The following is a 72089-nucleotide window of genomic DNA, read 5'->3' on the forward strand; positions in this document are numbered from 1 at the left end:
TTCAGTCACTTGCCATAGAGCATCAATTACAGTAAAGGAAACAAGTTCTTTGATCGGGAGCATCTGGATGTTTATCTAAGGTGAGTTACTGATCTGACAATAGGAGAGCTATCTATCACAGGCCTGATGGTCAATTAATAGATCTGTATCCACTGGAGAGTTTCTCCGTCTGGACATCCAATCAATGTTTGTTGACTATCAGCGACTGGTAGAGAGGCAGAAAGAGAGCACGGGGCAGCAGTCAGTGATAGAATTAGTGTAAGCCCGCCTGGCTCCTGTTTACATAGACAGCCAAAAGTTATTTTGATGATAACTGCTTGTATTAATCTGTTATTAGAATCTGACAAAATATTTATATATCCTCTCTCTCTTGGTTTCTTTCTTGTCACATATTACTTTGGGGTTTGTTTGTACATTTTTTAGATAAGATTAAATATGTGTTGAAATGATAAATGGTCAGTTTCTGTATTTAGTTGCTTCGTAGAGTAGATAGTTCAGAAGAGTCTGTGGAACCTGTTTTTGTCATAGTTATATATTTAGGTAATTAACATCATGTTAAAGAATAAAGATGTTGAAAAATTCTCATGTATGGATCCAGTTCATGAAGATATATAATTTGTAAATAATGTACAGTAAGTTAAAAAAAGTTTGCAGTTAATGTACAGTAATTGGTACTGAAAGTCTTAACAATGAACACAGACAACATTTTCTTCCTTCATTAACTGATACAAGACATGTTTGTTACCTGATAAATGACTGAGATTCACACTAAAAATAAAAAAGATGTAAACAAATTCAAACTAGGAAATAATATCTGACACTTCATAACTCAGAACAGGGAAGAAACTAAGTGTACTGTACATGTGTTTTTAGATATAGAGGTATGTTTAAAATTTGCTGCATCTAGGGTATAATGGGGCATGGTTAACTTTGGCTAAATTTCTCTGTCCCTTCATTTATATGAAATCATGAATGATTTTAAAAAAAATTGAAATGGATTAGGATTTAAATCAGGGATGCTTGAAGATTTTCTAAAACTGGCTAAAATAGTGAATGAAAGTGAGTGACCACCTTAACTACATATGTATATATGCTAATAATAACTGCCCAGTAGCTTAAATACAGCGGAATTTTGTAAGAATATGGATGGAGCAGAATTTCTTATATTATTTGCTATTAATTTTGTGGTCAGATATTGAATATATGTATTCCATTTTCAGGGACAAATTAGATTTTAGAGCAACTTAATTGCCTTCATGCAAGTACATGTAGCTTAACATGATTCACTTCCCCACTGAAATTTTGCTTGTCCAACAGAAATTTCAATAAATGAATTTCCAAAATAATTTTTATTTTGCCCCATCATGAAAACTGCAAACTGCAGGTTGATGGTATTTGTCAACTGCAGATTGTACTAATATTCTAAGATAACTTTTGTTCATAGATTGTGCATATTTGTTCTATGACAATGGTGGGGTAGGGTGGGGGTATTGAATTTTAAATTGTATTCATACACATTCTTGTGTATGTTCTATATGTTTTTAAAAGTGTTAAGGCACATTGAAATTTCCAGTAATTAGAAAGCAGTGTAATAGCTGTTGACAAGTTGATCACTTGAGAGAGACAATGTAGGGAAATAGGTACATTTTATGCAAAAGCGTCAAAATATGAACAGCTGCTGAAGGCAGGCATCCTGAGTATGACTCATGCTTCTTTATGACAAAGAAAGAGTTCTGTGATGTTTGTGAGCTGCACATTCTTTTGGGTAATAACAACATAGTTTCCCAGTGATTGGTGAGGGTTTACTGCACATGCAACCAGATGTGCTGCAATTGAATTCATGTCCATTAAAACTTCAACATTTATAATGGCCACAAAAATGTAAATATACTGAAAAGCAAACATATCTTTACCGATTAATGATAGAAGTGTGTAAATCTTTTGTTTTTGATGTGTCATTCTTTAATTGTCTCTTTATTGAAGTAGAATTCAATTTATATGATTTTATTTTTATAATACACTGCATGAATATATAAATAATTTTTTTAATAGCCTAGCGTACTTTATCCTGTATTAAGATCAATAATTGTGAGCTTGTTTTTCAAAAAATGTTACTCTTAATAATGATTATAGCAATGATGAGGGCCTTAACAAAAAATTATAGACAATCGGAGTTAGAAAGCACTTCCAGCCTAGATTAAATTATCTGTTATTACATGTATGTACAATACTTTGATAGGAAATTTACACGACTTTAAAAAAAAAAAATTCTGTTGACAATACAAAATACTAATATAAACTATTAAATAGGAGAGAGATGAATTGATCAGTGGCAATAAAATCATAGAATCGTTGTTCACAGTGACAAAAATTACAATTTTGAATTATTATATTAAGTATGTATTTATACATGTATGTGGATATATGATTTTACTTTCCTGTATATACAATTACATGTATATAGATGCCTTGTTTGTAGGATTAGCTTTCACACTTAGTACACAGAACCCGGTGACTCATTGCAGTATTTTTTTTCTGTATTTTCAGATTTGCCAGACGTGATGGGGATACAAGTAAACACTCTTCATATGATTTCGTTTTTCAATCGTTTTGTTTCTTCTGCTAATCATTTGTGATGTTTTAAAGTTTTTATGTTGATTTAACATTTGGATTAAATATTTGTGATAGAAATATCCTTTTGAAAGTTAAATTACAGTCTCTTAAAATGTTTTACAAAAAAATGTGGACAAAGAAGTAAGTTGTAGACGCAACAGGAAAACCATACGTGATTCAACATTTGGAGAGAAAGACGCACTGACTTAAAACCTGGTTTGCATCTTGATGCAGGAAGTTAGATATATATTTGAGAAACAGTGATTCTTTTGACATGTATAGCCAGGCTATCTTCTGGGATTTAGTCTAAGCATGTTAACCTCTGTTCGGGTTTACAAATACGATCACTTTGTCGAAGGAGGAGCAGTACTCTATCTGTAATAAGACGATGATCTACTCGGGAGTTTTCCTGACATATTGGGATTTATATTTAAAGTGAAAAGTGTGAAGTGACTCTTAAGTTAAAAAAAATTAGCTTCTGGATACTGGGGAGGATAAATGGCTAGAGAATGATTAATGCCTTAAATTGTGCAACTGAAGTGGAATGTTTAAGTGTGTGAGAAAGTTTATAGAGACTGATATGATGGAATAGTTTTGTTATTGGTTCTGTTGAGATTAATGTGGTTATAACTAACATTTAGTTTTCAGTGTTTTGTTGTAATTCATTGTGTTTTCATTTCTAACAACGGCGGAGAGGAAAGGATATAACATGAAAATTTATTTTCCAACAAGGAAAGTGTAACATTGTTTGATACATTAAATTTTTCATTGCCAAATTCCGTTGTAACTTTAATCAAAACATGGAAATTGATATGTAAAGATTATATAATCTATAATCTACAAGTGAAATCATGGCAAATTCTACAACAGAAATTCAGACAAACAGTTCAAGTACTGTAATGTCTACAGTTATAGATGCATCCTATCCTCTGTCAACCAGTGACCTACATTCATCCTCTGACATCCCTAGGAGTTTATCAGTGACTTTGGATGTCACTTCACAACTGCAGTCAGACACAAGTATGTCAACTGTTTCCCCCTCCTCAAATCCCTCCTCTAACAGTCAGACAGTTAGTCCCTCCATGACTCTGTCTCCATCATTCATGCCAAGTTCTTTTTCAGATTCCTCAGTTTTAGAGTTCAGCCAGACACCAACACCATTCTCTGAATCTCAAGTGACATCAACTGATTTAGTGGAGAGATTAGAAGAATTATCTTCTAATATTGTACAATCTAGTCTATCATCCAGTGTATCTTCCAGCTCTGACATTTCACCTGATGTAACTTCTTCCATATTATCATCCATCCTTGAGAAATCCATTGAATACATAGATTCAGTGCCTTCATTAGTTTCCCCTTCTACAACATCTTCCCAATCCACAGTGATAACTTCCTCTGCATTGTCATCATCCATATCAGAGACCGCCATCCCATCTTCCACTGGTCTTAGACCATCATCAAATGTTGCATTTTCATCCACATCATCACAAGAATCTTCACCTACATTTTACCCTGCCAGTTCCACTTTGATGTCTTCCACACAACCCCAGTCTTCCTTTTCAAGTCCTTTTGTATCTTCCACTCCAACACAAATTCCACTTTCCACCCAAGGCATTAGTACTAATCCTATAATAGTCCTGCCATCTTCATCCATGGAGACACATTCTCCTACCAGCATCCTTCCAGTGTTGCCAGCTTCAAGCAAAGTTTTACCACCAGGTGTTGGATCAACAACAGAAAAGACAAATGATACAGTCACTGCCACACAAGCACCAGGTAAGTTTCCAAATTTGAAATGCAGTTTTTTTCTAATTGTAATGTACTTATATATAGCTTCATTTCCTCGATACTTTATGGTGGTGATGTTTGACAGTGTATGCTACATGTTATGTAATGGAATGAAAAAAAAAATATTTCCCTTGTGTCCCCACAATATCTAATATTTATTTATTTTTGCAATCACTTTTAAGATTGTTAATCAGATCATATGCACCCCCCCCCCTTTCTCTCATGAAATGCACAAATGGGAAGTACTTCTTTCACAGAAAAGTTTAATTGGCAGTTCATGCCAATTAAACTGCTAGATTAAAACATCTATACCTTAATTCATCATGCTTCAGGCTATCATTAACAATTAGAAAATGAATTGCTGATAAAATAATGAATGAGAAATGAAATAAAACCTGGCCAAGCTTAAATTTTTTGACCTATAAACCTCTTAATTTACTTTAGTTCTTTTAGATGTGAACATGAATCACTTCAGAGAGAAGTGTTTGTATGAGGTCAAGTGTAAATGTGTTCATTGACATACATGTACATGCAACATAGGTTGTTCTTAATTTGATTAAGGAATATCTTGTAATTTTATTCAGGCAATGTGTGATCTGGGAATTATCCAGGATTTTGGAACTATAGTATTAAAAGGGGGGTGCTGTTGTTGTTGCAGGAGGATAAAGATATTTATTATACTTCTGTTAAAATGTTTCCTTTATAAAGTTAAAAGTGTAAAATAACTATCTTTTATAGTCTGAAAATTTCCATGGATAGCAAAGCTATACCCTGGGGTATAGTTTGTGCTACCCACCCTCAGAAAATTTTCATGCAATTTTTGCCGCCAATTTTGATTTCCTATAATCATTCTACAGACTGATGTCAATAGCATTGTGACGTCATCAGGATTTCAGCTCACTCTAGCAGTGTTATCTTATTCCAAATACTTGTTCAAAACTTTAATAATTATTCTTTTCATGTTTTGCCTATGAAACTGTAGTATCAAGTAATACAAACCCTTAGAAATTATGATATACATCAGTATAGTAAAACGCTTATCCACTGGCTGTGAGTGGGATAGCTTTTTCATCAAACCCTTGACAGGAACTATTCCCCGAGGGCAAGCCCTCGGGGAATAGTTCCTGTCAAGGGTTTGATAAAAGAGCTATCCCACTCACAGCCAGTGGATAAGTGTATAATGACACCTTTTGTAGCGAGCTGTTAAATGTCTGTATTACAATTTCAGATTTTATCATATTGCAATGCATTTAACTCTTTTTATATTGAAATTATGAACTTTTTAACTACAGAATTTTTTTTTCCAAATTAAATTGGGAGGGGGGGGGGGGTTTAGTCTTCTTATGTTTATGTGAATACACATACAGTTAAACTTATGTATCTTGAACACAGATATCTCGAATACCATGGATATGTTAAAGTCATTTTGAAGTCCAAACTGCTTATTCCTAAAGTATTTTATCCTGAATATCTCGAATCCTGTGTTAACTGGAAGTATTTTCTAGGTCTCTTAGAGTTTGAGATAATGAAGTTTGACTGTATAAAGTCTTATAGTCTATAAGGTCAAAAGTAAATAAGTAAACAATTTAAACCATTTGAAAACCTTTTGGAGATACTGTGTCAGGGATGTCATACTATTATTTAAATGTTATTCAGCATCCAAGACAAATAAAGATTTGTATTATATGAAGTTGGGTGTACTTTTAAGTGACTAACTTAGAACAAGGCTATTAGTCATCTGTAAGATCAATGACCAGGGTAAATTCTGTGAGTTATGAGGTGTTTAACCTACAATTTTTATTCATTCATAAAATGGACTGGAGGCATCCTTTATAGTTATTGGCCCAGGGTGTGAAACTGTGTTATGGTTGTTTAATTGTCTGTCTGTACCATAAATATTTCTTCATTAATTCTCTCCTGAAGTTTATGAACTTAACCTTTTTTTTTCAAGTTCTACAGGTTGACCAAGTTGTATCTATGGCATATCTTCTTTTTTTTTACCTGGCATATTCATATTTTGCATATGATGTTTCACTGTAGGATAATAAATTATATATGTACCATCATAGCCCTCATTACGGCTTGGACTGGGTGTAATGTTTTTGGCAAGTAAGCCTTTCTTGGCCTATTTTTTTTAGCCAAGCTAATGACAATATGGCTGAATGGTGTGTCATCATATGAGGTATCATGATCCATATTTGAGTTGATCTATGCTGGAGTAAAATGATTTTTTTAAGAAAAAAATCCTTTTCCTGGGCCAAGAATTAATTTATCACCATCAAATCAACTATGTTTAGAAGGAAAGCTTAACTTTGGAGAAAGTTAGCAAAAACATTTTTTTGTTCAAGTTCGTGACACGATGACATTGATAATCCACTCCTGCTCACCTTCTTGGAAAAATATATTTAGACTCAAGGTCATTCTGTTCAGTGAATTTCCTGTTTTAGGAAGTCTAAGATACTTCCTCACATTCTGTGTATAAATGATATATTGGTTTGATCCATTGACGTTATACTTCAATACTCAATGAAAAAAAAATAGGAGTTGTCTCAGTTTTCCACTCTGTAAGAAGTACTTAGTCCTTGTTACATCCTTCTCTTCACAGTCAGTGTGTGATGAACTGGCCAGTTAAGTTCTCATCAAAAAACAAAAATATTACAGCTGATTGATCCTTTCTATAACTATGTTTGTAATTGCCTGCACTTAAAGCTATTACTTCTAATAGCAAGGATTTAGACAGAAAGTTGTTGTGTCGGTTCAAAAGCAAGTTTTACAATATATACAGGATAGAAGCCTGCTTGCATTTTGTGTGCATATGAAATAACAGTCATGAGAGAGGAACGTTAATTAGTGTGATGATGAGGAGATGCGCTGGATCATGTAGTGATGCCTCTCGGGGATTTTTGTGTACAATTGTTAATGGTTTCTACCTTCTATGCATTTTCAGTACTGGGGACTGGACTTGAGCTTATCATCGCCTTGTCAATTATTGGAGCTGGACTTCTCATCTTCCTCGTCATTATAATCTGTGTCTGTTGGAGGAGGAAGAAATCGGGAAAGGTAAGATCATCAGGTGACAAACATCCTGATCTCGAGGAAACCTAGACATAAATTACGATTTCGTATCTTGAAAACTTCACAGGTAGCTTACACATCTAGATGTCTGTATTTACATATTAGATCAGTTAAATTTTTGATCAAGTTTTGATGCTAAGATTGACTTGATAAAACTTCATTTCAAACTTTTTAAAAAGTTTGAAATATGAATGATAAATTTTTAACTGTCATGACACTTTGTGTAATGGATAAAAGTTATAAGTTCACATAATATGTTGCATGACCTGTATATACTGGTATCTATACTCATGACTAAAGGTATACATTGTGTAAGATATAGCTTCATAAAGAGAATAGATTCTGTTTCTACTGTATTTTCAGCAAGAGAAATATGATCCTAATGCTGTAACAGAGGATCTATGGGTCTCAAGGGAAGTACCCCTCAATCATGTGGACCCAATCCCCCAAATCAAGACTTTTAGTGAGGTGGATGGGGGCAGCATTAAATTAAGAAATGGAATAACCCATTTCAATACAGCTACAGGTAGGGGAGACAACTTTAAGATGGCTTAAGCATCAATTCTTGCCAAAATAGAATTGCACATTGTATATAGCATGTGTCATTTTTTATGTATTCCTTTGTATGCTTTTTTTATTCATATGATTTATGATAGAATGCTATGTATTGTAGAAGTATATTATGTTTTCAGCTATATCCTATTTTTCCGTATAGTCCATCACTGTGCATGCATATTGAAGTCAACAGTGTATTGCATGACATTTGATCTGACAATTTGTGTAAAAGTCACATTATTGGATAATGTTTGCTTGTGTATTATTTATGAATGACTTTAGTTTGGGAATTCTGTTACAGTCAGGAGAAGTTACAGTCCAGCCTTCAGACACAATGTCAGATTTTTTGATGAGGGTATTTTTTTCTTTTCTTTGTCAGTTCTTGTGCTTCTTTGTTCCTTTTATAACATTTGAATTTACTTTTTTCTACCGTATTTAATGAATTATAATGAAGAACAAGTAATGCATGTTTCATATTAAATTTTAGTGTTTAAAGTTAACATGTATATTTTTAATGCAATCTTAAGAGAAAGATAATACATTTACCTTTCACATGTACCCTGCCCAGTTTTAAGGTATACCATATAGCAGTACATGTACAATAGTCTCCTGAATACTGATAGGTTAAATACATGTATCTATGAGATATATGGATGTGAGTAAATGGTCTCAAAGGTATTACAGTGAAACCTGTCTAATCCAACATGCACTGGGAGTCTGGGACACAAATTTTGTGTCAGAATCGACAGGATGTCTGATTGCGTGGTGTAAAGAACATAGAAAAAATGGGATTGAAAATAAAGGTCAGAATTCACAGTGAAACAGACTACACAGGTGTTGGCTTAGACAGTTTTTACTGTATTAATTTGAGTACATGTATTAACTTTGATATCTTGACCCCTCAGATATCTTGAAGTTAGTTGAGAGTCCCCTTCAGAGATATCTAAATGTGACTCTCTTTTGGTCAACAAAAGTTTATTGTCATATTTCTATAACATTTACATAGTATTTAAAAGAAGTCATGACTGTTCTTTTATACTTATATTGCATGAAATGTGGCATAACAATGTTGAAACTCTTTTGCGACCTTTCATACTAATATCTGCATGTAAACACAGGCGCATTACTTCACCATAATGACAGGAAGGTTATTTTTTGCACTAATTATAGTTTATTTTCCTGCTCGCTGCCAAACAGATTAAGCTTAAGAGGCAGGCCTGCAGCCTTAAGGCAGACATTTTATCTGTCCAGATCTTGTAATAAATGAATAGTTGTACAACTCTACATCATTAGCGCCTATATAATGCAGTGTTTATTCTGATTATTGTAGCATCAGCATTGTACATAAATATAATAATACTTCCCACCAAAAAAAAGATGCACAATTGTGACTAATTCTCTTTGCTAATTTCTACAGCTGGGAAGATAAAAAATGATGTATAGCCCCTAGTGCTATTTAATACTGAAAGAGTCAGAAGTGTTTGATGTTGAACTTTGTGAAACCCACTCAGAGTAATTATTCCTCATTTGTGATTAAGTTTGCTTTGTTTCAACATTTTATCATGCTGAGAGTTAAAGTAAAGTTTCGGACTTTTTTTAGTTTGCTAATGGTTCTGCTGGTTACCTCTTGTACAAAAACTCAGTTAAAAAATCAATATGTCTACAGCATGTAGAGTATTTTAAGTGTGTTAGGTCTGATCCTGTGCATATACCTCTAATTGAAATCTGAGGGCAGACTCTTATGCAGAACTTACTATTGCTTCATGAACTTTCAAGGTTATAAAGGTTATTGGTGAAACATGACCACCTAAAATTGCATGCACAAGGAATGTACACTGGTTCAAACGAAGTTGTCATAGTGATCTTTCTACAGGCAATTTAGGTCTGAATAAATGCAAAAATGACCTAGTTTTTCCAATTTGAACTTGTAAATTAAAGGTCATTATCAGATATTGATTTTAATAAAATTTTGAGGGAAAAAAATGAAATTCCATTTAGCAAATGATGGTTAAAGACTAGCTTTCAAGCTGGTATTTGAAATGACTATAGTTGATGTAAACTTGTCCTTGACTAGCACTATATTTAAAGGACAACTGAAAATCTTTTTGATGTCCTTATCAGGTTAATCTATAGAGAGCATTTAAAACAAAATCTAACTGAATGAAAATAATTTGTAAAGGTCTATAATTGATTACCTGGTATGAACTTACATTTCTTTTTTACCTTCCTCCTTTAGTTGACGAAAAATATGTTGCGATCTTTAACTTTGAGGGAAAGAATGAAGAGTATCTGACCTTGAAGGAGGGAGATGTTGTTGTGGTTACCAATAGAGATGATAATGGCTGGTGGACAGGAAGTCTGAGGGGGAAAACAGGATTTTTTCCAGGAACGTATGTTAAAGAAGCCCCACCAGAGGTGGAATTTGATAAGAGTAAGTCATTGTTTGTTAATCCTATCTTTTGTGCAGTAGAGTGATTCATATACCTTTTTGTAAAACTTTTTGTCTTCTGTCTAAAATTAGCCAGTGTTGCCACAAAGCAAGCAACATGAAAGCTTTTCCTAGGTTACCCGAGAGAGTTACAATTTTTATATTTGCACAAAATAGTCAAGCATATTAGCCTATATCTGGGCTAAATATTGGATAAGCTATTTCAAATTAATAAGTAATTTTGCAGTATATTTTGGATGCATATTATGATGTTGTTAGCTGATCTAAAACAATCCTCACTCTTGAAGTGACAAAATTCTCAATCTATCCAATAATGAAAATAAAACATCATAGTTAAAAAAAAAATGCAAACCTGCACACTTGCACCATTTAGTATTTTAATTAAATTCTCCAAAAAGATACTACTTTTGACTTTCGTAGCTGACATTTGACATATATGAAAGGGTCTTACTGCTCATAATTAACATAGGTAACAGACTAAGCAATGGAACACAGCCTTTTGAAATACTCCTTGATACTGACACAAATGCCCCCCGCCCAGTGTCCTCTTTTATGTCCCCAGAGACAGGATTTACCAAGAGGGCATCTACACTCCAGAGGGAATCTAGCAAAGGCTCCACACTAACCAGGGTAAGTAATCAATTATTTTGGGTTCCCTCCTCTATAAAATGACATTTTTATAGATAATTGGTAGCTCACAAGCACAAGAAGTCATATTTTACAAATGCTTGGTAAAGAGCTAGGTTCACTTTATGCATAAAATGGCCCTGTCCTTATATCAATTAATTGACTATCACTCTCTGTCCCATTTCATATATCAAAATAAAGTAGAGACTTAGTACTTTTATTTCCTATAACAAAATTTCTTTTTGAGAATCTAGGTACTGGAAAACAGGCTTTGAGAAAATGCAATGTTCTTGAATTTTACAAAAAACATGCGTATTTGACTTCCTTCAGCAAAGAATTAAAATATGAGCACAGCCCACGATCCAAAAATTAAAACATGTTTTGTGATCTTCAGAAACAGATCTTTCATTATGTAATTGCATATTTTGGATCAGAGGTTGTGCTCTATATGAAATATTAAAAAAATACCTCAACTTTTGGCTATTTGCAAGGGATTTTACTAGATATGGGAAAAATGACGCATTTTATGACGTCATAATGCATTGACCAGAGAGAAAAATTTAATTACGTCATGTTAAATAGATACATGGTCACCAAGGGTCCAAGTTATAAATACTGCATTTTCAACCAAAACTGAGCAGTTTCTATTTTTCAGAAATTCTCAGTGCCAAAAAAGGCCCTAAATGGCTCTTGCTCTTTGTTGGTTTTTGTCTTCTTACTTCTTAGAAATATACATGTATATCCAAATGATAAAGAGTCAGATTGTTCTCTGATAAGTCACAATTCTAATTTTGCAGCACACACTTGGTAAGGAGGTGGCCATTCCTCATGTACCTGATGAAAAGGAGGAGGAGGAGGAGGCAGGTATCAAAAAGAGGAGGTCAACCATCTCCCCTGTCAAGGAGGACTTCAATGTTGGTAAGTTTATCAAAGGTAAAGATATACAGGGTTTTGGAAAGGTAAGACTTTTGAATTTATAAAAATGAAAATTGTTATTATTTTCAAGGGACATTTCTGTTTAGCAAAGTATTGAGAGGAGTGATTTTGTATGTGTGTAAGGTGGGGGGGGGGGGGGGGGGGGAGAGAGAGATTAGAAATAAATTAATTTGAATGTTTATACATGTAATAATCATACATAGTTAGATTAATAGCAAATACCTCAGAATGTCTTTCCATTTTTGTGACATTAGTGTTCATAGACATAAGCTTGATCATGGCCAGAATAAACTTTTTCTTTGCTTAGATATCTATAAAATTCCAGGTGTCTTAAGTCATGTTCTTTGAACTGCCCATCAAAATTTCATGCATAAGATACCACAGAATTTGTAACAATTACAATGCCATTAATGTTTCTTTATAGAAGGGATCCAGTTTAAGGTGCTGTACAACTATACTGCTAACTTTAAGGAAGAGATGAGTCTCCATGAGGGGGAGATAGTCACTGGAATTAGGAAGGATCGCAATGGCTGGATGTATGGACGCAAAAACCGCACCAATGAAGTCGGGCATTTCCCAGCTGTTTATGTGGAAAAAGCTACCCAGGTAATTTAACGTTTGATTTTAATAGTACCAGTTAGTACCAATAAGATCAAATATAGTTTAATTGTACTTTGTTTATTCAAAGGATCACCAGAAAATGTAAAGTTTGAATAATATCCATTTAGATCACCTGTTTAACTTGAATGGTTCAGCCTGAAGTTACATAATACACAGGCATTTTTTAAAGCCAAAGGGCCTATTACTTGTGTACCAGAGCAATGTAAAATTTGAATGATATCTATTTTTGGTCACCTGTTAGCTTATAAAGTTGCATGATACACAGACAACCTTTAAACCAAGGGGCTTTATCTGGTATAGATATTTTATAAATGTACTCTGAGGAAATAGTACATGAACTTGTAACATCAATTTTATAATACCTATGTATTTTATGTACCTATAAGCACTATGTGTAGAAACTAAAGTCTGACCAGAATATATGAATGCTAATACAGTTAGACTATGTGTAACACATTGTTACCTATATAGGAGGATATTGAGGCAGCCAGCTTCTCTCAGTATGGATACCCTGATGAAGAGACCGTGTACAAACAGCTACATGTCAACAGGACGAGTCACCATGATGAAGATCTCATTGGCATTGGTAAATAAAATCTATCAGGTTCAACTGCTTAATCATATGATTACCATGCAGCGAATTATATGAATACTAAAGGCTAAAGTTGCTGTTAGTGTACTGTAAACATGGAAATTTATGCTAAATATGTGATTAGAAAGCATTTATGTAAATATTTCACTACGTTCCAAACATACATGTATTTTATTTGGTTTTAGTAATTAATACATAATTGGATAATCATGGAAATAATCCTCATGTGCAATGTTCTTGTTTCAAATTTGAATAATTAACAAGAAGCATAAATATCCACATGTACAGTATAAATAGCATATATATTGTAGAGTTGTATTTGGAGAATGTGAAACATTTATCACATTTACAGAACATCGAGCTCTTCACTGCTATGCTGCAGAGGATGAACATGATTTGTCATTTGATAAAGGGGACACAATTCTTGTGTATGAAGTCAATGACAATGGTTGGTGGAGGGGTAGTCGAGGGGACGAGGTGGGCTGGTTCCCAGGAAGTTATGTACAGGTTTGTACAAAAAGTTTGCAACTTTCTGGATTTTTTGTGAAAACCAGTTATACTTAACAACTCATCGCTCATGTAACAAACATTGAAAACTTTCAAAAAATACAAAGCTGAAATATAAAGGCTTCCTTATTGTAGGTTGTTTTCACATTGTCACATTATTTGTCTGTTTTCTTTTGTGAAGTATACATGTGTTAAATTTTCACATTCACAGGCAGTTAGGCCTCCAGAGGTGAAGTCATTGTCATGCATGTGATATTTAGTGATTTTGTTTGCGTTGTAATGTTTGATATTGAAATGAAGACAGATTTATTATCTCCAACACTTAAACTTAATTATATTTGAATTTTGTAAAGTAAATTTGCTGTAATTCAGCTTTTTTTCTCAAACATTTATTTGTGCAGTTTTTTTTTTATCTACTATTTTCAAGACAGAATAAAACTGAAACTTTAGCAATGACAATATATAAACTATCAATAGAAAAGATGGAAGACTGCAATTTCAAAACTGAATGAAAATGGATTGTGTTTTGTAAAAATGAAAAGGTATAACTAGGATTCAGAATTGCATGCATACTGTAAGGTATGATTTCTTAGGATGGTGATTTCACTGGTGATTTATCTATAAGATTTTAATTTTTTACCTGACATTTTTCTGTCTTCATTTCAGTACTGATCATTGAGAAATAATGGTCAGGTATTTGTTCAAGTATATTTTGTTATACTGTTATAGAAAAGCCATATTATGTTTTTGAATAATTTGGCTTTTGATGTTTGAAAAAAATATATATATATATCACATTGTGAAAGAATGGAAGGATGTTTATGTAGAATACATGTTGGTCAAGTTTATTATGTTTTAATATAGTAATTCATACAGTTGTACAGTCATGTAGCAGTAGCACTGAATCACTCAAAATTACATTTTGCGCTTAACTTTGTATTATCATACATACAACATACATGCTGTTCTAAATCAGATCATTTCATATAAATCATTTATCACAATTTTGGTGTAGAACAGACCTTCCTACTCTCTTTATTTATCAGTAATTTTTTTTTTTTTTTTAACAATTTTTTAACCCCTTGATGATGATTTAGAAACATGGGGGTTTTTTTTATTCAAAAGGATACTTGGATACAATTAGCAATTTTGTTTATGCTTAAACTGGATTATATGAAAGATTTTATACTAAAAATATAAAATATGCAAAAGTATATAAAATACACAAAGATTTCCCATCAATCATGAAATCTTGACCTTATGTATGAATTTTTGAGTTTTTTCTGCCCATTTTGGGATTGTGTGTTCAGCTTCAATATGACTATATTATCATATATATACATATATTACACCCACTGTGTTTTTCCTACTCATTAAGCCTATCTGATTAGTCACTAATTGAAATTACATTTTATTTGATTTTAATGAATAAATATGACTCTATTTAAAGCATCTCTAACTACTGTAATAGTTACATATTTCATAGGGCCATGTATTCTATTTAGTGCCTTTCACAGAAAGTTGCTAAATCAAGTATATCGCAAAATATATGTCTTGTTTGTATATCTATAACTAGCAGATTCAGAATTGCGCTAAATAAAATCTGTGCTAACTTGAAAAATTTATTCCGCAAAGTATCGAAAACACAAAATATAATACATTTACAGTATATTAAATGGATTGCTTCCTTTTTCAATATTTATTTTATACTTTTAGGATTCTGATTTAGCATTTAGTTCACTATCAAATCTACATAGCAGGTGCTTTGTTTTCACATCATTAATTCCCCCCAAAATACAAAGTATCATAGAAATTATCATATACATATACATGCACTTTCATTTTGATCAGTCATATTGAGTATTTAATGACAGCTTTTTGAGTTATTTCTTGCTGATTCAGGCTTATAATGGATTGCCATTCATTTTACTACAGTATTGTAAACATATATTCACAAATGTTCATTTTTAGTAATTCTTCAATGATACCTAAATTAATGAATATACTGATGTCTGCCATATTTTGCAGCTTGTGGATGAAGATCCAACAGAGCTGAAATACAAAGGACCAGGTGAGCTCACTGTTCTATCGGAGGACAGAGTCCGCTCTAGTTCCTTCTTATCGGTGGGGTCAGGAACAAACATATCCAAGACCTCAGATGAGGAAACATTATCTATCTGCTCCACTGGCACCACAGACAGCAGGAGGCGCCCAGTCAGGAAAGCACCACCTCCTCCAAAAGATTCTAAGAGCCCACGTACCCCCAAACAACAGCCACCAAGACCACCATCACATGTACCGTGGGCTAATCAAACTTCATCTACTCCAAATGATAAATCAACCAACCAGAGTCAAGACTCCAGTCTGAATGGGAACAACAAGAGTATTAATGACTCTGATTCAGTGGATGGAGGTGCTAATAAATCTTTTAAACCAGATATACCAAAACGGTTTATAAAACCGAAACTGGTGAAAGTGTCCAAGAAGAAAATAAACCTGAAACCTTCTTCCAGTTCTGTTAGGGCTGCTAAGTCTCCTCCACCTCCTCGCCCAGAATTTCCGAAACACATACCCAAGAGTCCACTCAACAGAAGTAAAGATGAGAGCAATCGGTACAGTAAACTCAATGGCACTCAGAGCTCCCTATCAGAGAGCCAAGAAGTGAGATCTAACAGCCAGAATAACTCTGCTATGATAGACTCAGATATCAGTGGGGTGGAAGCTCTACAGTTATCTAACTCATCAAAGGACCAAAGTTCTGTGCAAAATAAGAGTGAAAATGGAGGTTTTCCTAATTCTACAGGTGGAAATTCTGAACCAAAAAGTAGGGAACAAAGTGACAAAACTTCTACACTATCAACCTTTAAGAACAAACCTAATGAACTTTCTCCCAGTGAAGCAAGACATTCAACACCAAAATACCATGAAACTCCTAAATTTTCTGACCCTCCAATATTTGATGGTAAGAAAGTGAATGGAAATGTTGATGCTAACAGTGCTGTACCAGAATCAGAGACAAGCATCACTGAAGTTTCAGGATTAGATGAAACTGACAGTGACATGAAGAGCCCCAAAGTTCCACCTAGTCCTAAACGTAGCCGCCTTCCTATGCTTTCAGGAGATGCCGGGGCCAATGCTCATCGAGCTCGTTCTAAAGAACGTCCACCTCCAGTTGCTCCAAAACCACACAACAGGATTTCTCAGATTCAACGACTGAGGTCATTAGAGCGCAGTCATTCAGAAGTTGATTCTTCACAAGATCAGTCATCATTACAGGATGATAGCAGCAGTATCTTGATACATGATGGCTTGGATTCTTCAAATAATAATTCCTCATACATGAATGATAGTCACAATCAAAATACCTCTAGCTCTAATATTAGGAAACCAAGCATACCTGTTCCACAGAATCCCCAGAAGTCTCCTTTGAAACAGTCTTCTAACAGCAGTCGTATTCCCAAAACAGCTAGTGGTGCTACAAAAAGACCTAGTTCAGCAATGTCTGGAAAACCTGCAGAAAATATTGGTAAAGATTTCACTCGGCAGACATCAACCACATCTGGTGGCTTTGAAACTGCTTCTCCGGGAAAACCCCCAACTCCCAAACCCAAAAGACCTGACAATCCACCAAACAGAGTTGACAGTAATGTGTCATCTCGAAGGAAAACCAGTGCTAGTCCAAGTCGCATTCCTTTAGGGAAATCTCCAACTCGCAAACCCTCTGACTCTGGTGCTAAAACAAAAATACCTCAAAATCATTCTCCAGAAAAGAAATCCAGTGATGTGGACAATAAAACAGTGCCATCTAAGATTCCCACTGCCCCTTCAACAGAGGGACAAAGGGGTAACCTCACTAAGGCTTCCTCTCTAGAAAATCAGAATGGTCACTCCAAAGCACCCCCTACTGATGCCCAAAAGGGTAGCCCCTCAAAGAGGGGGCGGAGTGCCATCCCAAAGTTACCAAGACCCAATAAACCATTTGTACCACCTGATAAAGTAGGAGCAGGGGGAGACAACCCATCAGTTCACACAAATCAAAGGTAATCAACACAAACCTCTTAGTTCACCTGAGCTGAAAGCTCAAGATTTTTTAATCAAAATGTGTCGATTGTCCATCTGTCATTAGTTGAATTTTTATCATTTTGAGAACTACTAGGAATTTTAGCTGCAGGTATAGGGAATTTTACTTCATTAACTTTGTCCAACTGAAGTCTGGGAGAGATAGAAAATGATGAATGATAGGATGGGGCTGTTTGATACATTCAGAAACAACAAATTGAAGACATTCATATTCAAGTTTGTTCAATAACCCCCTCCCCCTTTCCCAAGACAAGATAGTATTATAATAGGGATCAACATTTTGTGTAGGAAATTGTAGGAACATTTTTCAAACAAAATTTTTAAGAACATTAGAACTACAATTCTTCAAAATTCAAATTTTTGGGCAATGTTAGGGACACATAAGGGGCTCAAAGTTTTACACAGAATAATATAGCAAAAAATCTTTTTATAACTTCTTTGTTGTAAAAGTGGTTTTTAGAAAAGCGTAAATTGTTACACTTATAATTTAATTTTCTATCAAGTGTAGAAAATAAGACAATTTCTCCTTCAAAAATGCCTTCAAACTGAAAATATTTCAAATGTAATGTCAAGCAGATTGATATGTTTTTGATGCAAGTCATTGTGATGTAGGCAACACAGGTTATACAATATAAACTATTTTTTTTATCCGATCAAATGACGCGTTACAAGCAAAATTAAATTATTTACTTTTAATGGTAAACTTTTGTATTCAACACTTCTTCCAGGCACCAAATGAAGAAAGCTGTGTCTGGGTATGAAGCTCTCAATGAAGGGGAGCTGTCTTTCAATGAAGGAAGTCTCATAACTGAAATTAGTCAGGTAATTAAGGAATGAATTTAATAGCTACACATGTAATACTGTATAATATGGGTTGGAGCAGTTTATGCTTTATAAACCATGAAGCGATTTATAAAAAAGTGTAAACTGTTCCAACCCAGGCTATACCAGTATAACTGGGGTAGCTATTTAATTTGTTCCTTATAATTTAATTTTCCATCATTAAGTGTAAAGAATAAGACAATTTATCCTTCAAAAATGCCTTTAAATTGTACATATTTTAAATGTAACATCAAGCGGATTGATACTTTTTTGGCGTAAGTCGTTGTGAAGTAGGCAACATAGGTTATACGATATAAACTATTTTATATAAATTTTTATATAAACCAAAATTAAATTATATCAGAATAATACTTATTAAACAGTGGCAAAATTGGAGAAACCCCCAAACCAACATCCACATCACTATTTCTTTTGAAGCTTAATAAGCATTCATTATTGAGAATGTAAATTATGTAAAGAGACAAACATTGAAAATACATTTTTTAAAGTCTTAATAGTGTTTCGTATTTCTTTGCTTGCTGATTACATAATTAATATGCAAAGAAATGAATTTACGCTAAGACCAACCTCTGTGTTCTTTAAAATCAGGATTTGGACCACCCTGGCTGGTGTGTTGGGCGCCTGCCTGATGGTACCACTGGCAGATACCACTCTAGTTTTGTAGAGGATCTCTCCCCACAAGAACTTGCCATGGTATAGCTCACTCCAACAATATATGTTGCATTGTCTTGCCAGAAAAGAAGAAATGAATATATACATTCAATCATTCAGTGTTCTTCACTTAAGTTATTTGACTAAATATGTTGAATGTGTTTCTGAAATATATACATCAATTAAATATATACATCAATTAATAGTATAGAATGGGGGAAAATGTGAGACTGTGTAGTTTCTTTTATCAGAACAACCAAAAATACTTGTTTGACTGCAATATTAAGTGTTCTACTTGTTTTAAGATAATGTTACCCTGTGTTTATTGGCAACGTATTTCATTCAAATAATACTTGCAATTTTGAATGTTCTTAAAATGTGCATTAATTTTACAGGTTTAGTGCTTTGATCATTTTACTTTTTATGGTTGTTTTTATTATGTATAGTTTATTTCTTTGTGAAATTCATTGTATCAATAAAAAATTAGTAAATGTCCATCACGTTTGTTGAACTGAACTGAATTGAACAAGATTTTCAGTTGTATATTTAGTACAAAAAGAAGTCTTTAGTGCCAACATTTTAATTTCAATGAGTGAACAGCTTTAAAAATAAACACGAGTTTTATAAAACTAAATCAACCTTTCTTGTTTTCTTTTTCTACATGCTAAAGTCATCATTTCAATAAGATAATGGCTGGTTAAAAGTTCATTCAAACATGCTCAATTATTTTTTTTATACCCCCGCTCCGAAGGAGAGGGGGGTATACTGTTTTACCCTTGTGTGTGTGTCTGTCTGTCCGTAACAAATTTTGGTCGCAGTTTTCTCAGCAATTACTCATCGCTGATGCTTGAAATTTTAGCACAATCTTTGTTTAGGCATGCCATTTGGTGGGATTCATTTTTGTGAGAATCCGATGTCAACTTCCTGTTATCAGTGCGTCTGTCCGTACCATACATAACAAATTTTCGTCACAGTTTTCTCGGCAATTACTCATCGCTGCTGCTTGAAAGTTTAGCACACTCTTTGTTTAGGCATGCTATATGGTGGGATTCATTTTTGTGAGAATCTGATTTCAAGTTCCTGTTTATCTGTGCATCTGTCTGTACCATACATTACAAATTTTGGTTGCAGATTTCTCAGCAACTACTTATTGCAGATGCTTGAAAGTTTAGCACACTCATTGTTTAGGCATGTCATATGATGGGATTCATTTTTGTATGAATCTGATGTCAACTTCTTGTTTTTCCGTGTGCTTGCCCAAAAATGAACTTGTGTATTCACATCAGAGCGGGGGTATTATTAGTGAGCATTGGCTCACAGACTTCTTGTTTATTTCTTTTGTGGATAATTGATTAAAATACAATTATTTTTTCCCAAATGGAATATACTGGGCTAATGTGTTAATTAAAAACTTAATTAGTACACCCTTTCCATACATGATAAATATGGCAAACATTTGAACATGCATGGGTCACAGTGTGAAATGAATCGTAACAATCAGTGGATCAATTATTGTTATATGATTAATTAATATAAGTGGTACACAAAGAGTCTAGTAAGAGCATATATATAATTACATTACATGCGTTGAAAAAAAAGTTAAAATATACAATTGAAATGCATTTTAACATCAGATGTTGTCAAAATATTTAAAGTGTTAAGGAACGGGATATGTTTTTTTGTAATTGTCCAGAAGTTATTGAACTGCATAATTGAGTTTTTGCTTTCACTTAATTACCCTTCAACTTAAGTTGGTATATGAAATGTGCTTGCATGGACATATTTAAACTTGCAATTTCTAAAACATTTCTGTATGGGATAATCGTTATCATCAATTCGCCAATAGTTAAAAATGCATGCTAAGGGTTACAGCTATATAAAGTATTTTAATATCTTTGAGTTTTTGGGTATAACAATGATTGACTATTGGACACACCATAAAAACCAAGGAAGATTAAGAAAAAATCATCTTCCATTTTCATAATTTATTTTTTAAAAAAGTAATCGGAAAATAATTATGATTAATTACAGTCAAATTCTTAGCTGTAATTGTTTAGATTAAATTACAACTGTTAGTTTATCAGATTTTTCTTGATTACTGATACAGAATATAAAATTACATGAAAAAAAAAGAATCAATTATAGCTGATTACCACATCTCGGATGTCCTTATTGTTCATTCAGTACCTCACCTTAGCTACAGGTACAGGTGAGCTATGGTAATGAAAACATGCCCTTTTGTCTTTTTTCCTGTGTTGTGGGTAAAAAATCATTCTCATTGTGCCTTAATTGTAAAATTTGCTAATTTATTCCCATTTTTGATGCCCCAGTATCGAAGATTCAGGGGTATATAGTTTTTGCCCTGTCCGTCTGTCTGTCTGTTTGCCCGCAAAAACTTTAACATTGCTCATAACTTTTGATTGGTTGGAGTTATGGCTTTCATATTTCACATGTGTATTCCTTGTGACAAGACCTTTCTTTGGGTACCATCATTTTTTACCTTTTGACCTTGGCCTTGGAGTTTAACCCAGTTTTACAAAATTTTTCCTAACTTTAACCTTGGCCATAACTTTTGAATGGTTGGTGCTAGGGCTTTCATTCTTCACTTGTGTAATCCATGTGACAAGACCTTCCTTTGGATACCAACAACTTTGACCATTTGACATTGACCTAGGAGTTTGATCTACTTTTGAAAAACTTTAACATTAGCAATATCTTTTGAACGGTTGATGCTAGGGCTTTCATTCTTCACATGTAATCCTTGTGACAAGACCTTCCTTTGGATACCAACAACTTTGACCTTTTGACCTTGACCTAGGAGTTTGATCTACTTTTGAAAAACTTTAACCTTGGCCATAACTTTTGAACAATTGGTGCTAGGGCTTTCATATTTCACAAGTGCAATTCTAAGGACAAGACCTTCCTTTGGATACCAACAACTTTGACCCTTAGACCTTGACCTTGGAGTTTGACTTACTTTTGTAAAACTTTAACCTTGGTCATAACTTTTGAACAGTTGGTGCTAGGACTTTCATACTTTACATATGTAATCCTTGTGATAAGACTTTTCTTTGAATACCAACAACTTTGCCCCTTTGACCTTGACCTTGGAGTTTTACCTTTTTTTTTAAAAAAACTTTGACCTTGGCCATAACTTTTGAACGGTTGGTGCTAAAGCTTCCATATTTCACAAGTGTAATCCTTGTGACAAGACCTTCCTTTGAATACCAACAACTTTTACCTTGACCTGAAGTTTGACCTACTTTCGAAAAACTTTAACCTTGGCCATAACTTTTGAACAGTTGGTGCTAGGGCTTTCATACTTTACATATGTAATCCTTGTGACAAGAAATTTCTTTGAATACCAACAACTTTGACCTTGACCTTGGAGTTTTACCTTTTTTTAAAAAACTTTTACCTTGGCCATAACTTTTGAACAGTTGGTGATAGGCCTAGGCTTTCATACTTCACATATGTAATCCTTGTGACAAGACCTTCCTTTGGATACCAACAACTTTGACCTTTTGACCCTGGCCTTTGAGTTTGACCTACTTTGGAAAACTTTAACCTTGGTCATAAATTTTGAACAATTGGTGCTTCGGCTTTCATATTTCACCTGTATATTTCTTGGGAGAAGCCCTTTCCTTTGGCACCATTGATTTTGACCTTGACCTTGATGTTTGACATACTTTTGAAAAAACTTTAACCTTTTCCATATCTATTCAATGGTTGCTGCTAGGGCTTTCATATTTCACAGGTTTATTCCTCAAGACAAGACCTTTCTTTGGGTACCAACACATATGATTTGCATTTGAGAAAGTTTAACCTTTGCTATAAGTTGCCATACGGGGGCATCAGTGTTGTCAATTTTCCCGTTTGTCCGTCACAGTGTCACTTTAAGATTATTGCTAAAGACGGTAAGCTAACTCTCTGCTTTTTGAAAAAGCTCTAATTGTATCAATAAAATAATTCACATTTTGATGAATAAATTTTTCGTAATTTTTTTTCAAATGTACAATGACTTTATAGAGGCCAATAAAAAATATTTGCATATCACTTAATTTTTCATTTTAAATCCCAAATAATGCTTTGTTTGTTTCTTTGTTTGTTTTTAAATACACGACCATAATGGACGAATATTTTTATGTGCGAGATACCTTTAAAATCAACCGGAAGTTTGTTTAAAAACTTGATCGCGCGCATGGTTGTTTGGAGAGAAAGTACAGTGCACAAATGAACAAATCAGCATGAGTTCTACAGACATTTCTAGTGTTACAGACCAGTTGGCCAAGACAAAAGTTGACGTACAACATGAGCTTAGTTTTAAAGGAAAAGGGTTAAAATTAAATGGCGCAGATGATGGTAATAATGCAATTTCTCGTTTTACTTTGGGGTTAATGTTTAAGGGGGGACCTATGTCCGAAAAGTCTTTGTGTGAAGTTTTTGAAACTTTGATATTCTTTTTATTGTCACTTAGTTATAATTTTTTGGTAATAAAAAGTATACCTTTATATGCTAATTTTCATGCTGCAGCACGTGCTATTCTCTTTAGAGAAGTGGACAGGCTTCCGACTACATCCACTTCTCTTCGCAAGCCTTCATGTTTTGATTCTGGAAAACGTATAAATTTAGAACCGGCGACGGCCTACAATTCAACTGACATTTCGACTCAAATATGTCTGAATGTATGTATAAGATGTGTTACATAATCAATTTTAACATAAATAAACACAACTGTCACAAGAAAACCAACCTTTACAAGCTGTTTATAATCCATTTTTCACAAGTTCTCCATCCCGGATTTAAATTATGTGCAAATAACTCTTGAAGGATGAAAAAACACAACTGTCACAAGAAAACCAACCTTTACAAGCTGTTTATAATCCATTTTTCACAAGTTCTCCATCACGGATTTAAATTATGTGCAAATAACTCTTGAAGGATTAAAAAAAGTCTAATTCAGATAAAACTAGAAATATTTTTACAATGTAATAAAATGGTAGAAATCATCTAGTATGTTTAACAAAGTATTTTTTCCTCAAGTTTCGTTCAAATTCTTTTGATATTTTTTTTACATCTTTTTTCTTGTTTCTTGGGAAAGGTAGAATTAATATTGTTTAAGAATAAAAGAAAAGATTTTTAGTATTAAAAGAAAGGAAGTAATGTAATATATATTTTAAACTCAAATTTACATTTTAATTGTATTATAATAGTACAAATACATATAAGAAATATTTTTTTTATTTTGAATAATATGCTAAATCAAAATTAAGAGTAGAGAAGTGCTTTTTAATGAGATGATAATTTAAATCTTGTCAGAGTAAGCAGTGTATATCTACATTCTTTATCACTATATCAAAAAAAAAGGGCTCCCCCCCTCCCGACATATTTGATTTTCTTAGTGACAAACAGTGTGACAGGATGTTGAAGGTATTTATACAGTTAATAGATGCACAGTGCATGGCGATTGTGACTTCATACTTGAATTTTCTTGGTTGAATTACAGCAAAAGACATTGTCGCAGAGATAGAAAAATGTAAAGTAATGACAGCACTGCGGATGGAAGGAAATACACTAGGAGTTGATGCAGCAGAGGCCATTGCAAAGGCACTGGAGAAACATCCAGAATTTGAGGTAGTTTTATGTTGTTTATAACATGTATATATATTTGGCATAAGTAAAGGGGAAAAAAGTTAAAGTAAATTTTCTCCTAGTGATTTTTTTTACCTAACTGAGACAAAATTTATTTTAGGTTATGATAATTTTGATAATTTTGACTGTTTGAACTTAAATTTTTAAAGAGTATAAATAGTTGAGTATTCAGCTGCAAATGCTAAGACAAGTTTATATAAATGTAAACTGTATTTTGTTTTAGAGGGCACACTGGAGTGACATGTTTACTGGAAGACTTAAAAGTGAAATACCTAAAGCTTTGGTATGTAAAAGTCATCATTTAAGATCATTTGAGACTAAGACTCAAGGGAAATTTTCTGATCAAAATGCATCTATAATGTATCTGTTTTGCTGGATTGTCATTTGTTACTTTTCACTTTGACTTCTGCAGTACCACATGGCCAACATCATCTGATTTTTACACAAAATATATAAGTTGCAGTGGATTTAAATTTATTCATTTGAAGGTCATTTCAGTTATTAAGGGGGATAATGAAATAATATGATGGGATTCTGTAAAAATTTTCTCAAGAACTACTGAACCAGAAAGGGCAAAGACTATGTGAAAGTTGCCATATCGAGTTGGATTCAAATTGATACAAAACCTGGCCCATGGAGCTAGCATGAGGCTGCAATAGAGGTCAGAGTTTTACATTAGAATATTTAGGAAAAGATCTTGAAAATCTTCTGAAGAAGAATTGAAGGGATACAATTCATCTTATAGAAATATCCCCATGTAGTGAATCTGTGTGTTCAAATCATGACCCAGGGTTTCACAATAATGGTCGGATTTGTATAGAGGGAAATTGTAAAGAAAAATCTAGGCATTGAAGAACAATCACATATATCAAATTGAAATACATGTCATCCCCATATAAAGTAGTTTCTGTTTTGGTAAATTCATTAAGTCATTATTCCTGGGGCAAGGGCACAACTACAATAAAGTATGAAAGTTGAACATGGGAATAAGGAGGAAAAGGCTTTAAATTCTTCTCAAGTATGACATCAGACAAAGGTGATTCATGTGATTTTAAGGTCCAATCAGCAATATTGTTAAAAATTCATCTCTTTTAGGCCATAAATAATTAATATAATAGTTTCTCAGGCCAAAAATTTCAAAATTGCGACAGGCATTTTTTTTTTTAATTTTTTTTTTTTTTATAGGTATTATACCCTTTTTTCCATGTCAGTCTTTCAACAAAATGATGATATCAACTGATTCTTACTTTTTTGGTTCCCTCATTAATTATGCATTCAACTTTAAATAATGTTATTCCAAGCAAAGTTAATTAATAAAATACTGTATTAAGTTATTTCCCTTTTCAATATGTCAATAAAATTGATCAATGCAGTAGTGTTTGACCTGATGCGGCAGTGCCTGAGAAACTATTGATTAATTTTTTTTGGCTTAATTAATTTTTAAGAAACTAAAAATAAAATTTTAAAACATGTTTACCATTACAAATAAAGGTCATGTATGTGTTTTATTAAGAGGTTTGATTCCTATTATGTAGGAATTTTTAGGAGCAGCTATCATAAAGGCTGGTGCAGGATTAGTAGAGTTGGATCTGAGTGATAATGCATTTGGTCCTAATGGTGTGGTAGGACTTGTATCTCTGCTGAAGAGTCCAAGCTGTTATACACTACAGGAGCTCCGTCTAAACAACAATGGACTGGGTATCACAGGCGGAAAGGTTTGTCTCTGAAATTCTTTGACTGGAAGTGATTTGTACTTTAAAAAGTGCATAATCTCTTTAAAATGCCTATGTACATGTATGTTCACAGATGTTGGCTGAATGCCTTACAGAGTGCCATCAAAACAGTGATAAGGCTGGTAAACCTCTCAAACTTAAGGTCTTTGTATCTGGTCGAAACAGATTAGAAAATCCAGGAGCAACAGCACTGGCTGCAGTTTTTAAAGTAAGAATCCTATCCTCTCATTTCTACTCCATTTCAAATATAGCTGTCACTATTGTATCTTGAGGAATTTACAGATACCACTATAAATTTAGGTACATATAGCAGTTTACATAAAGCTTCAGTGTTTAATTTTAGCTCTTCTTGATGAAGTCGAAATGTGTTTGTGCTTTCAGTGTCCCACCATAGTTTTAGGAGCAGGTCATTTCTAAGTAGCTATAAGACCTACCCAGACCAAACTTGCATTTTTGCTATATCTATGAATGCACACTAATGGTCTGCTTCAGATGCTGCATTTGACCTATATTTTGAATGAAGAAGTTAAATTTTTGGAGCAGGTAAATTCTCAATTATTTACATTCCCTACCTTGAATAAACTAGCATGGATGATCCATATAGAGATGCACACTAGTAGACATTCTTCAGATGCTGCATCTGACCTACAATTTCTCAAAGATTGATCAGGTTTAAGTTTTTGGAGCCTTTCCATTCCCAAGAAACTGTAAGCCCTATCTATACCAAACATGCTTGGGTGTTGCATCCAGGGATGCAAACTACCAGACCTGCTTTGGATTCTGCATCTGACCTATGTTAATAACCTATAGATTCTAGGTTTTGGAGCAGACCCCTTACTGAATATTCCCAACCTAAACCAAGTTTGAATGGATAACATCTCTAGGGATGCAACACCACCAGTGGGATGATGCCACTGATCTACTTGTATATGTTCTTGAATTAGTAAGTGCATAGCCAAAGTTAAAGAGCAGATCAATATCCAAGTAACTATACAGTATGTCCTACCTCAGGCTACCTTGAGGAAATTTGCATGGATGATGCATCTTGAGATGCATGCATATTAACCCACTTTCTTAAGATGCTGCAAATGAGGTGTATTTTTACTTATTTAGTGAAGGACCTACATGTATAATAATTAGGGATGTCAACGAATATTCGAACATTCGAATATTCATTCGATGAATTGATATTCGAATATAAATTTAAGATTCGAATATTCGGTGTTTTTCAGATTTCGTGAAAAGAAGTACTGTGATTTAAAAATTTTTATTAGAACAGTGCTGGAATTCTTCCTGTTTAATTTACTAGCGATCAATGTCGATCTATACTTTCTTATCTTATATATCTACTAAATTATTTTGTTTTGAATAAGGTGTTAAATTATACAATAATCTTTATGTATAATACAAAAGGTACTTTCATAGTTTTTATTAGTTAAATACGATCGGATCTAGAATCTTAGAATGTGTAAAAGACGTGAAGAGTTATACTTATCAAAACAAATTTAATTGATCATTGAATGAATGTCCGATAGAATTAGTCTGTAATTAATATTTTAAAGGGCTAAATGTCAGTATAAATGTGCAAATAAACTTGATTATCTGGGGTTGTACATAAACCTGAATTTTATATTTATCATCGGGAAATTAGTTAATTACGTAGGAAAATTGTCTATGGAAATCTTTTTTTATATTTTAAAAACATTGTATCAAAGATAATAATCATATCTTTTATTAGGCTGATAATTGCAATTAATTGCACGTATTGAAATCTAAACAGTATACGACTATCTTGCCTTTGGTAAGACGACTGGTTTCTCAGTTGGAACTACTATAAATACACAAGTATCATTTGCTAAAATTATACTTTTTCTACATTTAAATCAATTATTTATTTAAAACATTGACAAATATCAAATGGAAACCCTTATTGTACAACTACAAAAGTCTTCATACATTTTTACAACTACTTAAGTCTTCATACATTTTTACTTCCAATATAAGATTACCTACTATGAACTTTTCATGAGAGTAGGATATGCATATTTAAAATAAACCAGAATTTATATATTTTATCGAATATTCGAATATATTCGAATACTTTCATCGAATATTCGAATATGAAAAATGGACAAAATTGACATCCCTAATAATAATGAATCACATCTAAATAATGAATGTTACTCAATATTCATTTGGTAAGAGACTTTGTCTATTAAACTTATAGATAATATTTGTTGAGTAGAGCTTTGTTATCATTGATTGCATATGTCTGTGTTTAAAAAAACATTTTAAAAATATATGAATGTTTAAATTTCCATCCACTTAAATTTCAAATGCAGTGAAATAAAGAATCTAGACACTTTACCGTCTTTCAAATAAATGTGTTTATCTTTATTTTTCAGGCATTAGGTTCTTTAGAAGAGGTGGCAATGCCACAGAATGGTATTTATGCAGAGGGAATAACAGCCCTGGCGGACGCCTTTGCAGAAAACAAAAACCTGAGAGTCATGAATCTTAGTGACAATACATTCACACAGAAAGGAGCCAAAAACATGGCCAAAGTGAGTAGTAAAGCTTTATAACTCACCTAAGCCAGGGGCTCAAGTGAGTGATTGTCCAGAATATGTATATACTTGTATGAATGTACAGTATGTGTAAGTAAGTAAACTTGTCTCATTTTCATCTTTTCTCCAGAATTGGACCAGTATTAATAAAACTTGCCACAAAGCATTCTTGTGAGATTGGAATTAAAATTTGTTCAAATAAAGGACCTATTTTCAAGGGGAGAAAATTAAGAAACAAATAAGTTGGGGTCGTTTAAATTTACCTCTCAAGATCCACTAGACCAGAAAGGACAAAACTTACTTAAAAGCTTCATAATATAGTGATCATGCAAGTTTGTTCAAATCACGCCCCATAGGGGAAGATCCACAATTTTCCATTGGATAAACAGAAAAAATCTTTAAAGAACATGAACTAGTCATAGTAAAGTAGTTAATTCATTACCACAGTAAGTGATCTCATTTATCTATATATGCATATATTCATTGAAGAGGGTGTGACTCTGGGAAGTCTTATGGTCCATGGGCCCCATGGAATATATCTTTTATAGATATACTGGATATGTTTAAATCTTAAGCAGTCAATCCTTGCCATTTAGATTGAATAATAATAAAGGCAGGGCCAGGTAGTCTAGTCATTGTGACAAAAAAATACTGTGTTTTATTTCAGCATTTTTTTATTTGATTAACAAATCAATATTAGTGTTTAGTTTTACCTTTCATACATTGTGCAATGATTTTTTGTAGGTTTTACCAAAGCTACAGAATTTAGAAGTGATAAACTTTGGTGACTGTTTAGTGAGGACAGAAGGTGCAATAGCATTGTCAAATGCTCTGAAAGAAGGACACCAGAAGCTTAAGGTATTTCCCTTTTTCATTCAGTAATCCATGCAATAAAAATTCTTGTAGAAAGGGGATATTTAATATTCCATTCTGAAAAAGGAAATTTGGCTATTTGCTCCTTCTTTAATTCACAGGAACTGAATTTATCAGGAAATGAAATCAACAAACGGGGAGCCAGTATTGTGGCTGAAAACATGGAAAACAAAGCTAACTTAACTAGACTAGACCTCAACTGTAAGTCAGGAGAGAAGTTTGTGTGTGTGTTTATAAATGTACATGTATTGATAAAGTTTTGTGCTTTCTTAAGAATTGCCTCTGATAATTTATATTTCATGTTGCTGCTGCATTATAAAATTTTGATTCTCTTTAACATTATAAGCCGATTCACTTTTATCAACAGAGTTGCATTCAATATTACATTTAAGTATGAAGAAGGTTCTTTACACAAAGATTTATCCCCATCATAGTAACTTGGTAATACATATAGGATGTAGTTTCTCAGGCATGATATACATGTGTATTGTCTGCATTTAATGATAGGTAATATGCTTGGTGAAGATGGCATTGAGGAAGTGAAAGGAACTATGGAGGCCATGGGTAAACTGGATATCCTTGCATCACTCAGGTCTGTTCTGCTGCTTATTTTCCCCAGCCAGGCTAAAGTTATCGCTGAACATTTCATAGAAAATACATGTAGTATTAAAATAATGGCAAAGACCTGAGAAAGATAAGAAATGAGAATACTAAGCTGTTATTGATAAAGTTTTGTGCTTGGGTAGCTTCTGATAGTTTCTTTTACCAGTACATGTTTCATTATAAAATTTTGATTTTCTTGGAACATTATAATCCAATTTACTCTCATTGACAGAATTGCATTAAATATATGTATTACATTGAAGAAAGAAGAAGGTTTATTACAAAGAGATTTTATTTTTGACAGTGATGATGAAGGATCTGAGGAAGAGGATGGAGGAGGGGACCAGTCAGATGATGTGAGTTTAATGAGTAGGAATTTAATTGAACAGATATATACCTGTGGTACATTATATTGTAGTGGGAAAAAGATTCCTCTATATCAATGTAACAGTATTATAACTGTACATAGAGATTGATATTCTGGATAACCTTGTTACACATTTTAAAGATCAATCTTATATAAAAACATTCAAAACATTTAATCTAGGCATAAATTTGTATAAGAGTATGTTGTTATCTATTGTAACAGGAGGAAGTAGGACATGATGATGTGGAGGGGGAGGAGGTTAATGACCCAGCACTACAAATCAAGGGCAAGGCCATCACCCCCAACAAACAGGTATGTACATGTATATACCAACAGGGGACACACAAAAACAAATAGTGGAATTTTCACTGCTCCAGGATGGACAACATCTAAAATTTCTGGCCCAGGATAATTTGAATTATTTTTCCTGTTTTCCACTTAAATGTTGGATAAAGAAACATCAGATATAGAATTTTATGAGGTATTTATTGACAGCTGGAGAGATACTAAAAGGAATTGGCATCTTCTTCTACACTTTAAAAAAAAACATTTAGATACATGTATAGAGGATTAATGTGAAAATCCACATGGTTCTAAGTAATGAAAACATGCAGGTTTATTGTGAAATGGGGGTAATGGCACTCGTAAGAAAGATACGACAGAACAATTCAGCTTTCTCACTCAATACGCATTGGAATTTACAGTTGTTTAAACATTGACTATCAGTGTTAAGCAATTTGATGGAAATAGCATCCTGAGAAATTGATTTATTTTTGACAAGTTATACATAGCAAAACATTCAATTAAAAAAAATTATTAAGGTGTTTGTAAGGTCAAATGTGGTGTAGAATTCTGAATTCAAATTAGACCTCTTTTTCTTTTCTGATATTTTTCAGAATGATGCTGCCACACTTGACCTTGCAGATGACCTTGGGAATTTGAAGCTTTCATGACCCTAACCTATGCTTAGAAGATTGTTTATTTTTTTTTTTTTTGATTGACAGCTGTCTAGTTTTAAATGTTAAGTCTATCTGTGATAATGAGATTCTTTTAAAAACCAATGTTTTCACTTTTTTTCCCTCCATGCACATTTTACTGTTTTAAATAGCCATACATTGTACATTTTATTTCAACTCATAAAAATACATGTATAACAACATTCTCATTCATTTTAACATTTTTACAGAATAGTGCATTTGCTGTCATTTATACATCTACCTCTAAATACCAATTGTCTTGAGGCAAAAAAAGGAGGGATTATCTCATACAAGGAATAACTATATAACAAAACCATTCTTTTTTTTTCTTTTTTTTTTTGCCGTAGTACTTTCAGACACTAAAGTAATGATTCTATGATGCGTAATCTCAGTCTTTTTAATGCCATACTTTTATGTTGACTTGCTTTAAGTTCCACCATTTGAACACTTTGACACTTTTTGTCTTCTTTTAGAATAAATGTTTTAATAATGTCTGAACATTTTTCCTGTTTATTTCTTGTTAGTGGGACATAATTTTTATCTTGTATTCAAAGTGTTATGTATATTGGTAGAGTTCCAACGTTTTCAAACCTTTTAAATGTTCTGGTCGTATATTTCCTAACTGTAAACATTAAGAGAGAAAATGTTTTCCATATGCATGGCTCTCAATTGTGGGTATTGTGAGTTTCTTAAGTAACTAATATTTAATTTACTCTGGTGATATGAATTGTCTGTTGGTTTTATACCAGTCCTATGTAATAGGAAAGGAGAAAATGTATGGCTGGACTGGGAATCGAACCCAAGACTAGGGATGCGCGATTTTATCGGTATACCGGTATATCGCGATTTTTCATTGCGTGATACGTATCATGATACGGAGACTAAAATACCGGTATTTGGTACATAACTATGAATTCCGGAAATTATTCATGTATTTGTTCAAAGTATTGAATGACAATTATAGGAAGTGTAAATAAGGTTGAAAACAATTAAACAACGGCATCAAAATATGCTATATACTAAACAAATGAAAATTTAAAAAGAAAGTAAAGTTATGTTTTTATAGCATATTTTTAAGAAATATGATGGAAATTCATTTTAAATTGTAGTAAAAATTGAGTGTAAAAATATCACGATTTATCGTGATATTTTTGGGAAAAAATCGTGATATATCACAATATGAAATTTTTGCCGATACCCATCCCTACCCAAGACCCATGCATCACTTGTCAGGTGCTGTATAGATTGAGCTACCCAGGCCAATATCCATGGCCCAAACCATTATATTCCTCCCTCCTTAAATTGTCTTTGCCCTTGAAGACACAACCCAAGTTCTTATTAGCCCCTGGCAGGACTTTCACCTGCAAGTCCAGCGGTGATACCACGGCACCAAATCTGTAACAGGAAAGATGAAAATGTATGGCTGGACTGGGAATTGTACTTAAGACCCCTGCATCACTAGTCAGGTGCTCTACCGACTGAGCTACCCAGGCCGATATCCACAACCCAAACCATTACACCTATATGCTTTTCCTCTGAAATTGAGGATCCAATTTTATTGTCATAAAAGAATGGTGCATTTGGCATGTAATCTGCAGGAATGGTGTGTACAAAGTTCATAGTTTAAATTTCCAGTCAAGCAGATGGTTTTCTGACCACAAGAGGACAGAGTTAACTAAAGATACCCACATAGGAAAATGTTGCATCACATTGAAATACAGGTACCTTTCCAAAAAAATGCAATTGTATTAAAATTTCTTTCACTCTGTTCAACAAAATCAAAATTTATCTACTGTAAAAGCACAAATTTTTGTGTGGATAAAATTTCGTTGATTTGTTATCTTAAAAGGTTTCGTGGGCATTAAATTTCGTTGTTTCAAAAGTAACCCTATTCAATATATAGTCATATGAAAATTTTGTGTGGGATTTAATTTCGTTGATAATTGTTAACAACGAAATTTAATCCCCAACGAAAATTTCTGCTTTTACGGTAATTTAAATTTTAATGATAAATAAAATCAAACAGACAAGCAGCTCAAGTTGATTGTTTAGGGGAAAAAAGTACACGCTTCATGCAATGATCAAACCAAAGTTATCGATTTCATCACCTTCATTGATGGATGAAATAAACCACTGAGCTATTGTCACAACAAATTTGGGTTTGAAAACAACAAAGCAGTGCATTTACACAATGTGATTTGGGGGGGGGGGGGGAGTTCATTTTTTATTGTCTTTGGATCTTCTCTCCATTTTTCCTTAATTAGCTGCTTGTTTCCTGGAGTTAAAATGTACACAAATAACATTTGAAAATCATGGAGAGATGACCCCGAGAAAACAAATTTACAGAAAAATGTTCAAAAATGCAAGTTTTTTGTATCAAATAACTCATGTAGCCATACCATATTTCTTAGCATATTTTATCAAATCAAAACACAATATTGGGAAAAAAATTTCCCTTTCCTATATCACAGGAATCCAATATATTAACAGAATGCTAAAATATCCCGTCATGGATCAATGAAATTTTAACTTTTCACACAGTGGGCCCAGATTCCGTCCAAATCAAATGTGCCCTCATTCGTTAGTTTGTACATGTAGCATCAGTGAGTGAATGAGAGCAAAACTTCTGAATTGCACTGTCCCCTCTTCCTAGGTTTCTGAGGGATGTGGTCAAAACCAGCTTGTTAGTCCCCCTACCGGTGAAACTGTATGGGGCTATAAGTTTCCTCTGCATCTGACCGTAAATCTGTCTGTCAGTCTGTCCCACTTGATTTTTCACACTTTTTTTCCTAAACGCTTGCAGATATTAAGCTGATTTTTGGTATGTGAGTGTATCTTGATTACTTATAGATTGATTTTTGACGGAATTATAATCTTTTTATTTTTAATGGTTTTCCGCAATTTTCTTCTAAACTCTTGCAGATATTGAGCTGATTTTTGGTATGTGACTTTACCTTGATTACTTATAGATCAAGTTTGCATTTCGTTCCGCTTCATTGATTTATTAATTTCTGGGCATTGTGTCTTATGCATTCTCAGATAATAAGTAAACATGTTTGCCTTTTAGTTGCCAGTATTGAGAATTATCCAAAGTATATGTATTTGTTGGCAGGAGTTATGGTGGACATGCATTGTTTCTGTTCCACTTATAAAGCTTTGAAAATCTGAAGCTGTATGTTTTTTCAGTAATAAGTCAATGAATAACACAATGTTTTTTTGTCAGGGAGAATTTGTATTCTCTATATTGTGAGCATAAAGAATATTAGCTCATCTTTATTTGTGCCACAAGTTGTTTTAAACAGATGCAATTGATAGTGGCTGGGAGCAGTTGGGGTGACCCATAACATTATCGTGCTGAAGGAGTTAATGCATGTGGCATCACTGGCATGAGAAAATGTTTTGGCAGTTTGTTTAGAAGTGTATATTGGGTTATAGAAAGCCACCTGTGGAAAAATCTCTGCTCTGCATGAAGCTGCAGAACTGTAGCTCTCTGGTTGAAAGAATTTGGCAGTGGACAGATAAACCAGTGAGCTATACAGATCCAAGCATTTTAAAAAACCTTAGATTTATGCTGACATTTTTTGTTGCTCACTTTGGGTATTATTTCTTGTATTACATGCATTCCCCTGCTTGAAGTATGGTAACTGCTAATTTACCATATAATTTACTCCTATTCCTGGTACTTTATTTACCTTTAGGGCTCGTTATTTTATCAATACCCAACCATATAGATGTCTGAATGCGAATTTTCAAAGCTTACATTTGAAGGCTCTATGGGACTGTTTGTAACTGTTTGTAAATAAAATTTACAGAACAATGCTTTTCCTTTGTGAATAATTTTCCTCTGTTTGTGTACTAATATTTTTGTGAGTTTTTTGACTGCAGAGTTATAATTGGTAATGAGCATAGAGAGTGGTCTATTAAACTGATTGTCTTCCCAGATAATGCTATTCCTGTCCCTTACATTTAGATTGCAAGCAAAGTTAAATATATCCAGTCACTTTAGACATTGTAAGCAAACATGCTGTCCTTCTTGCTAGGAGGTTAGGAGACAATAATCAGCTTGTAATCTTGACCACTGATGAAGTCAAATGCTGATATCTAAAGCCCAAGATAAAAGTAGAGGTTACTCTGAGCAATGAGCTCATAAAATGATACCTCTGCCCCCATATGAGTATAATTGCAATTCCATGTTTTGTTTTGCTATGAGAAAACTGAAATATGAGTCCAGTCAAGATGTAAAAATAGGAGGTGCACAATGGCACTGTGTTATAAAGACTCTTTGAAATCTCATTAAATTTTATCCAATGAAAAAAGAAGGTGTTGCAGATAAGAGAGGGGTACCCCAAATGTAATGGATGGACACCCCTGTCACTATATGCCTGCACTTTTCAAGCAGGGAGTGTAGAAATAAAGGTCCTGAGTTACCTCAAATGTAAATGAAATGTGAAAAAGAAACATGGTTATAATAATGCTTTATGAACTGTGGAGTTTAAATTTTGTGCATTTTATTTTTTATACATGAGTTTAAAATCAAAAGGAAATGTTCATAGATTGTTATGTCATGAATACAAAATAAGCCAGTTCAGGGCTCTAATAGGCGACTAATTTAGTTGCCATGGCACCTAAAAATTATGGTTGGCGTCTGAAATTTTTCTATAAATTGCCAAATTGGCAACCATTTTAAATTGATTTGGTGATTGTCTAGTTACTGAACTATAAACATTTTCTATTTTTTTTATTATAAAGAGCAGAAAAGAAGTTTAAAAGTTAGCAATGGACATGTCTCTATATATTGACTAATACACGTATCAATTTTTAAATTGGTGCTTAAGAAAAATTTACCTGGCGACTATAAATTTACATTGGCGACTAAATTATTTTGATTAGGAGCCAGTTGGCGCCTAAATTTTAGAGGTCACATAGAGACCTACTGAGCTATTCTTTTTAAATCACAATATAGATTGTCATTTTCTATCTAAGGTGTTCATTAGTGTACATTTCTATTATTATCCCATTTAGTCTTTTTAGACAGACAAATCTTTTTTCTACTTTTGAAATTCAGGACTTGATAGGGAATATATTTGTAATCTTGGTTGATTGATCAGTATGTATATCATCATGATATATTCTTTGAACAGACAACAGCAAAAGATTTTTTGGCATTTCCATCCCCCAGCAAACTATTACAGCTTGGAAGTGGTAGAGGTCAGGCCATAAGAGAGGAACTAGGGGTAAGTCAAGAGGGTTTTTAGCTCTACTGGTCAGAGACCAGAAGAGCTTATGCGATAGTAAGGTGTCCATCGTCCATCCATCTGTCTGTAAACAATTTTTCAAAATGCTACTCCTCCTACAGTTTTGGTCTGATTTCAGTGTAACTTGGCACACAAGTAGACTACACTAAGATACATAATTTAGTGCATCGGTTTTTGATTTCAATGAACAGTGTTGCCATGGTTATTAAAAATAGAAATTTATGTGAAATTCCTTTAAAACGCTACTCCTCCTACAGTTTTGGTCTGATTTCAGTGTAACTTGGCACACAAGTAGACTACACTAAGATACATAATTTAGTGCATCTGTTTTTGATTTCAATGAACGGTGTTGCCATGGTTACTAAAAATAGATATTTCTGTGAAATTCCTTGAAAACGCTACTTCTCCTACAGTTTTGGTCTGATTTCAGTGTAACTTGGTACACAAGTAGACTACACTAAGATACATAATTTAGTGCATCTGTTTTTGATTTCAATGAACGGTGTTGCCATGGTTACTAAAAATAGATATTTCTGTGAAATTCCTTGAAAACGCTACTCCTCCTACAGTTTTGGTCTGATTTCAGTGTAACTTGGTACACAAGTAGACTACACTAAGATACATAATTTAGTGCATCTGTTTTTGATTTCAATGAACGGTGTTGCCATGGTTACTAAAAATAGATCTTTCTGTGAAATTCCTTGAAAACGCTACTCCTCCTACAGTTTTGGTCTGATTTCAATATAACTTGGCACACAAGTAGACTACACTAAGATACATAATTTAATTTATCGGTTTTTGATTCCAATGAACGGTGTTGCCATGGTTACTAAAAATAGAAATTTCTGTGAAATTCCTTTAAAACTTTACTCCTCCTACAGTTTTAGTCTGATTTCAATATAACTTGGCATACAAGTAGACTTTACTAAGATACATTATTAAGTGCATCAGTTTTTGATTTCGATGAACAGTGTTGCCATGGTTACTAAAAATAGAAATTTCTGTGAAATTTCTTTAAAACATTACTCCTTGTACAGTTTTGGTCTGATTTCAATCTAATTTGGCACACAATCAGAATACACTAGGATACATAATATGTTTTTCAGTTTTTGGTTTAAGTGAATGGTGTTGTCTTGGTTACTAAAAATAGAAATTTCTGTGAAATACTTTCAAAACGTTACTCCTCCTACAGTTTTCGTTTGATTTCAATATAACTTTGCACAGAAGTAGACTACATTAAGATACATAATTCTATTTATTGTTGCATGTTGCAAAGTTTCAAATCCAAGTGCTACTTTGTTATACGTACAGACCAGTAGAGCTACAGTCTCATCAGAGACTTCTGGTTTAGCTCACCTTGACGAAGTTGAGATGAGCTTATGCTATACCCCTGGCGTCAGTGTCGGCGTCCTGGTTAAAGTTTTAGGAGCAAGTCCATTCCCAAGTAACTATAAGACCTACCTGGACCAAACTTGCATGTACATGTATGATGCAACTAGGGATGGACACTACCACACTTGGTTTGGATGCTGGATCTGACCTCGATTTTCCAGGTGAGTGACAAGGTTAAAGTTTTTGGAGCAGGTCCATTCCCAAGTACATGTAACTATAAGCCCTACCTTGACCAAACTTGCATGGATGATGCATCTAGGGATGTACACTAACCAACCTGCTTCAGGTGCTGGATTCGACCTAGATTTTCCACATGAGTGAATTTTAGCCATATTTTAACCAAATTAGCATGGATGATGTGTAGCCATATAACATTATGGCCTGTTATGATTAAACTTGCAAAGATGGTGCATCTAAGGATGAAAACTTCCAGACATACTTTGGATATTGGAACTGACCAAAATTTTCTTGATAAGTAAACAGGATAAACCAAACTTGCATGGATATTGATCTTGAGATGTACACCAATAAAAAAAAAATATGATGTGAAATTTGCCTTACTTAAAGATAACATTTGTCGTGGTGAGCTTCGTAATCTTTGATTACCTATGTTTTTAATTCCATTTTACTGACTGAACAAAAATACAATCAAAGCATGTATTTCAATATGTATTAGTTCTGAGATATATATGTGTAAAATTTATTATGCATATATATGCACTGTTTATTATCATTATTTTATCAGATTTAAAGATTACTTAAATGTACACTGTATTTAATTTTATTCTGTCTCAAAATACAGGCTGATGTTAATGATCTGGAAAAGGCAGTTCAGACATTTATGAAGGTCAGTAGATACATTTACACAAATGGCTTGAAAGTTCCTAAAAAAGAAAGGGTGCTCTTAAAATAAAATGAAAGTTTGATAACGTGGAAAATGTGCAGTATGGAATAATGTTTCTCCTTTAAGAATTAACTGTTGTTATGGATATCTTTTTATATAACATGTATGATCCATAATTTCATCTTCTGTAAAATTGCTGAACTAAATAAATGTTAATTTCCAGTACATGTCATGGTATAATAAATAGTCTGTACCTGTGTTCTCCTTTGCCAAGCCTAAAGAGAGGGACCAAAATCTTGTAAATTGATGGATGCATTTTTTAAAAAAAAAACTTTGCTTATTGACAACTAGCAGACAATCTGTTAAAATGATCATAAATAAGAAATATTCTAGCAAAGTTGTGAAATTCTTGTGGTTTTTGGTTCAGGGATTAACTTTCTGGGTTGAGTAAAGTTAAACATACAGTACTGTATTTTAGAAATTCATGACATTCACGTGACTGTAAGGCCTCTCGCATATAATTTAAGTGTGCTTAGTAACTTACTTCTAAGGGAAACAAAGAGGGTAATGAAACAATTCTTAGGAATTCTATGTAAAAGGTTTTATTCATCTTTTCTAATAGATTTCTAGTGTGGTGACAACAGAGGATACGAAAACAAAAGATGCAGCTTGTGATTGTGCAGGTATTAAATTCTGTAAATCTAGCATTTCCTGGTCTAAGATGCAGCTTGTGACTGTGCAGGTATTAGATTCTGTAATCTAGTATATCCTGGACTAAGATGCAGCTTGTGATTGTGCAGGTATTAATTCTGTAATTTACCATATCCTGGTCTAAGATGCAGCTTGTGATTGTGGAGGCATTCTGTAATTTAGCATATCCTGGTCTAAGATGCTTCATTATGTCAGCTTGTGATTGTGCAGGCATTAAATTCTGTAATTTAGCATATCCTGGTCTAAGATGCTTCATTATTTTAGCTCAGCTGTACTAGGGATTTAAAAAAAAATAGAGAAAAGTCTGAATACCCCGCTACATGTACATGTACTTCTATAGAGAGACAGTCATTTTACTATGATAGGCACATGTATACATAGCTTTATTGCCTTTCCAAAGCTTTTCCTGTATATTAGAGATGAATTAAAATATGATTTTTAATTAGAGAATGTTTACAATCTAAAAATAGAATATGCATATTAGCATATAATATTTTCTGTTGTTGCTATTTGCTAATAGTTGAACTTTGTTTTCTTGAATGTCAATATCTCAAATACATGGATAGACATGTTTGTCAATTGAATTAAAAGTCCCAACCATTTTTATGCCCCTGCCATAAAATGGCCAGGGGCATGTAGTGTTACCCTGTTCCGTCATTCTATCATCATTGACTTTCCGTTCATTATCTCGGCAACAGTTGCACACATTCAACTCAAATTTGACACATGGATATGTCATAGGAATGCACAGGTCAAGTTTGAATTTGGTCATGATTTGATGATTTTTGACAGAGTTATCCCTCTTGAACTTAGAAAAGAGAAATTTTCAGTTTCTGCTCTCTTTTATAGGGATGTATGTTTAAGGTTGAAATTGCATATGCAGGTATTTTACCAGAAAATGCAGGTCAAGTTTGAATTTGGTCGTGATCCAATGATTTTTGACAGTTATCCCCCTTGAACTTGGAAAATATTTGTGCAAACGAATTTAAAGCTAAATATGGCATTTGAAATTTTGGCTGCCTGTGGGGGCATAGTGGTGTTATGGCACATCTAGTTCTTAATGTTTTTAACCCCACTATCTGAAATCCACAGATATCTTCGAAGGTTTTTTCATTGCCCCATCAAATTCATTATAATGAGATTCGACTACCAATTCTTTATTGCAAAAATCAAGGTTTTTTTCTCACATCTGATAAGTCACTGGAAATGATCCATTTACACTATGCAGACTTGTCATTTTAACAGTTGAAACAAAATATTCAAAATCAGTTTTTTCATTTCAGACCAAATAATTGAAGAAACCGTGAAATGTAATGGAGAAAATGATGCTGTTATTCTTGCCAACACATTACTGGTGTATCTTGGGATTTTAAAGGTACTCCATACTTTACATGCCTTAACACTAATCTATATTTTCAGGCCAGACATCATTTAAGCATTGAATGTTTTGTTTTATTGGCAATCTTCTGTTCTTTAACATTTCAAGATGTACATGTATCGTCAATTTTCATTATATCGCAGGTTCCATTGTATTGCGGTATATTCCAAAAATTAGGATATATAGCTCATATCCTTTTTGTTGAAGGACTATCTGTCTGTCGTCTGAATGTTGACTTTTGTGTCGATAAAAAGCATGGAAAACCCATTTGAAATTTTTTTATTTAAATAAAACATATTCAATTCCCATTTTTTTGGTCACCTGAGTCACTCAGGTGACCTATTGCTATCTGTTTTCGTCCGTTATTGTGCAAGTGTTTGTCGTGCGTAAACTTTTCACATTTTCAACTTCTTCTCAAGAACCAATGGGCCAATTTCAACCAAACTTGCCACAAAGTATCCTTGGGTAACGATGATTCAAGTTTGTTCAAATAAAGGGCCAAGCCTTTTTCCAAGGGGAGATAATTAAGAATTAGTGAAAAATTAATGGCATCTTTTAAAGATCTTCTTCTCCAGAACCACTGGGCCAAGAAAGATGAAACTTATTTGCAAACATCCTCAGATAGTGTAGATTCAAATTTGTTCAAATCATGACCCCCGGGGGTAGGGTGGGGCCACAATGGGGGATCAAAGTTTTACATAGGAATACATAGGATAAATCTTTAAAAATCTTCTTCTCAAGAACAGCAAAGCCATGATTAGTCATTTTGATATGGAAGCATCCTGAGGTAGTGTAGGTTCAAGTTTTTGTTAATCTCTATTTTTGGAGTAACACTGACTGAATCCACAAAGCACTTTATTATCATCACTTGACCTCAGTCACATAAACAACCACCTCACCAAAACAATCTCTACACACAGAAGAGTTCCCTACCAAGAGTTATCTCTCTTAGTGTATTAACACAATATAAAAATATATATTAACATTAATTACAATTTCCTTTTTTTTTTTTTTTTTTTTTTTTTTTTTTGAACAAAATTTGATAAAGAAGTTAATAAAGAAATTTTACCTATCAATGAATATGTTTTGTTCATATTTACATGTAATTACTTTGACAGTGATGACCTTCATTGGATTAGACTATCCTGGGGACATCAGGGGATTATTCTGCCCCTTTACATATAGAGATGCATTTGAACATACAATGTCTATCACAAAAATTCATACGAATTCTTCTGGTAACTTCCCCGTCTGTAGAATTTTAAGCAGCTCCATTCCATTTGCTCCACGCTTGGTCATACAATTGGCTAGCTGCACTTTTCCTGGACACCATTTCACATGTACATTACTGTTATTCTTTATTTCACTAATTGCTGCTATGTCAATTCAAAGGCGCTTGTCATCCACCATTCTTGTAGACTGTAATGCCTCGAAAACACTTTTGTTGTCAATGAATGCTGTAATTGGTATTTTATCTGCTTCCAATGTACAGATCTCCTCTAGCATTTTCCTGTAATACAATGCAGACTCAAGGCCCTCTTGCAAACTTAAAGCTTCTGCCGCAATTGTTGAACGAACAACTCTCTTTATTTTGTTGGCCTGCCAATGAATAGGACAACAGTTTCCAACGCGGTCTTTGAACCACAAAATTTGACCTCCAGTACTTCCTTTCCCCTCGTTTATATTTGCCAGCGCTGCATCCGAGAAAACAAAAATCTCCCAGTCTTTTTCAGCTGACCCATGTAGAGAAGGGAAAATCTGGATTGGTATTATGTCTTTCAGTTTCCCAATAGCTTTTATAGCTCTTAGTATGTCTGCCACTGTTGCAGTTTTCAATTTTGTACTTAGATCAACTAATTCAAATGCTAAATCTGGTCGTGAACCTTGCACTGCCCAATTGAGTTGTCCGATTAATTTACGATATAAAGTTTGTTCTTCCATAGTAAGTTGTTCATGTTTCTGCATTGCTCTTTTAGGATCAAGGTGGGGGTGATCCAATTTCTCCATAAACTTTGAGTGATCTACAGTAATACCATTTTCATTCTGTTTTATGTGGAATCCAATGTGATGAAAATCTTGTTCCTCAACTTTACCAGCTAGAAATCTCTGTTTTAGTTTACACAACAAATCCTCAAATTCCCTTTCTCCGGCATGTAGAAAATCATCAACATGACAGCATACCATCCCTATCAGAATTTTTCCATTTTCTTTAGTGAACATAGCAGGGTCCATTTTTGATTGACTGCATCCTAGTTTAAGCAGCTCATCTCGCACACTTATGTAAAACTGACGAGCACCATCTTTTAAGCCGTATAGTCCATGCTTTAGCTTCCATATAAAACCAACTGGTGTGTTACTTTCATAGGGAGGTTTAATGAACACTTCCCTTTGTATTGTATTCCCTTGCAGAAATGCAGACTTTATGTCTGTAGTTTTTACTATCCATCTTTTGCTAGCTGCCACAGTGAGAAATGTCCTGATAGCCCCTTTAACTATTGTTGGACTATCTGAAGGAATAAAAGAATGTTCCTCAAACCCTCGTGCAACTAACCTAGCTCTTGTATTACTGTCTTTGCCAGTTATTACCCATCTGGTTGATATTGTATTCTGTCCATGGTCCTCTACTTCATCATATGTGTTGAAATGACGCAGTTTGTCTAGTTCTGTTTGTTTGGCATTTTCAATAAACATATCACTGGTACCATGAGACGCTTCACTGTATGTGTTGAAGTGGGCTAAGTTTGCTTCTTCTGGGTTGACAGTTTTCCACTCCACAATATCTAGATCAAGACTTTTATCTTCATTTTCAACACTGTTTCTAACATTATACCAAGAAGGGTACCTTCCTGTCGCTTTTCCAGCTCTTCCCAGTACTGTTGCCTCAGTCCATTCCTCTGAGTTTGGTAGCTTGTACTTGATCCTGTCATGTTTCTTTGGTCGCTGTCTCTGGTCAGGTCGTGGATCTATAGCTACTTCCTGGTTAAGTTGCTCTGGTGCCTGACTAAGTGTTTCTGAAACAGTACTTGGAAAGTCAGTCTTTGTTCTCATAGCAACATCCTCACTGTTTTTATTTTCACACGGTTTCTCTAAACTGTCTTCACTCAGATTCATTTCTGTCTGATCTTGTGTAATTTTGCACAGTCTGTTAGGGGATACTCTCACAAAGACACCCCCATGCCTCACAAACACAACTTTTCCGTCTTGAAATACCACCTTTCCAGGTCCTAACCAGCGCTCTCGACCCTCTCTTTTGTAAAACACCAAATCACCATTGTCGTATGTTACTTCTGCTGCTCTAACTTTGGAACGCAGTGCTCTTCGTATTCTTTCATCTGCTTCACTTTGAATAAAGGCACGTCTTGCTTCATGCAGGGTGTTCAAATGCCTAGCCAGTGTCTCAGAACTTGTACTTCCTTCCAGGGCAGGCAAATCTGCTTTCATGATGTTTGGCAAATTTGGATTCTGTCCAAATATTAACTGATGGCTGCTAAAACCATTCCACATCTGTAATGAGTTTCTTGCCATATTTGCCCATGCAAGAAGTGTTTCAATATTAACAGCTTTGTTTTCAGCTTCAAGTTTGAGCAGCATCATATCTGTTACAGCATGAACACGTTCACAAAGTCCATTTTGAAAAGGGCTCATTCCTGCTGTTGTGCATAAACGAATGTTGAGAATAGATGCTATTTCTCGCATTTCATCTGAACTAAATTCTCCACCATTGTCAGTCATCAAGGCTCCCATTACTCCAAAAACTCCAACCCAGTTTTTCATCATAGCATCAATGACATCTTTTGGCTTCTTTCGCTGTATGAAGACAGAGACTGTATATCTAGACCACATGTCTATCATGTGTAATATCCAGCGACCCTTATACTGTTTGAGGTCCATCGCAACTTTCTCATTGAATTCCTTTGCCATTGGCATTGCTACTACCGGTCTTGGTGGTGTCTTTGCGTATGCTTTACAAAGGTCACATTTTTGTTCTATTTCCAACAGGTGTTCCTCAAACTCTTCCTTCCATACTCCTGCATCTTGTAACAAAGCCACAAGTCTCTTTTTTTTTGGGGGGGGGGGGGGGGTGCAAACTGCCGATGAAGTTTCAAAAGAGCAGACTTGAGTTTTTCAGGCTCCAATTCTTCAAGCTGAACTGAGTTCACCTCTTCTATAGGTACAGTCTCTGATTTGTCAATTGGTATACAATAATGGCCAGATGTAGTTAAATTAAGTGCCACATCTTGTCCCATAATGACAGCAGTATCCTTCTCCAAATCCAGTTTTACCCCTGCTTTTTTCATTGCAGTTCTGGAAAGCAGTAAAGGGATGTCAGAATCAACCACATCTGTTTTGACTGTAACAGGTTTACCAACCATACTGACTGGTAATTCATATTCTCCTTCAGATTTCAATCTTGTTCCACCACCAAATTTGAAGACTTTATGCCCCTCGCGTCTCAAGACTTTCCCACGATCACTTTCCTTCAGTGAGCTAAGGTAACTTTGTAGCCATGTTTTTCCACATACGGTGCTGCTGCATGCACTATCAAGTACTGCACAGTTTTGTGCTTCTGTCCCAAGTTGGCTGATTTCATTTTTATGGTATCCCGTAAACAAAACTGCATGCTCTGTTAACGACTCTTCCTCTGTTATGTGTACTTTAGATATGTTTTCCCAACTGTCTGGACATTTTGCCACGAGATGCCTGAATGATCCACAAGATCTGCATGTCATGATTTTTCCATCTGCACCTTGTGGGTTGAGATTTTCAGTCCCACACTGTGATGAGAAAAATCCTGAACCTCTGCCACCACCCCTACTGTAGTTAAAGCGCCCACCTCGCCGACATCCATAATTGCCACCTCTTCGTACATAGCCCGCAGCCAATAAAACGTCTTCATTTTCTGCTAAAAATGCTGGTTCTAGTTTTATACTCTTGTTGTCACACTGTGTATGTCCTCCTTCACCCATGAACTTTTTTAACGACTTCTTTGCTTCTTCATATAATGTGGCCTTATTTTCATAATTCATTCCAGTCAAAACTAACATTTTTTGCTCTTTTGTGATGTTTGCTTTTCTCAAAAGTTTAAAAGCTAATATTTCTGAAGGAAGTGTCATTTTCTTTTTCTCAATTTTTCTGTACTTACTGTCAAATATTGCTATGAACTCATTCATTGATTGTCCTTCACTTCTATGAAGGTCCTCAAATTCCTCGAACTTTTCTAAACTGTCTGCTAGGTCATCTTTAGCAAGGTGTTTATCAAGAAAGTCAAGAAGGGTTTTAAAACCTGTTTCCTTTTTTAAATCTTCAAGCTTGATTTGGTCAAAAACTTTCTCACGAATCTTACTGTCATCTTCCTCTGGAAGTGTAAGTGCAACAGCAATGCCTTTCTTCTCTTTTGAAAGTTCTGTTATTTCACTCCAAGCCAATAACTCATGTCTGTATAGTTCATAAGGCTTAGATTTGGATTTGAACACTGGTGGATTGATCTTGGTCGCCATATTGGATTCACTGTTTCCCTCCTTTTTTTTCCCCAGACTCACCCTGTTTATACTTCTTCTGACACAGTTCACTGCCTTTCACTCGACACTGGGGTTGATTTTACGCTCTGCTACCACTTGTTAATCTCTATTTTTGGAGTAACACTGACTGAATCCACAAAGCACTTTATTATCATCACTTGACCTCAGTCACATAAACAACCACCTCACCAAAACAATCTCTACACACAGAAGAGTTCCCCACCAAGAGTTATCTCTCTTAGTGTATTAACACAATATAAAAATATATATTAACAGTTTTGTTCAAATGATGACCCCCAGGGGTAGGGACGGGCCACAATGGGGGATCATAGTTTTACAAAGGAATATATAGGAAAAAATCTTCTCAAGAACAGAAAAGTCATGTTTAGTCATATTGATATGGAAGCATCCTCAGGTAGTGTAGATTCAAGTTTGTTCAAATGAAGACCCCGGGGGATAGGGTTTTGGCCACAATGGGGGATCAAAGTTTTACAAACGAATATAAAGGAAAAAATCTGCTGCTGAAGAACAGCAAAGCCATTTGTTATATTGATATGGAAGCATCCTCAGGTTGTTTAAAATTCAAGCCTACCCCCCCCCCCCCCCCCCCCCCCCCCCCCCCCCCCCGCGTAAATTTTTCAATTGCTGGACTGATTTGTTCTTTTTCCTAGCAAATGTGCTCGGGTGAGCAGTGTGGCCCATGGGTCTCTTGTTTAACCAAGGTGTTATTGGCAAAGTTCAAGGTCACATTTACAAAATTTGAATGGGCACTTAAAAAAAAATTGCAGCAGTGGGGTATAATTTTTTTGTGAGCTTACTCACAGTACCTCTAGTTGTAATTCCAACAATGGTAGAAATTTACATTGTAAATTTCATAGACTTTTGAAATTGTGTCATACTTGTTTGTTTCAAGTTGTATGCATCTAGTCTGGCTAAAATGGTTTGGAAATGATAAAACTTAATGTTTAACATTTTCTTTTAAAATAAGTCAAACTTTATTTTATGTTATTTAAAATGTGGTGGAAGCACTCATGTGGGACTCTGTTCAAAGTTTAATTTGAAAATTAGGGAAAAAGGAAGATCTCTCCTATGTCCAGATCTCCAGAATGTTTCATTAATATTTGTGCACATGTATGACATTTATAGAACTGACAGATACAGTAAATTACGTGTTCTCATTTCAGGGTGAAGATAAATCTTACAAACCACCTAATGACATAACAGGACCACTCTTAGTATTGGAACATATTGTACGACAACCCTACTTTCCAAAATACTCTAGAGAGATGTTACAAGCCTTTTTTAGCAAGTAAGTTGATTTCATTGTCAGTACATTAAAAGTGATTTAATAGTAAGCTGCAGAGTTGATATCCAAATTTGTCTCTTTTTTCAGACCACATCCACTTCTTGATTCAGCATCCCAAGCCAGACATAAACTTTTACAGACTCTGTATGCATTCTAAGGCTATTAATAGGGACACTAAATATTGAAATATCATGTGAAATAAACTGTAAGCAACTCCAGTGAATTCTTACGTAATAGAAATGCATACATGTGTTGTCTGATATTGAATTGATTTCTACAGGAGGCATTAGTCACCTGCAACATATCATAGATTAAAGTTTTAAATTATTAACTTTTGATATTAAATTAAAATAGATATCATTTAATAGTGATTAATGGAATTTTAAGTACAAAAGGAAAAAAGACCTACTGAGATTGAACCCCTGATTTTCAATTAAATTTAAAAAGAATGGGTTAATATCAATCAAACTGAGGATCATGTTTTTGTTTAAAAAAAGAATGTGATGGTATATTATTCCTCCTTCAATATATGAAGTTCATATTGGAGATTCAAAGTGTTGACACAATAAAATTAAACATCAGGGAATTTTGTGTTTTCATTTATTTTCCAAACTCATTGTGTACATATGTATTGCAGGAAAGAACTCTAAAAACCAAGATCAACTCGTTAAGGGGTGTTATCTATTTTAGAAACAAAGGAGAAATGCAGTAATAGTATACTCAATGTAGTGCATACAATTTAAAGGGTACCAGCCCTTTTTATAAACTTTCAATTCATACTTTCTGCAAACATGTTTTATATCCAGAGAAAGAAGCCTTTTAATTTCAGGATTAAAATGTCAAGGTCAAAGATACAGATACTGTAAATAATATGGACACAACTGAAAGAGATCCTTCAGTTCTTACTTGCCATAGAGTTGGTCATATTAATTAGGGTCCAACACTGTCAGCACTCTATAGTGTGTCTATCTGTCTGTCACATGCAAAATATATTTTCTCTTCCCTAGGCCTTATTTTCCTCAACTTTTTTGCTCCTTTAACTTTTACTCATATTTGCCCATAGGTACAGGGTATGCACTGATCTTGATCCAATTTTCTACATCAAAGGTCTAAAGCTACCTCTAAATCAAGGTCAAAATTGACCTCTGAGTGAAATCCTTGTCTTGAGTACCAGTATATTTTCTTTTCCCTTGGACCAGTATGGTCTTCATTTGTTGAGTGCTTGTGGAAAGAGGGTGCACAGTGACCTTGAAGCAATTTTCTTGATCAAAAGTTAAGGTAAAAAAAAATCATCTCTGTGTAAAATTATTGTCCAGAGCATTTTTCTCTCCCCTTGGCCCAATCTGGCTCATATTTGACCATAGAGCGTCTGTTGGTAGAGGATGGGTAGTGAGCAAAAAGTCAACAAAATTTAAAGTAAAGAACAAAGGTCAAACAACGTCTCTGCGAAAATCCTTGTATGGAGCATACTTTCTCTCTCTGGTCCTGACCAGCTCAAACTTTACCAACAGAGTAGTACCTTGGTCAGAGGTCTGGTCTCTCTCAAAACTATTGGCCAGTTATAAGTTATAAGGGTCTGATAGTGAAAAAGATCTGACAGTGATCTTAATATACATATGAAATTATGTACAAGTCTGGCATCAATTTAATTTTTTGTTCAAAAAATATTTAAACAATATTTTTATCACAAAATTAATAGAATTGGCCTAGTTTAGCCCTCTCCTTACAAGAAGGTCAAAGTGAATACACACATTAAGGTTTAATGTCTAATAAAAAAGGGCGAGATATAGACAAAAGAAAGGGGTAAATGCAGAGAAGTGCTGGTCTGGAAGTACAAAAGTTCAATATATGTCAATGTTTTGCAATTTGATGACATACCCTTAAACCAATAATGGTTTAGGATGAACAACAATATATAAAGAATTGTATATCATTATTTCTCTTTAATAATATTCATAGGCAAAATTCCACAGATTTATACATGTACAACCACAAATTTCATGACTGAAATCATATCTCTATGTAGCCCCTCCCCCTTCAGTTTATAGATGATTTCAATATTATACAATAAACTGTATAAGCTATCTATCTATAATATATATATCTAATCCTCTTTGTGCTGTGTTAGACCACTACCAGAGATTTCCATTGGCCTCTGTCTAAGGACAAACTGTTAGCCTGCCCTTATGTCAGGTTTCTATTTAAGTTCTTTATCAAAGGATCCTCTCAAAGTTTTGTCTAATCATATATGGGTAAGCTAATTGCACTATAAATTCTATTTACCTGATCAAAGTAAATGTTGCAAATCTATGTCAAATTGCATCCAAATCTTAAAAATGCAAGTCAAAAGTGAAGTAGCATCTCTATAAGTATGACTCAAAATGATGCAAGGCTGAATCAATCATAAGATTACAAATTACAACAAAAAATTCATATAAATAAATAGAATCAACATTAACAAACTTATAATGTTATGTAACTGGAAGAATTGCAAAACTGAAACATGATAAGGTAAAACTTTAAGTGAAATGCCAAACTTAGACCACCTCTAAGTGAAGTGCCTAATTTTGACCAGCTCTAAGTGAGGTGCCTATTTTTGACTAGCTGTGAGGTCCCTAATTTCGACCACCCCTAAGTGATGTGCCTAATTTAGACCAGCCCTAAGTGAGGTTCCTAATTTAGACCAGCTCTAAGTAAGGTGCCTAATTTAGACCAGCCTTAAGTAAGGTTCCTAATTTAGACCAGCTCTAATTGAGGTGCATAATTTAGACCAGCTCTAAGTGAAGTGCCTCATCTAATTGAGACCATAATGTTTCTCTAATGTAGAAAGGCTTCATCAACATGGTAGTACCAGTGAATCTCATGTCCAATGCCAAATGACTGGAAATCAAAAACAAAAGCCACTGCCTATTTTAAAGTTAGCTCCGAAACAGACAAGGTCAAAGAATAAAGTCATAGATTGGGATCTGTGTAAATTTTAATATACTTTAGATAATACCAGTATTTAAAATTGCAACATGAGCTCAGTCTCAAACTTAATACAGAGATGCTAGGTGGAAAAAAAAATAGGGCCCAAATGCCTAGATAAAATACAGTGCTAGGTATTGATAATGTTATCAACAGAGTATAAATTCAATATTTGAGAAGCTGTAATCTTGGATTGAAATCATGTTGCAAAAGGGAGGGGATCTGCTTTGCAGTGCTTTAATTCATTAATTCAAGAATGCAAATTTTAAATCTGTACTTCCTTTGGCTTAGTTTGTTGCCACAAGAAGAAGTCATAACATACTCATTTTTCAGAGGGGGAAGGGGGTTCAATCTGAATACAAGGCATCAAAATGTTATTATCAATATTACTATAGATCTGATGCCTGGTGATAATATTGTACAACATAAATTCTTTATACAGTATGTAGAAAACAAACAGTAAACTGAAATATAACAATAAAAATGCTTTTCTGGCTGTCTTTCAATTAAAATGTACAAAATACATGTATTTACAATGTTGACAAGAATAGATAGAAAGATTACCATTGCAAAAACACATTTTTTAACAGAGTTTATGTTGTTGTGCCCCATCAATGGAGCATGAAAAAAGATGAACAAATCAGAGACAATGTATATTGAAATAAACATCTTACAGAAATTGAAATCTTATATAAGCTTGCATTGAAGTAGGTAAGGGAAGCTCATCTATTTTATGGAGATTCTGTGATTTAGTCAGATGGAGTCTTATGACTTGTTTACACAACTGAAAAAGTTTACTAGGACCACAACCTTTGTTCTCAATGTAAGAAAACACTTCCTCTATCAGAGGTGTTACAGAGGGGTCATCCTGGAAGGAAGTCAACCACAAATCTTTGCTTTCTTTTGGGTTGGCACCAAACAAGATAAGAAGTCTTACAAGAGATGAGTAAGAGGAGGGCTTCAGGTTATTATTTGGCACTGAGGAAAACAAGAAAGGTTGCATTGCAGTTGAGGTCTTTGATTTGTCTCCATACAAAAAGTCTGCTGTCAGATCATTTGCAACCAATGACATGGCAAGGTAAAGTGGCATATCTTTACCAATAGATTGACTAGGTGATAGTCTTCCACCATGCAAATAGCAGTTTGGATCACTTCCATGCAGTAAAAGAAGCTCTACAACAGAAATTGAATTTTCCTGAATGAGTTGTAGCTTTCTTGTTTGTTCTCTCTGTAAATGTTTTTTGGATTCTGACAACTCATGAAAATCTAATGCTATTTCATTCATGTATTGAAGGTTTTTGCACATTGATATCAAAGATAAATGAAGTGGAGTTCTGCCCCTATTATCCTGAATGTTAATAAAATTTTTCTCTGGTAAATGCTTTAGAATGACTGCGACACATTCCAGATCACTTTTCATGGTTGACATGTGGAGTGGTGTAAATCCATTTGGAAGGTCTTTGCATTTAAGGATGTCTGGATCAGAGACAGACATCAATGTTTCTAGAATTTCCTTGTCTCCAATTTCACATGCATACAGTATTGGTGTTTTATGATGAATGTCTTTTATATTCACATTACAATTATTCTGAAGACACATCAATTTGATAAGTTCACGGCCATCTTCTATATTTATTTTCTGTGTCTGTATGTTTTTACACACAGTGTGAATCAAACGACCTGAGCTTGTTGGCAAATTAGCACTGCATCCATTGTCAAAAAATATGTGAATAATCTTTGTGCGTCCCAAATTACAAGCGGTCTCTACAGGGTTGTGAATTCTATAGTTGTTGGTCACATAATTTGAAACATCACCCCAGCTTTCCAAAGAATAATTGTTGATTAGGTCTATGACGGCATCTATGTCATTGCGCTCTATTGCTTCTACTAGATTGAATTGTTGAAAATTTCCCTCTTTTGTATCAGCTCTGCTTGCTGCAGACATCCTGGACCCAGAATGGGTGGGGACTTGAATTTGATCGAATTGGCTAATATATTTTGTAAGAGAAGGATTTTTGTTGTTAATCGGCAACAATATATTTTGATTTTTATGTAAACAAGACATCGCTGGACCCATTACTTAAGAAAAACACGTCATTTGTCTTAAATTCACTGTGATGACACATCGAAAAAATATCTGTACCTTTATCCTTCTCCTTAATTTTTTTCCTCAATGTTGATTGTGCACTTATTGATTGGAAGTAAAGTTTTGTTCTGTTAAGCGCAAAAGAGATTGAGAAGGTATTGACTAAAATTGGAGTAATTCCGGAAAGGAAAATAAATTTTCGGACATTTTCTATTTTTAACCGAGATTTAGTAGTTTTCATCAGTGAAAGTGTAAATTTATTTACAATGTAAAAATATGGTTATGTTTATCGTTTTATGAGACTTGAAAGAGGGACGATGCCCCATATGTCTATGCTTGAAATGAAAAAGAATTATCAATCTAAGGCCTAAAAATCATTTCGAGATCAGTGATCTCGTTTGTTTGTATGTTGTTTAGTTGTTTAACGTCCCTCTCGAGAATTTTTCACTCACTGACTTTACCTATATTAAATCATTTATTTATGTCAATCCCAAATCCATCTAATTCTTATTGTAAAGAATTAGAAAAACTTTTTTCTCATTCTTATGGAATAATTCAACTCATAGAGTTAAGAAAGATGTCATTGTTAAAAAATATGAAGATGGAGGACTGAAAATGATAAATTTAAATGCTTTCATTGTTTCTTTGAAATTAGTTTGGATAAGACATCTAGTTTTTACAAATAAAGGGTGGGAAAATTTCATCCCAAATATGAATATATAAAAATTTGCATCCTGTGGTATTGAATACATCACTCAACTTATGAAAACCTTAAAAAATAAATTCTGGATTGATGTGTTCAAGTCCTGGGTTGATTTGAATAAAATTTGTACTGATTCTGATGCTACTGTAGACTCTCCACTGTTTTATAACCCTATGATCCATATTGGAGGGAAAACCTTTTATAGTAAAAAACTTTTTGACAATAATATTAGATATATTAATGACATTATTGGAGTAGATGGCTTTTTTTTATAGCCATGAATGCTTTTGCAATACTTATCCAGATATAAAGATTAATTTTTTAGAGTATTCTAGCTTGATCCATGCAGTTAAAGCTTGGATAAAGAGGAGCAATTTTGATGAAAATTTACAAAAATCAGAAAATCCTCTTATTATGTCTAACTTTTATCTCGTATCAAAATGCAAAAAATCAAAAAACTTCTATGAAATTCTCAATAAAAATTCTTCTATAACAGCTGGTTACAAAAAATGGATTGAATTATTTGATTTGGATAGTAAGGAATGCAAAATAATTCATAAATAACCATTTCAAGTCACAAAAAAAACTGTAACCTCCAGTGGTTTCAGTACAGAATTTTAAATAAAATATTGGCAACAAATTCTTTTTTATTCAAAGTTAAAAAGGTTGTTTCAAAGCAATGTACTTTTTGTCAAAAAGAAGAAGAGATAATTGAACATATCTTATGGGAATGTGATCTTGTACAATCACTCCTTGAAAACTTTGAATATTATCTCCAGCAGAAAAACCTCCATTTGTCCATAACAAAAAAATCATTCATTTTAGGTATTGGAGGAAAAAATAATGAAATAGCTAATATCTTAATCTTATGGTTGAAATATTATATTTATACTTCTAGATGCACTGAAAAACCTCTAAATGTGCACTCTGCGATATCACACTTGAGTTATTTTTACCAAACACAAAAATATATATCATATAAAAATGGTGAAAAAGAGAAATTTGACAATCAGTGGAACAGGAGGAACCAATTATTTTTGTAACTCTCTCTTTCTCCCCCTCTCTCTCTCTTTCTCTCTCTCTCTATATATATACACACAATTCTGTTAAAGAAAAGATATTGGACACTTTGTATATAATGAATTGTGTTGAAAAAATAAAATAATTAAAAAAAAAAAAGAATTTTTCACTCATATGGAGACGCCACCACTTGCCGATGGAGAGCTGCAAATTTTTTCCTATACTCGGCACTTAAGGCCATTGAGCAGAGGATCTTTTTCGTGCCAGCACCTACTGCAACACGGGACCTCGGTTTATACGGTCTCATCCGAAGGACCGGTCTCCACGTCCCGCAGTGGGATTCGAACCCGCGACGTAAGGATCAACTCCTTACTCCGCGACTCTAGAGCAGACGCTCTAACCACTGCGCCACGCGGGCGACTCAGCGATCTCGTGGCGCAGTGGTGCGATTGCTTAAATGTAAATGAGGTGATTTAGAGTTCGAGCCCATCATTTCCATTTTTTTCTTTGTGTATCTTTTCTACGTTTTCTTCTTTTTATTTAATAAAAAACATAATTTCAAAAAGTTTTAATATAGGCCTACACGTTTCACTTTGAAAATATCTCGGAAAAAGACTCTACTCAATTTTACAACTTCATAGATACTTGTTTTATTTTTACTGATTTTCTAAGCCTTCTATCTTGAAATACATTGTAAGAGTAATGAACATGTAAAATGGTTATATGACATTACACTATTCCCAACTGAATTTACATAGGTTGGTTAGTGTGGAAAAGGTAAATTTATCCATAAATAGAAACGGGTGATTTCCTTTTAAATTCTTGAGTCAGTCGTGTCATCAGCAAGGCAGCTATGGCTCTTTGCAGTTGGCAGTAGGCAGTTGGCGACGGAAGCCAAAAACTGGCAATGCCGGACAGTTAGATTAAGTGTTTTGCAATTTAAAAAACAAAACAATCAAAAACAAAACATGCTTGGTCTAATCTTTCAAAGAAAAAAAAACATTTTGGTTGTCGTGGATGATATTATACATTTATTGCAAGATTGTGAGGGAAATATGAAGATTTTTTCAGCCAAGAAAAATCATATTTCCCGAGGGCTTCGCCCGAGGGGAATATGATTTTCTTGGCTGAATAAATTTTCATGCTTCCCGAATATTCATGCAATAAATTGTTTATTATACCGAAACAAGCAAAAACTTTAAAAATAAGCATAAACTTTCACATTCGGCACCGCTCTTAAATTCACTCTCATTTTTTTTTTAATGTTACAATTTACAGAAGTTGTTACATGAACCAGGCTATTGTGACGTCTACTACTCTCGGGAGTTTTCGTTCAACAAACGATAATTTTTGCGGGAAAATGCACTAGGTCTCCGAAGAGTTTGAATATAATGAAAAGCATGACGACGACAGGGAAATATGAAGTTTTATGGCCCTGCCACGTGATGATCTATAACCAATCAGATAACGCATTGTATAGAATAATTATAATGAGATATAATAATCATTACTGACAATAAAAATTTCATTCAATCGGAATGGATGTTAAACTTCCAATTTATTGTTTATTCAACAATCAAGGTGGTGGATATGGCATGTCAAACGCTGCAATATTCGAACTTTTCCATTTGTATTGTATATTTTTCCATTTGTATTGTATATTATTCCATTTATATTGTATAATTTTCCATTTGTATTGTAAGATTTATTTTCTGTTTGTATTGTATAATTTTTTCATTTGCAATTTAAAATTTTTATTTATATTCTAAATTTTTTCATTTGTATTGTAACTTTTTTTAGTTGTATTCTATAATTCTCCATTTGTATAATTTTTTATATATATTGTATGATTTTTATTTGTATTCTATAATTTTTCATTTTTTGTATAATTTTCATTTTGTTTTGTATATTTTTATTTGTATTGTATAATTTTATTTGTATTCTATTATTTCCATTTGCATTGTTAATTTTCAATTTGTATTGTATAATTTTCCATTTGTATTTTATAATTTTTCATTTGTATTGTATGGAAAATTATAGAATACAAATGGAAAATCATAAAATACAAATAAAAGATTATAGAATACAAATTTTTTTTAAAAAATGGAAAATTGTAGAATACAAATAAAAATTATACCATACAAATGAAAAATTATACAATGCAAATGGAAAATTATAGAATACAAATAAACAGTATACAATACAAATGGAAAATTATACAATGCAAATGGAAAATTATAGAATTTAAATGGAAAATTATACAATACAAATGGAAAAGATCGATTATTTCAATGTATGACATGCCATAGGTGGGTGGGTTTGCAATTATAACAGTATGATCAGATTTAAGTACATATAAAATTGAATCAGTTCCACAATGGAGTTATATACTGAAGTGAAATATGGACATAACGAACAGTTAATCAATCTCAAGAGTCCATTTTCTTTTAACTTTACACATTTGTTTTTTCTATGTATATGCACACGATTCCTTTTCCCAAGTTTTACAGAGTTATCGCTCTTTGCCATGTAAAAATTTAGTCCCTTATTGAGGCCCCGCCCTAGCTCCGGGGGTCATGATTTGAAGAAATTTGAATCTACACCAGGTAATGAAGCTTTCGCATAAGTTTCATTTTTCTGGTCCAGTGGTTATTGAGAAGAATTTTTTTTTAAAAAGGCCATTAAATTTTCACTAATTCTTAATTACCCCCCTTGAAAGGGATCATAGTCCTTCATTTGAAAAAAACTTATATCAGCTTCACCCAAGTAAGGATACTTTGTGGCAAGTTTGGTTGAAATTGGCACAGTGGTTCTCGAGAAGAAGTCGGAATGTGAAAAGTTTACAGACGACAGACGAAACACAGCACAGATCGACACCGAACACCTTCGATCAGAAAGGGTTAAGTTTACCTGAACCTTTGACTCAGCTAGGTAACGATAGAATATTTTTTTTTCTTGTTCAAAGGTAAGTATGCGATCAAATCTAGGCTAAGTCTAAGACTTTTCAAAAAATGTAAATAATTTATTAAATGAATATATATAATTAATTGACTCTTGAAAAAAAAAGTTAATAACTTCAAGGGAGGAACTTTTGTGTGTGTGTGTGTGTGTGTGTGTGTGTGTGTGTGTGCGTGCGTGCGTGCGTGCGTGCGTGTTGAAACGTGTCAAACGGGAACAATTGTTTGTTTACACACCTTCCAACCGGGGACAACTTCCCAATCGGGGACGTCCCGGTTATCTTGGATTGAAAATAGCGCCAAATTCAAAATCAGGTGTGTCTAATTACCCGAAAAAAAATCCATTTTTCAACGTGTTGAGAAAATGTCCCGGGTTAGTTATAGGATTAAAACATGTGTGTGAGTGTGAACTTTTCACAGTTACCTAAGGTTCGGTCGCCTGCATGGCGCAGTGGTCAGAGCGTCTGCACTAGAGTCGCGGAGTAAGGAGTTGATCCTTATGTCGCGGGTTCGAATGCCACTGCGGGACGTGAAGACCGGTCCTTCGGATGAGATCGTATAAACCGAGGTCCCGTGTCGCAGTAGGTACTGGCATGAAAAAGATCCCTCACTGCTCAATGGCCCTGAGTGCTTAGTATAGGTCAAAATTTGTAGCCCTCCACCGGCAAGTGGTGGCGTCTCCATATGAGTGAAAAATTCTCGAGAGGGACGTTAAACAGCAAACAAACCTAACGTTCGTATTTGGGTGTTACACATGTGTCCCCGTTTGTATAGTGAAAAACATGTCACGTGACTCTACTGAAACAAACATTACATGTGAGATATTCTCATTTTTGTTTTCATGTCGGATTTTTTAAAGAGAAATAATTTAGATATATTATCTATCGTTACTGATGTATGAACATTAGTCTGTCTGACAAGCGTTCATGTCAATGGAACATCTAGGTTACAGATGTAATCGACAGAGCATTTATTCTTGTGACCTAAGCTTTTGCTATTGAATGTTCAAGTCAGCGTTTTCAGATTAAGCCCATCATTTTTCTTTATGTTGACAATGAAAAATGAGCTTGTGACTTCTTGTCTAAAAAATCATATTTCTGTCAGTTTTCCTGTTTTTCTTTATTATTTTTATATACATATAATTTTTTTTTTAAATCAGGCTTTTAATTAAATATAAACAAATATGACTGAAATCTTATTTCTTTTTGTTAACATAATTATATATGAATAAAGCTTACTTTTTAATTTTTTTTGAAGAAATTTGATATTATGCACGTTTTTAGAATGACATATCCCTAGTGTATACTAAGAAAGAAACTTTAAAAAAAACTAAAAAAAAAAGTTTCTTTTTAGTATACAGTTGGGATATGTCATTCTTAATATCAGATTTCTGTGGCAGTCTAGTGTATATCAAGCAGAAAGATTTACAAAAAACTGAAAATAACCACTGTGCGCTTAAAATAAATGAATATAGTTCGAATTTCCTCGACAATACATTATATAATATACATTATCCTTGACCCAAGCGCCTATGGTCTTCATTTGACGGACAATTAGTTTTTTACGATGTGTTGTTCTCCAACATTGACACTTCGAATCAGATTTTGTGCAAAGCTACAACCATCTATTTAACTGAAGAATGTGCAAGATAGTTGAAGATACACAATGTTAATGTAAACAGAGGACATTGCCGTATCCTATAAGGTGATGAGAGACAAAGCTTCAGTGAGGGACGGACTATATTATTTGACACTGTAACTTACTGATTGTTGTTACCAAATATGCGATCCCTATATGATGCAGCTTCTTTTACAAAAGATGTGCGCACTGAGTATTAATAGCTTTTAACATCTTAGCTCCTTGACGAACTATGAGAGTTTTTACGATCTTAGCTCTGAGACCTTTGTTATTCAATGACTGTGTGAGCTTTTAACATCTTGGCTCCCAGATCTACAGCCATTGAACTTTTTATGTACCATGCTGTGACTTTAAAATAAAACTATAAACTTACAAAAGTCTTTTTAATCCAAGCACATTAATTATGTTATTGTGTTATGTTTGACAAGTCGGTGAGATGTTGGATGGGTCTACGAGACACCCCCGCCAAAACCCTCAGACCCTGGTTGAAGATGACAAAAACCAAATTAACTTTTGAATCTGAGTGTTTTGTTTGTTTAACTTTCCTTGGAGAATTTTTCACCCATTTGAGTCGCCACCACTTCCCAGCGGATTGCTGCAAATTTGAACCTGTACCTGTCTCTTACAGCCTTTGAGCAGAGAGGGATCTTTTTCGTGCCAGCACCTACTGCGACACAGAACCTCGGTTAATACGGTCTCATCCAAAGGACCGGTCCCAAAGTCCTGCAGTGGGATTCGAACCTTCGACGTAAGGATCAATGTCTTACTTCGCGACTCTAAAGCAAACTCTCTAACAACTGCGCCACGCGGAAGTGAATATTATAAGCACTGTAGGAGTCGGATCTTTGTTGTGGTTGCAGGGACAGTAAATTAAATATACTAGGCTACCTATTCTATAGTAGCCCACATGGTCTTAAGACGAGGGTTCGAATCCAACTGCGGGACGTGGAGATCAGTGTTCGGATGAGACCATATAAACCGAGGTCCCGTGTCGCAGTATGTGCTGGCACGAAAAAAATTCCCTCACTGCTCAATGACTTTGAGTGCCGAGTATAGGTCTAAATTTGCAGCCCAACATCAGCAAATAGTGGCGTCTCAATATGAGTGATAAATTCTCGAAAGGGACGTTAAACAAACAAGTAAACCCATCCTTTAAAATTGATATCGATACCTTTAGGACCATCAATGTGCCCATTTTATCCTTATGATGTTACTTCGGAAAAAATGTTTAATTCAATTGACTCAGAAATAAAATTTGAAGCCAAAAAAAACTTATCGATACGCATTTCCCAATCATTCATTTTTGTAAGAATCTAGGCAATGTTTAAGTGTTTAAAAGTGGAATATGCATAAAGTACTCTACCAAACACTTGAAATTCAGGAGTTCTGTCTTCACTGGGGGCAAATACTGTTATACAATGAAAATATACTTAATCTCAGAAAATCTTCATCACTTCTTCTGCTCATCCTGAAGATCCATGTAAACTGAACGTATAGCTAGGAAGTACTGTTAAGTAAACTTTGTAATCGGACACCTGTGCAATCCGTTTCACTGTGATTTCCGACCTTGAATTTCTATTTTCCATGTTCTTTACACAGTGATGTCCGAAACCTTGTCTTTAACAACAGAAAATTGTGTCCGATTTCATTTCGATTACAGAATCTGAAGTGCGCTAATGTAATCTGTTCAAAGTTGTCATTGTTATTCGGAAATCTCGCGTTATTCTCATTTGTTCCTTCATTAAAGAAAGTTTGCACATGGTTATAATTAGTAGTCAATTTTTCATGCCCTATCATCTTTTAGCAACCCGTAGCAATGGTTTTAATGGGGAGGGGTAACCTCCCAAAAAATCTGACAAGAAAAAAATATAAACTGTCCAAACTCGAAAAGGGGGAGGGGGTGATGTTGGATAATTCTCTTATATTTTGAAGATTTTTTCGTGCCAGCGCACCTACTGCGACACAGAACCTGGTTTTATGTTTTAGTTTTGACCATAAGGCTACAAATCCCGTAATGCAAATAATGCACAGGCGTGTGCAATTTATGGCGCAAGATTTTCTGCGCGCGGTTGGGGAGAATTTCTCCACTTTCCAGCATTGTTCAATCAACTACCTTTCACTCCCTAATTCCAGACATATTTTTTAACCAGACTGTATATTTTATCCACCTTCTAACCATTTATTCTTGTCTCTACAGACCAATTAACTCGCTTTTTTGAATTTTTATCGGGTGGCAGAAACTGTCTGATATTTTTTCATACAGAACTGTATTCGGCATATATCTAATACATATTTTAACTGACGAAAAAATGAGGAATCATCCCCTTCTATACTCCCTCCCCGGTTCCGACTCCAACACATTACATTTGACCACTGGATCTTATTTAAGACGAAGAAGATGTGACTTTTTTTCTTGACATTCTGCACTGGATTTAAATAAATTCTGTTTATTGGCACCGGGGAGTTTAATTGGCCATTCTACTGATTTTCATAAGCTGACCCCCCCCCCCCCCTGCATTATTGCAATGACGAATTTGCGCTATTTATTCCTTTGTGTATATGTAGTAGGCATACTTTATTTTCGTGTGACTACATTGCACAATATTTCTCGTGCAGTTTTATGGAACGCCATAGCTGCCTGAAGGTCATTTTCATATCATATGAGGTGGGATAACCTTTATGTGAAGTGGTGAAGTCATTATATATAGTGGTAAAATCATTATATTCAATGAAAACTTTATTATATGCAGTGGTTTTATCATTATATACAGTGATAAAATCATTATATTCATTGAAAACTTTATTATAAGCAGTGGTTTTATCATTATATACAGTGATAAAATCATTATTTTCATTGATAACTTTATTGTATGCAGTGGTTTTATCATTATATTCAGTGGCAATGTCCTTATATGTAGTGGTTAAATAATGTAATGAAGTGATAATATCGATATATTATGTTGTAAAATCATTATATGCAGTGGTTTTTCCATTATATACATTACTGAAATCTTTCTGTGATGTGATAAATTCAATATATACAGTACAAACATAATTTGTGTGATAAAGCAATCATTACATTGTATGAAACCCGCTGCATGTGGAGTGCCAAGTTAATTTCATTCAGTGCGACACCTTTACATGAAGTGAAAAATCTATTATGTGCAGTACTAACATCATTATATTATATAGTAAAATTATTATATATATTCTTAAAATCATACTTTGCAGTGGTAACATCTTTATATGAGGCGGTTAATTAATTATATGATGTTGTTAATTTGTTATATGATGTGGTCAATTCTTTATATGCATTAGTCGTTTCATGTTATGCAGTGGTAACTTCTTTATCATCATCTAAACTGGTCCTTTTATTTAAAAAAATGCGCGGAGTTCCAGTTTAAAGAGTGTTTGAAAATAGGAAACCCGGGCCGTGGCAAATTAGAAGCCGGGGCTATTCGAGATTTTTCTAATTTCTGATTCCTGATTTTATCAACTGTGCTGAAATTTTAAGACTCATTTTTATACAAAAAATGTAGGTTAATGTGTATTCGCTGTAAAAATTGCATTTAATTTTAAAATACTTAGTAATTTAGATTTTCTTGGCGATTGTTGATTTCCAAGTTCAGTGGTGGATCCAGGAATCTTGAAAAGGGGGGACCGACAAGTTTTTGGTCGGGGTAGGTAGTCCACAGCCAAACCAAAAAACAATTGATTTATTAAATCTTATGTATATTTTGGACACAAGGGGGGAGGGGGGGGGGCGGGTCCCATAGGCCCTCTCTGAATCCCCCGTGAGGTTGGTAAATCGGGTAGGCAATCAAGTAGACATTTTACGTGTTTTGTTTGTTTGTTGTTTTTTTTGTTTTTTTTTTTAATTTTTTTTTTTATTTTTTATTTTTTATTTTTTTTTGGCCATATTTGACAGAAAGCTAATAAACTTTTAAATTATTCTGATGTTAAAAATTATTCATTCTTTGAAAGGCATTTTTTGAGTGAAATGACACGTTTAAGAAAAACCGGTTCACATAGGCGTCGGAACCGGGGAGGGGCTATTGCCCCCCCCCCCCCTTTTTTTTTTTACAAAGGTAGACATAATATAGGCATTGAAAATTCGGGCGTAGGTCTAGCCCCCCCCCCCTCCCCACTTTCTACAGGCACGATTCATTGTAGTAAAAGAAGGGTAATTGGTAGTGTTTAAAAGAATTTGGTACTGAAAGATGTTCGACCAAACCCCCCCCCCTCCATCCACCCACCCACCCACCCACACCCCCGAAATAGGATTTTCGGGTTTGGAGAAAGAACAATTTTCCTTTTTTTTTTTTTTTTGCTTGTCAAGTTTTTTTTCAGGTTTGATTTTTTTTTTCAATTTCAATTAGCCACCCCACTATCAATTTCCTTCCGACGCCAATGGTTCATTAAAATCGGATTTGATCTCCCGGAAGTCAAACATAAAAAATCCGAAATACTTGTTCATTATCTTCATGTCATTTGATAAAATATAAATTAATTAAAGTATTATCACATATACATGTAATTATAGGACTATTAATGCAAAGCCTTGTGTCAAACTTTAATCACGCGTAAGTTGCTTGGTTTAAGGATATCCGATCCTCAGCCTTGAAGGATAACTCTTAATTTTATCATTTTATTCAAAAAGGCTAAAATGATTTTAATTTGGTTGTTTGTTTGCTGTTTAACGTCCCTCTCGAGAATTTTTCACTCATATGGAGACGCCACAATTTGCCAGTGGAGAGCTGCAAATTTTGTCCTATACTTGGCACTTACGGCCATTGAGCAGTGAGGGATTTTTTTCGTTCCAACACCTACTGTGGCACGGGATCTCGGTTTATGGCTTTATGCGGTCTCTTACGAAGGACCGGTCTCAACGTCCCACTGTCGGAATCGAATCCGTGACGTAAGGATTGACTCCTTATTCCGCGTCTCTTAGAGCAGACACTCTGATCACCGTGCCACGTTGGCGACGGCAAAGATGAAACTTGAAAATGAAATGTTTTCATGCAGCAATTTTTATTTTAAGCATTTCAATGTGATTTAAGGTTTTCTGAAGTCTTAGAAACAGTCTTATAAATAGTTGATATTAGTAATTTAACATCCCCCCCCCCCCGAGAAAAGTATTAAACAAATGACATATTTAACGTAATCCAGTTTCCTTCCATCTACTAGCATATAGATACATGTACCAGTGCACATTTGCATATTATGAAATTAGAAATGATTTATGGTGTTTTGCACCAGGTTCTTCCCGGATGATCGGATCTGGTTAAATAATCCTTTTTTTAATGAAAATGTGTATTTTGCATAAAAATAGCATTTTCAAATAAAGAAATAACTATCAAAAATAAATAGTTTTTTTTAGTTAAAATACAGTGTTTAACATCGGAATAATTTTTAAGTTTATTAGATTTTTATCAAATATGTCAAAAAAAAAAAAAAAAAACACACACACACACACACACACATAAAATATCGCCAACCCAGTCTACCCATTTTACCAACATGGAAATCAACAATCGCCAAAAAAAAAAAAAAAAAAAAAAAAAAAAAAAAAAAAAAAAGTCTAAAATACTAAGTACTTATAGCACAATAGATAAAATATTAAATCAGAAAATTGAAACTGCCTACCAGTTTTACTTGAAACCAAAAATCGTCAAGAAAATCTAAAATACCAAGTATTTAAATACAATTTTTACAGCGAAAACACATTAGCCTTAAAAAAAGAGTCTGAAAATTTTAAATCAGAAATTTGAAAAATCGAATAGTCCCGGCTTTTAATTTGCCACGGCCCGGGTTTCCTATTTTCAAACACTCTTTAAACTGGAACTCCGCGCATTTTTTAAAAATGTTTTTGCAAGAGGACCAGTTTAGATGATGATAAAGAAGTTACCACTGCATAACATGAAACGACTAATGCATAAAAAGAATTGACCACATCATATAACAAATTAACAACATCATATAATTAATTAACCACCTCATATAAAGATGTTACCACTGCAAAGTATGATTTTAAGAATATATATAATAATTTTACTATATAATATAATGATGTTAGTACTGCACATAATAGATTTTTCACTTCATGTAAAGGTGTCGCACTGAATGAAATTAACTTGGCACTCCACATGCAGCGGGTTTCATACAATGTAATGATTGCTTTATCACACAAATTATGTTTGTACTGTATATATTGAATTTATCACATCACAGAAAGATTTCAGTAATGTATATAATGGAAAAACCACTGCATATAATGATTTTACAACACAATATATCGATATTATCACTTCATTACATTATTTAACCACTACATATAATGACATTGCCACTGAATATAATGATAAAACCACTGCATATAATAAAGTTATTAATGAATATAATGATTTTATCACTGTATATAATGATTTTATCACTGTATATAAAGATAAAACCACTGCATATAATAAAGTTTTCATTGAATATAATGATTTTACCACTATATATAATGACTTAACCACTTCACATAAAGGTTATACCACCTCATATAAAATGAAAATGACCTTCAGGCAGCTATGGCGTTCCATACAGTTTGATCGGTTATATTACAAGCTTAAGAATGAACGGGTATATAAGGAGATTTAGACGAAACAATGACAGAAGCTCTGTTGATTACCCCAGTATTCTTAATTTTATGATGGATATTTTAAATGTTCTGTATTGATTCACTAATCAAGGGCTCTTGAAAAAAGGGGGTTATACACTGTACAGTTTTAAGAATTACAACAAAGGGGTGGGGTGTAGGGGATTAACTTCTTTATTTAAATTAATCGACAAGGTTAACTCCTTCCCTTTCAAACTTGCTACAGACCCTAAAACTGCATTAAGCCTATGAAAATACAGAAGTAATTGTCGACCGCCCTCCCCATCCCTCCTTGCAAAACATAAAAACATATCTTCCAGTGTAATAGACTTTTTTAAAACTCCATGCATGTGCTTATCAAAAAGACAACTTTGTACAAAAATCAACGAAGTTAGCCCCCCCCCCCCCCGGGAGCATCGCCATACACTTCTATTATTTGCTTCCGATGTATATAAAGTGTTTTCAAAGGACCCATTAAATCGATATGTTTATGAATTATTTGCTTACATCCTCCTTTTTCTTTTACTCTTTCTTTTGTTTTCTTTTCGTTTATTTCATTTTTTTTGTCTTTTGTAATTTATAACAACTAATTTAAATAAAACTTTTCTTTAGCGGAATTCTGTAAATTCTCTCTCTCTCCTTTTTATGGTTTTCACGCTCTATTGACCAGCAATGATCACGTGAGTTGACCCTGAATGAGAATTCCTCACACTGAAATTGTAAGTCTATCTGACAATATCAGTGATCTGCATTTGCTTCTGCAAAAGCCTTCCAAGCAATCTATCAAAGCATTCTTTCATCATCAAAGACACAGAAGAAGATTACTTCAGACTGAGGTAAGTTGATTTTTGTTGTAATCATTAATTTGTGACACTATACAACGTTTTTGTTGAAAGCGTGAACATCGGTGAGTACTCGAACGTTCCCGCCGCCATTTCAGGTCACTGTCAAATATTAGCCACTCATTTAGATTCATATATGAAATATTTGTTAACATTATTACATACATTATAAGTTAAACATATTTATTAGTTTTGTGTAATTTGTACCAGTTTCAAATATATAAAGGTGCAATTATAGCGGGAAACGATATTATGCGTGACTGCGCACTGCTCATGCTCGGGTGGGGTGGGGGTGGGGTGAAAATTCAAAATAAATTTCAGATGTCCAAAATATTGCTTAATTATTCTAGAGTTGCATTTTTTATATAATGCAGGCACGTAGTATCATTTTTGAGGGGGGTTGGAGGGGTGCAGCCAGGAAAAAAATATATGACAATTTTCTTGAAAAAACTTTTGAGAAGCAAAATAAATATATAAATATAAAAAAACGGAAAATTGTCCACATTTGAAAATTCTATTTTGGAGGAGAGAATGAGAAAACTTACTTGAAAAAAACTGAGAAAAGCAAAATAAAAAAATGAAATCGTCCAAATCCAAAAATACATATTAAGATGCTCAGATTTTACTATACTGCAACAAAAAGTGGGAGAGGGGGTACTGTAAATCACTTTTTATTCACAAGAACTTCATTTCTGCATAATTACGCGAGACTGCCTGTTCACGAAAATCAATTCTTGCATACATTTGTATTACTGCACTAAAGATCACATAGAATAATAAAAAAAAAAATTCATGAAAATTATGTCTCTTTTGTAAATATCAAATGACCTTCTCACGAAGGTAAGATGTCGCTATTTGGTGATCTACAGTAACGAGCCTATCAATAAACATTTTTGTCCCCCCACTTTCGCAAAAGAGAGGGAACATTAAATCTCATTTGTCTGTCAGTCAGTCTGTCTGTCAAAAAACTTAAACCTTGGTCATAACTTTTGAATGAGAAGAAATAGGGCTTTAATATTTCACATGTACATTACCTGTGACAAGACCTTTCCAAAACTACAATGATTTTTGACCCCGTGACCTTGAAGTTTGACCTACTTTTCAAAAATTTTAAATATTAACTTTAAATTGGTCATGACATTTGAATGAGAAAAGATGGGGCTTTTATATTATACATGTATATCACCTGTGACAAGACCTTTCCAAATATACTATGATTTTTGACCCTATGACCTTGAAGTTTGACCTACTTTTCAAAAATTTTATCTTTGCTTATTACTTTTGATTGAGAAGAGATAGGGCATTCATATTTGACATGTGCATTACCTGTGACAAGACCTTTCCAAACATACTATAGTTTTGACCCTTTGAACTTGACATTTGACCTACTTTTCAAAATTTTTATCTTTGCTTATGACTTTTGATTGAGAATAGATAGGGCTTTCATATTTAACATGTGCATTACCAGTGAGAAGGTGTTTCTGAGCATGCTGTGATTATTGACCCCTTGACCTTGGCCTTCATGTTTGACCTAATTTTCAAAAATTTTAACTGTGGAGATTACTTTTGAATGACATATGATAGTGCGTTCATATTTGACAAGTGCATTACTATTTTCTATTGAGAAGTTGATGGCTCGTTTTAATACTCCCCCTCAACTTCTCTATGAAAGGCCTAATAAAAGCAGTTAAGAAATCAACTAAATGAAGAACCAAACTGGGTCACACTTTGATCAATGTTTTAGGATTGATGCATTATCATAGACATATTTTGAATGCATTCTTTACAACTCTTCTTCTCTAGAACAGCAAAGCCATGATTGGTCATATTTATATAGAAGCAACCTCAGGTAATGTAGATTCAAATTTGTTCAAATCATGACCCCAGGGGATAGGGTGGGGTCATAATTGGCGTTTAAAGTTTTACAATGAAATATAAAGGAAAATATTTTTAAAAATCTTCTCAGGAACATCAAAGCCATGATTGGTCATATTTTAATGGAAGCATCCTCAGAAAGTATAGATTCAATTTTTTTCAAGTCATGACCACCGGGGGTAAGGTGGGGCCGCAATGAGTGATCAAAGTTTTTCATTGGAATATATAGGAAAAAAATTTAAAAATCTTCTTCTCAAGAACAGCAAAGCCATGATTAGTCATTTTCATATGGAAGCATCCTCAGGTAGTGTAGATTCAAATTTGTTCAAATGATGATCCCAGGGGTAGGGTGGGACCACAATGGGGGATCGAAGTTTTACATATGAATATATATTAAAAAAATCTTTTTCTCAAGAACAGAAAAGCTATGTTTAGTCATTTTGATTGGAGGCATCCTCAGGTAATGTAAATTAAAATTTGTTCAAATGAGGACCCCTGGGGGGTAGGGTGGGGCCACAATGGGGGATCACATTTTTACAAACGAATATATAGGAAAAAATCTGCACACGAACAGCAAAGCCATTTGTTATATTGATATGGAAGCATCATCAGGTAGTTTAAAATTCAAGTCCCCCCCCCCCCCCCTGTAAACTTTTCAATACTGACTGATTTTTGCCTTAATTTTTTCTTAGCCAATATGCAATGTGGCCTATGTGTCTCTTGTTTGATTTTAATGATTATCAAGCGATTGGCATGTGTGATAATTTTATGCATAATCGCCTTCGGTGTATCATGCAAGCCAATGACTTGATCGCATCATTATAATAAAACAAAAAAACTAGACAGTTATTCCTTAAATGCTAGTCAACTAAGCCCTGCATCTCAAACTTCAGAAGACACTGGATAAATCAACAGGATTCAGAGTGTTTTTAAAATGTAGGTCAAAGGTCAAGTGAACTGTCCATGTAATGCTGGTACCATATTTAGGTCATCTGAGTCACTCAGGTGACCTATTGCTATCCATTTTTCTCCATCGTCGTGCGTTAACTTTTGAACATTTTCAACATCTTCTCTAGAACCGCTAAACCAATTTCAACCAATTTTGACATATAGCATTTTTGGGTGAAGGGGAACAAAAATTATGAATTCCAGGGTCCCTGTCCCCCTGGGGCCGCAGGGGTGGGGCTAAAACCTCTAAAATTGATGCAATCTTTAAAAATCTTCCTTCTATACTCCTGGACATCAAGCAGTCAAACTGTTGGCATGATTGTAATAAGCATTGGGCCCTCTACCAAAATTATGAAATTCATGGCCCCTGGGTCAGGGGTTCTGGTGTTAGGGTGTGGCTCTATTGATTATATAGTGAAAATGCATTAATTCTTTGAAAATCTTCTTCTCTGCTCCTAGCTATTAGGCCAAAATAAAAAATACCTTTGTTTCCCCTAATGCGACCGACCCACTTAAATTGTGGCGACTGAAAAGTTTTTTTAATAATTCAAATATTTTTTTTTTAATTGTTTATCAACTTTATAAAATACATTTCATCAAAATCCATTTTTCATAAGAATGGCGGCTTTTGTTTTAATCTCATTTGGCGCCCACAACATGTGGCCACAGAGGTGTTATAAAACAACGGCGATGTATTAGTCTTAGCATATATCGATATCTTTAACTTATTAGATTAAGAATCCTACACTCTTGAAACATTTCGTGAATTAAATATACCATGAATAAAGAGTGTTGAGATGGTATTTACAAATGTGTCTTCTAAAATTAACGTACGTAGTAAGCATGGCAAAACCTGCCTCATGAGCAGATGAGGAACCCACCTTGTGTATGCACATCAATAACTTTCACTGCATTTCATTCATTTCGGTCTTATAAACACTTCATGTATGATTCTATTTTTACTGTATAGGACCATAGGATTTGTAAATATGTCTTTGTATAATTATGTCATCTTGATAAATATAATTCAGATGTCGTTTCTGCCTTCCTTTTATTTATGGGGTAAACTTCGTGACTAAAACGTTAGATATATGAAACTTTAACCATTTTAGATAATATGCATGGTTTGGTTGAATTAAATATTGTTTTTACAGGACACTCTTTTCAAATTAAGTGTTGAAATCTTTAAAATTGGCTTATGGTACGGCTTCCTTAGACGTCCAGTGTATTTTTCTTTAGTTAGGCCCTTGAAAATAGGTTGTTTCTTTGCTTTAAAATACCTTTTTAAATTGTTGGGTCGACAACATTTGAACACCTGCCTAATGGAGGGTTCCTTATTTAGACTGTTTCTCGGCACTTATGGCCATGGATCATAAAGCATCACTAAGGAATCTTTTTCGTGCCAAAATCTACATGTATACTGCGACACTGCATGGACCTACGTTTTTTACGGTCTCATTCGACTGACCAGTCTCCACGTCCCACGTCGGGACCTGTGACTTAAAATAAGCTCCTGAATTATGTTTTGACTGACCAAACAAAACACTAGAATTACTGCGCCACGCGAGGCCCTTGACATTTTGTCTGTGTGAGCACTCGTAGATGATAGTAAGGTCTGGAAAAAATACTCGGATGGCCGATGGTTGGGTATTTGCGAATCTTGTCTTTTTGTAAAAAATCGATTTCAATAAATTTACGCTAGTTTGAGATATTTCACAAGTTAAAATGGATAATATTTGTGAATTAATTTACCATACGTGTTACTTTTAAATTTCATTTGTATGATATTTGGTTTAAAATTCTTTTGTTCTTTCTTATCTATAAAGATATTATTCAATTTTTCAGAATGTATTTTCATAACTGCTGTCAGAAAAAAAAATTTTACCTACCTACCTACCC

The 72089-nt window shown here is 34.0% G+C and overlaps 3 protein-coding genes across 8 annotated transcripts; 2 read left to right on the forward strand and 1 right to left on the reverse strand.

Annotated features, from left to right (window-relative positions):
• Positions 1 to 2584: 2584 nt before the first annotated feature.
• LOC133197153 (mucin-2-like) lies at positions 2585 to 19971 on the forward strand. 6 transcript variants are annotated; one of them, XM_061333025.1, is made up of 15 exons: positions 2585 to 3633; positions 3736 to 4389; positions 7349 to 7461; positions 7840 to 8002; positions 8333 to 8386; positions 10268 to 10472; positions 10957 to 11110; positions 11905 to 12025; positions 12468 to 12649; positions 13136 to 13250; positions 13609 to 13763; positions 13975 to 13992; positions 15792 to 17803; positions 18572 to 18665; positions 19275 to 19971. In XM_061333025.1, exons 1-15 carry the CDS (start codon positions 3465 to 3467, stop codon positions 19383 to 19385), a joined length of 4320 nt encoding a protein of 1439 aa, XP_061189009.1. In that variant the 5' UTR covers positions 2585 to 3464; the 3' UTR covers positions 19386 to 19971. The 6 variants fall into 6 exon arrangements, with proteins under 6 accessions (XP_061189009.1, XP_061189005.1, XP_061189006.1 ...); XM_061333021.1 differs by having other exon boundaries at positions 2585 to 4389; XM_061333022.1 differs by having other exon boundaries at positions 2585 to 4389; positions 10268 to 10462; positions 10950 to 11110.
• Positions 19972 to 23509: 3538 nt separating this feature from the next.
• On the forward strand, positions 23510 to 49100 carry LOC133197173 (ran GTPase-activating protein 1-like). Its single transcript, XM_061333061.1, has 17 exons — positions 23510 to 23699; positions 24844 to 24971; positions 25213 to 25272; positions 26525 to 26704; positions 26796 to 26930; positions 29128 to 29286; positions 30034 to 30147; positions 30264 to 30363; positions 30670 to 30754; positions 31070 to 31121; positions 31355 to 31444; positions 37251 to 37343; positions 39559 to 39603; positions 40223 to 40283; positions 41595 to 41686; positions 48393 to 48517; positions 48602 to 49100. The coding sequence occupies exons 1-17, from the start codon at positions 23585 to 23587 to the stop codon at positions 48669 to 48671; spliced, it is 1704 nt and encodes a 567-aa protein (XP_061189045.1). The 5' UTR covers positions 23510 to 23584; the 3' UTR covers positions 48672 to 49100.
• A 1897-nt stretch (positions 49101 to 50997) lies between these two features.
• Positions 50998 to 53628, reverse strand: LOC133197154 (ankyrin repeat and SOCS box protein 7-like). Its single transcript, XM_061333027.1, has one exon. The coding sequence runs from the start codon at positions 53556 to 53558 to the stop codon at positions 52152 to 52154; it is 1407 nt and encodes a 468-aa protein (XP_061189011.1). The 5' UTR covers positions 53559 to 53628; the 3' UTR covers positions 50998 to 52151.
• Between the last annotated feature and the right edge of the window lie 18461 nt (positions 53629 to 72089).

The sequence above is a fragment of the Saccostrea echinata genome, unplaced genomic scaffold (assembly GCF_033153115.1).
Source record: "Saccostrea echinata isolate AGI-Se365-2 ecotype Australia unplaced genomic scaffold, CSIRO_AGI_Sech_v1 ptg000030l, whole genome shotgun sequence".
NCBI lineage: Eukaryota > Metazoa > Mollusca > Bivalvia > Ostreida > Ostreidae > Saccostrea > Saccostrea echinata.

Excerpts from the sequence above, each read along its gene's own strand:
- LOC133197154 (XM_061333027.1), bottom strand. The coding sequence starts at position 53,558 with ATGGGTCCAGCGATGTCTTGTTTACATAAAAATCAAAATATATTGTTG.
- LOC133197173 (XM_061333061.1), top strand. The coding sequence starts at position 23,585 with ATGAGTTCTACAGACATTTCTAGTGTTACAGACCAGTTGGCCAAGACA. Across the intron at positions 30,148-30,263 it reads AAGGACACCAGAAGCTTAAG|GAACTGAATTTATCAGGAAA; the intron begins GTATTTCCCTTT and ends TTTAATTCACAG. Across the intron at positions 31,122-31,354 it reads GAGGGGACCAGTCAGATGAT|GAGGAAGTAGGACATGATGA; the intron begins GTGAGTTTAATG and ends CTATTGTAACAG.
- LOC133197153 (XM_061333021.1), top strand. The coding sequence starts at position 3,465 with ATGGCAAATTCTACAACAGAAATTCAGACAAACAGTTCAAGTACTGTA. Across the intron at positions 11,111-11,904 it reads AAGGCTCCACACTAACCAGG|CACACACTTGGTAAGGAGGT; the intron begins GTAAGTAATCAA and ends CTAATTTTGCAG. Across the intron at positions 17,804-18,571 it reads TCAGTTCACACAAATCAAAG|GCACCAAATGAAGAAAGCTG; the intron begins GTAATCAACACA and ends CACTTCTTCCAG.